The sequence below is a fragment of the Ovis aries genome, chromosome 18 (assembly GCF_016772045.2).
Source record: "Ovis aries strain OAR_USU_Benz2616 breed Rambouillet chromosome 18, ARS-UI_Ramb_v3.0, whole genome shotgun sequence".
Classification (NCBI taxonomy): domain Eukaryota; kingdom Metazoa; phylum Chordata; class Mammalia; order Artiodactyla; family Bovidae; genus Ovis; species Ovis aries.
This window is the reverse complement of record NC_056071.1, coordinates 33,762,052-33,834,140: the sequence shown is the minus strand read 5'-3', so window position 1 is coordinate 33,834,140 and position 72,089 is coordinate 33,762,052. Positions and strand designations below refer to the sequence as shown.

Sequence of the window (72,089 nt, the reverse complement as noted above, 5' to 3'; positions counted from 1 at the left end):
AAACTCATGTCCATCAAGTCAGTGATGCCATCCAGCCATCTCATCCTTTGTCATCCCCTTCTCCTCCTACCTTCAATCTTTCCCAGCATCAGAGTCTTTTCCAATGAGTCAATAAGACTTATGATAAATTGGATGTGATTGATAAGTAAAAGGAGAGTTTTAAGATGAAACTCAGATTTCTGACTTGGAAACAGGATATAAAAAGTAGATTTGATCATGAATTTCATTTTAGGTAGATCAAACTTGGGATGTCTATGAGAAGTCTATTAGGATATATTATAAATGGGTCTAGAACTAAAAAGATGAGGTCTAGTTCTGAAATAGATAATTGTGAGTCATTAGCATATAACCTCAGAGAAGGTGATGGCACCCCACTCCAGTACTCTTGCCTGGAAAATCCCATGGACGGAGGAGCCTGGGAGGCTGTAGCCCATGGGGTTGTGAAGAGTCAGGCACGACTGAGCAACTTCATTTTCACTTTTCACTTTCATGCATTGGAGAAGGAAATGGCAACCCACTCCAGTGTTCTTGCCTGGAGAATCCCAGGGACGGTGGAGCCTGGGGGCTGCCGTCTATGGGGTCGCACAGAGTCGGACACGGCTGAAGCGACTCAGCAGCAGCAGCAGCAGATAACCTAAACTGAAGGGTGTTTAGCAGATTAAATGCGATGGGGCCAGAAGAGACACTTTAATTGTAGGGGGGAGAGTAGGTACAGAGCTTAAGATACCACCCAACTGTGAAGGTGATTAATGGCAGATCAGAGGTGGTTGCTGGTGTGGTTATCTTGTCTCCATGCATTCCTTCTCACAACGGAGGCACCGGCAGCAGCCCTCTTCTTTGAATGGGGCAAAAATATAAGACAAAGACTGCAGAAATGCAACCCCCTTCCCTCAAAAATCACTTAAGCTTGCCAATAAATAAAGGTTCTGGTTATCATGGCATCCCAAGGAAATATCCCCCTGAGTCAGGTGTCCCTAGTCTGGGGGCTGAACAGTGAAGATTATGGGTAGATTGAGAAGGCAGGGAAGTGCTCATCCCTTCTATATGAATGGAGCATCTCATAGTGACCATGTATAGGGCTCAGACTAAAATAGGCAGTCTCTGTCCCAAATCTCATCTCAAAGGCTGCTTCTTTATTATTCTAACACTCTTCTTTTAAATATAACCTGGTTTTCAGTCTACAGAGGTGTCTATTTAAAACAACAACAACAACACATATACCTGGGAGATGCCACAGTTTGAGAACATATTATGAATTACCTGGATGTTACAGTGGAAAAAGTGCTGAACTTAAAATCAGAACATTTCACTTTAGTTTTCTGTCCTACTACAGTCATTTTCCTTTCCTAGGCCTCTATGTCTAAGCTTATAATAAGTGATAGAGTTACATGAGATAATCTCTAAGATTTCTTCTCTAAACATTTCTGGATGAAAGTTAGTTAGTTGATAGCCAGCCACATGTAAATGTTTATTCATATGCTAACTCGATTCTTCAGTTATTTGTTTAATGATCACGCTAAGCACACATTAGGTGCTCCAAGGATACAGAGATAAATAAGGAGCTTGGAGACTAGTGGAACTGAGATATATATTTTTCCCTAGGTGAAAATGTATTTTCTCACGAACCACTTCTTCAGGTTGTAGGTCCTTTTTTTATGAGTCAGACTTGGCATGTGGGGTTGGAGGTTGCTAGAGAGTAGAAAAAACATTTATTGTCCAAAGTGATGTCCTGAGAAACTAATCTTGAAACTGTAGATGCTGAGGGTCACAACATAACCACACTTCGGGGGACTTTTAACAAAGAGTAGTGCCAATAGATTGCAGTTAAATAGACATCCTGGTAACAGAATGATCTAAAATGAAATAGCAAGACTCTACCTCTTAAGGTAAGAGTCAGAAGATACTCAGAGGTATAAGAGAAGAATAGCCATGTGGTTTTAGGGTCTTTCAGTGGGTATGGAGCTATGTCTAGATAAACGTGTCTAATGTGTATGGATCTGTCTAGTTGATATGGTTTCACATGGTATCTGGAGCTGGTGTTTACCTGCTAGAGCATTCCTATTCTTTCTCAGACTCTTTCTTCTCCACTGTTCCATCAAATGGGATATAAATAAGAGCAACTTTACTTACTTTAGGAAAAATGCAGTATAGGGGAAAGGAGCAAGAGAGTTGAAGATCAGCTTTTTAAACCAGAATTATCTGACTGAGTGGTTAAACTTGGTTTTTTACGGCATTATTTCTTTTTTCTTTGATGTTCATTTCTTGCTGTTCAAAATCCCTACTTTCTTCTTTTGGTAAGAGGAGTATTTTTTTTTTTTTTTCTTCCAGGGAACTGTGCCTTCATCATTCCACATGACCCTGATGGCTGTGCCCTCCTCAGTCAGTGAGAGAACTCGTAACTCCTGGTAAGTTAGACTGGATTTCCTTGGCATTTAGAAGTATCAGAGTTTCAAAACACATGCTTTGAAAACAACTGATGCAGAGTCGTTCATGTTGCAAACCCCAGTGAGAATGCCCTTCTTTTGACTATGTTGAAGCAACTTTGGATCCTACTTTCCCAGAGCCGATTCAGTCCTTCTTTTCAGTTCTCTTACCTGTACAGTATTCTGTGAGTAAATCCCTCATCTGCTTATGCTAGACAGTCTAGGCTTCTCCTGCTCACATTGTAATAGATTGGATATTTCTGTCCTCTCAAAATTCATATGTTAAAATGCTAACCTCCAATGGGATGGTATTAGGAGGTGGGACCTTTGGGAGGTGATTTGATCATGGGGATTGGAACCCTCACCAATGGGATTAACACTTATAAAAGAGACTCTGGACAGCTCTCTAGCCTCTTTCCACCCTGGGAGGATGCAGTGAGAAGTATGCACATCAGAAGAAGGCTTTCATCAGAGCCCATTCATACTGGCACTCTAATATCAGACTTTCAGCCTCTAGCACTGGGAAAAATAAAATTCTGTTGGTATTAAGCCACCAGTCTATGGCACTTTGTTAAGGCAGCCCACACTGACAGAGAACACATATTGAGTAGATAAAGCCTTCTCCATGTATAGCTCGATGCAGTGAGCCCTTCCTATTCAGAGGAAGGTTAGGAAATATATTTGAAGTATTCTCCAATTTCTCCAGGCCAGAATACTGGAGTGGGTAGCCTTTCCCTTCTCCAGGGCATCTTCCCAACCCAGGGATCGAACTCAGGTCTCCTGCATTGCAGGCGGATTCTTTACCATTTGAGCCACAACAGAAGCCCTCCTATTCAGAGGAAGCTTAGGAAATATATTGGAATTAGATTTGAGGGGACAGAGTAAATGATCTTGCTCAAATATGTATAAGGAAGAACAATGAAACTCAGATTCTTGAAGGTCTCCTTTGTTTGAAGGGCTTCCTGGTGGCTCAGCTGGTTAAGAATCCGGACTACAGTCCATGGGATCGCAAAGAGTCGGATACGACTGAGCAACTTTTACTTTGTTTGAAACCTTGTTTATAACATTTCTGTTCTAAAGAGATTGGTCCTGAAAACCGAAACCCCTCTTAACAATAGAGGGGCTTCTTTGGAGGTGTTGACAGGGCTCTGCTCATGCCCAAGAGCTGGTGCAAGCAGCTCTAACCCCCTTTTACTGCTGGGTAAAGTGAAAGGTCCAGAAGTTTCCTCAGCTTCTGCTTTGGTTCATGAGACAAGGGATTCCATTATCTTCTCCTCTCTCTTCAGACTTGTCTACAAGTCATTTATTATATTACAGCATTTCCAGAAATTTAGCAAATTCTTGAAAAGAAAGATTTAATCTTTTCAAGAGAAGCTGGGGAAGATTTATGGACGCCTATTCTTAACATGTCACAATGTGGCTTGGCTGCTAAATTTACTGGGACCGCCTACACAGCTGAAGATTTCTGTGACTGCTGGAAATAATGACTTTAGGAGGTAACCAAACAGCATTAGAGAAAAATATTTGAGAGAAAACAGATTTTTTAGGTTACAGAAGGATTTCTCATTTTATAAAAGAACATTGCATTTTTAGGAGGCTCATTAAGTTGTTTTCCCTTATGTTTGACCCCAAATTAGAGTTTAGATTTCTTAATTTTCTCTTCTAAAATCATCTGCAAGATATTGGGAAACTTGAGTTTTCAAGTCTTCAAAATGCCTTACACAAAATGAAAGCATTAGTTCTTAAGTATTATTATGGAATAAATTGAATTTTGTTAGGTTGCCTTTTGTAATCCTTATTTTTTTCTGTGCTTAATCATTACAGGTAATTTAAAAATAAATACTTCTGCAAGTGAACCAATAGAAATATTTCACTGTCATTGAACAGAAAGCTAAAAGCCTAATTACTGGATGTATTGAACGTTCTTCTGTGGTAGTAATTTCTTCACTCTTTCAATATCTTTATTTTCTTTATTTAACATCCACAATTTTTCCCTTTATATGCTGGCCTTTTTTTTTTTTTTTCTCCATTTTGTGGAAGAAAGTGGTACTCTGTTATACAAATATGCTCCCTATTTCCTTTGAAACTGTGTTCAGTCAGTCCCCGCAGAAAGAATAGGTAATGAAATTCTATCTCTCAAGTGTATGTAGACATATCAATCACTTTAAGTGGAAACAATCGTTCCTCTGCCATTTAGAGCCAACATCTTTGAGCACAGAAGCAGTACTATTGCTTTCTGTTACTATTTTTAGTTTTTCCATAGCATGCTTTCGTTTACATTCCATCCACATGCTGCCGAGGTCAAGAAAAGCAGATTTCCTGATAACATTTGATTTGAGCAAAGCGAGTGATAAAAGGTACCTTCTGTAATCTGGGTTTAGAGCCGACTGAAGATGTGGACCCCAGAGGAGGTAGTCTAGCAGCCCCATGCTCTTGCCACCCCGCAACCATTCCCAGACCTCTGCCCAGGTTTGGTCAGCAAGCACAAAGACTTATAGCTCTTTATTTTGCCTTTGAACCCAGTCCTACGCATTTTTTTTTTCCTTCCTCCTACGTGAGCAAAATTTGTGCTGCCACCTTTTTCCTTAAGAATCATCATACATGTTAAGCTTTGGTCATAGTCTCCGTATTTTAGGAAGCTGACACCAGAAGACACAGAAGATAAGGCATTCGACCGATTTTATTCCAACTATTCCGATCCTTCGTGCCTGCTCTCCCCACCATAGACTTTAAAACCCATGCCTGTTTGAAATGCTGCTGGCTAAAAGCATGCTACTGATGAACGGGAGTCATATCATGTTAGCCCAAGGCCCTCTAGTTACTGTGAGGCGCTGCTGTCTCTACCCAAGGCACTGTTGCTGTGAAGCAAAGAGCCTCTCGCTCCCGATCCCCAGATGCAGAGCAGTATCGATGCAGAAATATTAAAGAGAAAATTAATAATTTATATCAAAAATTCATTTGCAGCTGCACTTCAGTGAATTAATTACTTTTTGTCTTTCTCTTTTTATTCATTCCTCTCTCTTGCTAATGATCGACTTAGAACTAGGAAGAGGAAGAAGTAAGTAGGGTGGGAAGAAGTGGGAGGTGGGAGTCTGGTGCTGCGAGAGCAGAAAATACAAAGGAGACCTTGCTTTAATGTGGGCGCCCTAAGGGACCTGACAAGTGAGAAGAGATAGGTTAAACTTAATCCCATCTTCTCTTCCCCAAAAGCAATAGGAAACCATTTTACCATGTTATAGATTCTACTTAGTATTTTAGAAGAGGGGAAAATTAAAATCCAGCCAGCCAAAGTCCCAAGTTATTAAAAAGATTAATCTGTTGTTTATCACTACATCTTCTATGCAATTCACTTCCCTGTATGCTCATTAAAATAGTATAGCCACGCAGACAAAGCGATTGTATAATAATGCTCAAGTGTTAATGGAGCTTGTATACTGACTTCCAGAAGGGTTGGGGTAGGGGCAGCAATTTTTACATAACACTGGCTTATCACAACCTGCCAGATGACACTAAGGTAACCTTATGGCAAGGTTCAAATTCAGAGCCATTTTAGTCATTTTCTAAACTAGAAGGGAAAAATCATTCAGGGAAATTTTACTTGCCAAATCCCAGACAGAGGCAAAGCAAATAGATCCTTCCCATGTGTAAAGCATTCATGGAACAGGAAGACAGTTCCTATCATGCTATTCCAAACTACCATCTTAAAGCAAGCAAAAAGATGTACTTCTTAATATACCTTATTCTAAGTAGCCATTTAATGGGAGAAATAACCTTTGTACTAACGAGATTTTGAAAATGAATGTAAAGGCAGACACTGAGTTTTCTCCAATAATCTTATTGTTCTGGCACAAGATGGGTAGCCATTTGAGTACCTAATGATCCCCTCGGGGATAAACAGTTTCCATGGGTGTGAATGGATGTTCCGGTATGTGTATCAGCAGAATAGGGGATAAAGTTACGGGAGAAGTTGCAGAGAGTTCAGTGTTTCATTTTATCCCAGAGATCAGAGACTAGGAAAGGAAGAGAAGGAAGGACGTTTAGAGAGGGAGAAGGACTTCAGGAGCCAATGTCAATGGCATCAGAGACAAATGCTCTTCTCTTCAGGTCAGTGCAAACTATCACCAGGGGAGCCTATTGAGTCCTCTCTAAAAAGTTGTCCAGGTTGCGTCATAATGTTGTGCCCCAGGCTAGTATAGTAGTTCGCCACTGCTTTCACGTGACCTAACATTATCAGGAGCCCATCAGCTAATGCCAAGTCTGTGGTCTGGACGTTGGAATGGGACATCACCATCTGAAAAGTGGGTCTTTGCTTGAATTTCTAAAGCATGCCTAACATAACCAAAATTATCTAACAGTCTTGGTAGAAAAGATTTCTCCTCCCGAGGTTGAAAACTCTTCAGATCACATGAATACATAATTACATCCATGTTCATTTATGTCACTGTTGAAAGAGACCTGTCTGAAAAAGACCTGTTCAATATCATTAAGGCACTTATAACCTCCATGCACTAAATATTGTGGTAAAATTCCACTGACAATGAATGTGCACTTATATTTCCATCTTCCCTAGAATTCTTTATTTGAAAATTTATCAAAAAAACAACTCATCATATCAGACAATAAGAAACTGAGAATCTGTACCTAAGATACACCTTTACTGTTCCAAACAAATGTAGAATAGCATTTGAAATATAATAAAAATAAAGTCTGTTTGTCTGTTTCATATTTTGTATGTTAAAAGTAGCATTAAATAGAATAATCACAAACTTTCTCCAACATCTCCTGGCAAGTGATCGCACCAGCAGGTGGAAAATTTGGTAGATAGCTTTCCTTCCTAATTCCTTCAGCAGGAACATTTAGAACAGTATAATGATTGGCTTTAAGGAATCTTGTGCTTATGAAAAACTAACCTGATTCTGCTTTATGCATTCACATTTCATCTCCAGCCAGACTCTTCGCATACCCTGGAAGCTCCTGGAGACTTTTGACTACCTAGTACTGCCCTCATGTGGGCCAAGGGTGTCACTATTACAAGGAACTACCTGCTTTCCTTTTTTGACAATTGCAGAGGGAAGTCAAATCATGATTTTTAATAGTTTTTTGCATATACATCGATCTAAAATTTCAGTTGAAACAGAACTGCTTTCTAGTTGCTGAATTAGTCAGAAAAAAATACTTGGTATGCCTGGAAATAAAGAACAGGGGAGAAGGATAGGAAAATCTAGGCCAGTGTTCTCTCTCACCTGGGATTCTTGTTTTCTCCACCCAGAAGGTCAAATCTCAGCTGAATCAGTATGCAGATCACATACACAGCAACCCCAGCTCCAGACTAGCGAACGTGCTAATTGGCTCACCCGCTCGAAGAACCAGGGTACCAGGCGTCTGCCACACCACCTCTAAGGGAAGCAAGGCTTAACGCGGGGCAAAATGTTCTTGCCATTCTATGCTGTTGCCTATCCTTGCCTCTAGCAAGCAGTCTGGCCATATGCAGTGGTGACTGGAACACTTTCATAATTATTTCCCTCTTTGTAGACTAATCTGTACACTGGAGATGTTAGAATGCAGTCTAATTCAGACGAAATGAAAATTAAAGCCAGTACCCCTTCAAGCCTTCTTTCCTCATACATTTCTCCTGTATTCCAAACAGTGCTCTAAATGGTGTAATGCATTCAAAAGGTAGGTCACACACTTAGCATCAGTGGTGTTAACACTCTTTAGATCTGTTCTTAGCACTGGGAATATGGTTAAAATTAGAGTCCCCTTCCAGACTGCACAGTACAAGAAACAACCCTATTGGTTGCTGCATATAATTCCCTCCACTATTTGTCTCATGATTCCAACTCACAAACTGTTCAGTTGTTTTCTGAGATTGTATCTGGAAGAGATGGAGTGCTTTTGAGAAGGAGCATAGGATTTCATGAGAGAATGCTTGCTCAGTTCTCAGAAACCATAATATCCTCAAGCTCTCTGAATTGGAAGCTGTCTTCTTGAGTCACGTGGCATCCATGGAGCTGATGCAATAGGAATAGGAACATAGCACAGCCATCAGTTGTTGATTAACTCTGATAACTTACCCTGCCTAATGACGTGGAAGTCTTTCATGCTTCCCTGCCTAATGGAGCTCATTAGATGTACACTTATTAAATATTCAGATAATTGTGGTAGTCATAATAGTGGTAATGATAGCCACATGATGACATGATGAAGAAGAAAGCATCCTTGAACTGGAAAGTTTTCATTTTGCCAGAGAAAGTCAAAAGAGCTTAGAGGACTTCCGTGAGCCATGTGCAGAACCCACAAAGATTATTTAGTTGTTTCTTTGCTTTATAATTTTTTTGAAAAACTGAGAGTAATCATCTTGAAGATTTCCTGGGATCACCTGGCTACGCAAAAATGCTGCCAGTTCCCAGACAACATAGATAACTTTCTCTTGATTTGGGTTTGTATTTTGACCTGAAGCTAGCAATATAAAACTCTGTCTCAGCATTGTAATTTACGTTCTGCTTCAGTTCTTTATTTATGATAGTTAGATTTTAGGTCAAATACCCTTGTGGAGCCAAAAGACTTCCAATAAAGAGGGACTTCAACCTCAGCTAAATAAGACTTTTTTTTTTTCATAAACAAGTCTGTTGCTGAAATTTTTTTCTTACTAATGTTTTTCAGCTCTTATGTTTGTCAGAGTCTCTAAGTTTGGGGCAGGATGAGATGTGAAAATGTCAGAAAATTCAAGAAAACTTCTATTTTGTAAGACTCAAAAGGATTTGATAAGAATATGAATTGTCAGTTTTGCTCATCACTCAGTTCTAAAAATCTATACTCAAAACCTTTCATGTCTGTCTTATCCCTCACTAGCATCAAACATAATAAAATCAAAATAAACTTCTGACAAAAATGAGGTTTCAAAATTTTACCATGGGTTTCTTTTCTGTTTGATTCTTTTTGATCAGCACCAGATACACTAGAAACAAACAAGTTCCTCCTGAATCCCATTTTGTCTCAGCAGTACTCCTAGCAGGGAAAAAAATAAAAAGCAAAGACAAATATGGAAATGATGCTAAGATATTTCTTCTGTCATCTCTTTTAACAAGTTCATAAAAGCAATACCCGTGTTGGCTTTATGAATTTTCCAAATTGAAAATAAGATAGATAATACAATAAGGCTCAGCTTTTGAATTTGTGGTGATCTTTCTCTTGCATTTAGAAATTTTATATCCCTGACAGTTCAGTAGCACTATTTTCTCTTTTCTCTTAAGTCTAATGTAAGTCTAATGGGCTCACTTAAGCTTGTAATGAACAGCTTAGGAGTTTTTACTCTTGGGTTTCAATCCTGGTAGGTGACAATAGCTTGTTTGCATTTGCCTTATAAATTGGCTGCTGCATGGTAGTGAAAAGCAATCTTTTGCTGTCTATACAATTATTATGACACTTCTTCAACACGATATGCTCACTGACACTAGTTTACCTTTCGCAGCCCTAGGCTCGCAACCTGGTGGTATTTGAATTATTTGCTCCAAAGAAACTGTTGGTCTTATGACAGCTTTGCAATGTGGAATGAGCTGAAAGCAGGCTCAACTGACCCAGTTATAACAACATCCCTGAATCTGGAGAGTCTTCTGGCTTCTGATGGTTGCTTTTCTTGTATTTGGAAAAGTTCACAACATGGCTAGAAGAAAAGAGAAACATCTTTGACTAAGTCTGCACTAGAGGAACTTGTCAGAGATCTTTTACTATTTTCTTCTTTTGTCCTGAGCAAGAGAGTCAGGGATAACAAACCATCAGGAACGTATTTGTGACAGTTGACTATTAACAGTTGACTATTCCAGCTAATGGTGATGGAAGAGCAACAATGGTACTTCTAAAATTTCTGTTTTGTAGTGGATTGTAGGTAGCAGTCTGATCAAAAAAGATAGCAGAGGAATTGTGTGATCCTACTGTTTTAGTAGTAAGACTGTATGTCTATGAGGGGATAACACCAGTTGGCCTAAAGGAGATTACAGACAGCTGCAAGTCTCCCACTCTTACCCTTTGTCACTTTTAAAAGCCACTGCTACTTTGGTGACCATTTTGAAAGTTTACTCTTTGATCGTTTTTGTATTTCATGATGTGTAATAATTAGTGGAAAATAATATAGGTTCTAGAAGGACTATTCATTTGAAAGAGAAATAGCCTAAGCAAGTGTGGATCAAAGTAACCTACCTGATGAAAACAAACCAAAGTATTTGTACTAGTGGCTCTTGCTCCAGTTCCTTCCATGAGATCTAAATTAGTTCTATTAAGTCTAATTCCCAAAGAAGCTTTCATTTTCTGGGTCCATCTGCCAAAATGGATTGCCATTTGTGATGGACCCAGAAAGTAGTAAGCATGTTGAGCAAATTTGCTACAGACATGTCATCTGCTGCTGATATAGGAGTAGACATTGCATAAGATTTCTTTGAAAGGAAGAACAAACTAAAAACTAGCTATTGAATTTCTAGCTACATGAATTTCTTACTAGTGTTGAGGTGCCATGGGGGTGAACATGAACATTCTTCCTTACAAAGCCACCCAACAGATAGAAGAGGGAAAAACAATTCCAGCATTCAGAAAAAGAAGTCAACACCTGACTCATGTGCTTTCCCTATGTTTTCTCCAGAACTCTATGGTGAATATTCTGTGCTGGTAATTGTTCCTAATCAACTGAATGAAAGAGAAAGCAAAAGTAAGAACAATTACTTGCTGTATATTTACCATAAGCTCAGTTCTCCTCCAAGATAGAGGACACCAAGATGAATCTTAGAAATGATCTTTTTAGATATTTCTTCCCACCTATTACCCAGTTTTCCCAATTGCTCTTTTTTGAAAGTGCTTTTAAAAATACTTCCCCTGCAAATGTATGCAGCATAATAATCTGATAATAATAGTATAATCAGCATAATCTTTAATAGTCACTCTAGTTCAACCTTTACCAAGTTCTAACCATGCTAGAAAATAGATATTGAATGAGTAGAACAGTCCATCTCAGTCACGTCACTTAGAACCACCACCATGAGTGTGTGATTAACACTTTGAAACCTGGTGCTTTGATCAAGGTCAGAGTTGGGTTTAAAGGCGTGACACAGGAACAGACAATGTAACTTTAGTGATGGGGAGAAAGGAGATGGAGCGGCTAAACTTCATTAGTAGTGGATCACTAGGAGAAGACCCCCAAATCCCTGCCCCTGAGATCTGTAAAGGACATGGAGTTCAGAAGCACTTCCGCGAGGACGTGTTTATTACAATCATGTACTTAGCCCACTACTTAAACCACTCCAGATGTGTTCTTAAGCTGCCCCTCTTTGTCACTAACTTGAGTCATACTTTATTCCTTACAGTCTAAGAATCCTAATGAGAGGCACTCAAAATATTTTCACATCTGTGAATCATCAGACTTTTAACCAACCCTCTTCTTTCAAAGAATGATTGGAGGAGATGGAAAAACAAGAAGAAAGTTAGGGAAGGTTCTACTGTTCTTCTGGGATCAGTTCAGTTCAGTTCAGTCGCTTAGTTGTGTCCGACTCTGTGACCCCATGAATTGTAGCACGCCAGGCCTCCCTGTCCATCGCCAACTCCGCGAGTTCACTCAGACTCATGTCCATCGAGTCAGTGATGCCATCCAGCCATCTCATCCTCTGTCGTCCCCTTCTCCTCCTGCCCCCAATCCCTCCCAGCATCAGAGTCTTTGCCAATGAGTCAACTCTTCGCGTGAAGTGGCCAAAGTACTGGAGCTTCAGCTTCAGCATCAGTCCTTCCAAAGAAATCCCAGGGTTGATCTCCTTCAGAATGGACTGGTTGGATCTCCTTGCAGTCCGAGGGACTCTCAAGAGTCTTTCTAGATATGCCCAAATCCATAAATGTAGGCTTGCATCTGCTTATCAATTGCATGTCCTAATGAGCATCAGTTTTCTATGTGTCTGAGGTAAATTGTATAAACTAGGATGTTTTGAAAAAAAAAAAAAAAACAGGAACCATAATGAACCTAGGATTAAAACTGAAAGTGATTGGTGCTTCTGATTCTTTAATGTCTGTAAGAATATTTGAGGTGAGTTCTCATAATGTAAGTTCTGATTTCTTAAGAGTAAGATGGGCCTAAGACTTTGCATTCTTGCAGTCTTCCACGTGATGCCATTCTGATTGATCATTTGTCAAATCACCTTTTGAGTAGCAAGGATATAAAAATGAAGGTGCAGCTACACAACCAGTCTCACTTATTCTTTGTAGGCTGGTGAATAAAAATGACCATTAAAACCAGATCAAGTCACCATTTCTGATCTGTGTGGCTCTGAGCAACTCATTTAACCCATTTAGCTTCTTCATTTGAAAAATGATGATGATATTTCTCTTGCTCTTCTCCATAAAAATACAAAATGGTAGATGATGCTGGTGCTGCAAGAGGGCTCGAGGCCCTGGGAGCCCTGGAATAGGAGGCCACAATAGCTTCTGCGGAGGCTTCTGTAGTGGCATCTGCGACCTAGGTTTCAGCTCGAGAGCTTATGGAGGCAAGGACAAGGAGTGGCTCCCTGTCACCAAGCTGGGCTGCCTGGTTAAGGACATGAAATCGCCTCTTTGGAGATTTGTCTCTTCTCTTTGCTCATCAAGAAATCATTGACTTTTTCCTGGGGGCATCCCTCAAGGACAGAGTTTTGAAGATTGTTGTTCACTAGCTGATTTGTGTCCAACTCTTTGTGACCCCATGTACTGCAGGGCTCCAGGCTTCCCTGTCTTTCACCGTCTCCTGGAGCTTGCTCAAACTCATGTCCATTGAGTCAGTGATGCCATCCAATCATCTCATCCTCTGTTGTCCCCTTCTCCTCCTGCCCTCAATCTTTCCCCGCGTTTGAAGTTTATGATGTGCAGAGGCAGACCTGTGCTGGCTAGCGAACCAGGTTGAAGGAATTTGTCCCCACTGGGGATTATGACAGACATATTGCTTTGGGTGTCAGTTGCTCTAAGGAGGTCGCCAGGGCCATCTGTGGGACCATCATCCTGGCCAGCTCTCCATTGACCCTGTTGGATGAGGCTCCTGTGGTAACAAGATCAGCAAACCCCATACCATCCCCTGCAAGGTGACTGCCCACTGTGGCTGTGTGCTGGTGCCTCTCATCCCTGCCCCAGGGGTACTGGCATCATCTCAGCCCTTGTGCCCAAGAAGCTACTGCTGATGGCCAGAATTGACAACTGCTACCCTTCTGCTGAGGGCTGCACCACCACCTTGGGCGACTTCACCAAAGCCACTTTGATGCCATTTCCAAGATCTGCCTGCAGTTCACCCCTGATCTCATTATGAAGTGTTCACCAGGTCTCCATATCAGGAGTTCACTGACCACCTTATAAAGACCCACACCAGACTTTCCATGCAAATAGCCCAAGCTCAAGCTGGTAGCCACCACCTAGTTTTATGAGAAAAATAAAGTGAATGAAGCCAGAAAAAAATTTATCTTGCAGGATGATTCTGAAAATTAAATGATATAACATATAAATTTGATAATAGCTTTTAAGCAAATGACATTTTTCTAATCAAAAAGCATTTTGAACAATATGCAGTTTCCAATAGTAAGTGTCAGAGGGGAAGAAATGCATGATTTCTGACCTAAAGAGTTTGTAAACCAGTAAGAATAAAAATCAAAATGTCTATAAATTGCTAAAATAGAATATACGTTGAATAATAAATGTCATAAGACAGGCAAAAACAAAATGCTCTGGAGTTGATAGAAGGAAAGGTTGACTGAGGGATGGAAGAATGAGAAAGATGGAGAAATAAAAGAAGGCTTCAACAAGGAGTTTGCATTTGAACTAAACCTGAAAAGATAAGTAAAAGTTCAGCAGGCAGAGAAGATGAAGAGTGTCATTTAAAGCAGAAGTAACAGCTGTAGACACCATGATATTGTGAAAAACAGTGGCCTTTTAATGACATTTCCAGAATTCCAGTGTGTCTAGAACTAGGTCAAATTGGGAGAAGAGGAGGAAGATGAAGCCAGTGGCACCCAGAAGGGAAAGATCTCATATGCTGTGCTGAGTTCCTGGGATGGACAGCACCTCCCTCCTATTACACATCTCATCACACATTATCATAATTATGTATTAGCTCAAACATGACTCTGTACCTCGACTGCAAATGTCTGACCCATAACAAGAACTCAGCGAATTGTTGTTGGCAGAATCAATGTCTAAATGTCTAAGGGAGAGAGTTTCTTGCAGTAGGATTAAAGGCCTTAATAATATTGCATAGCTAGATCCCACAGTTGCCTATTCTGGTTGTCCTGCAGTGACCCCAGCCTACAGATTTGCTCCAGCGTAAATATACTCCTTAGACACCCAGCATTTTTTATTTGGAATGATTGTTACATTATATAACAAAACAACCATCCCATTATACGACCCATTGCATGCATTCCATTTGGCCTCCCTGTGATGATTCAATCTCTGAGTTGCGCTTAAGATGGGAAAGGTTGAGAGATGCTATTATACTCTAAGCAGATTGAGATCATCAGATGAAAACTACGGTGTGTCAGCATGGCATCCGCCATGGCTTGTAATGCAAAGTTCAGTAATATAGCTTGCAGCTACTAGTTGATTAGAACAGCTTTCTAGGCTAGGACGTCTTAAACACACAGAAGCATGGGGCTGCTTACTTCCTCACAGAAGCAGAGTGGTAGTCTCCAGTGAATGATATGATTTCAATACAGAAATTTTGCTTACATCTCACTTCATTTCCATTCCATCTATTGATTTTTTTTTTCAGGATTGTGCACATGTATTGGAATACCTTTATTAAATTCCCCAGGCATTCTAAGTAAACACAAATCGAATAAAATTAGGAACAACTGTAAGGGAACAATTGTAAGTAGACCCTGCCTTCGTATTATATTAGGAATAGAAACCTTGAATTTATCAGATGGAATCATTCAAGGGCTGGCTCTAAGCAGAATGGGAAAGAAGGCAAAAGCTTATTTTCTGCAGAGAGAGGAGAGTGCAGAGGTCAAGGGCATGGGCTGGAGGTAAGCTACTTGGATTCCAAACCTTACTTGAAGACTTCCTAGCTTTGTGATTTTGGTTACATTGTTCAATCTTTTATACTTCAAGCTCATCCTCTGTAAAGTAGAGATTATAATATTAGTTAATCCATAAGGCTATGGAAAGTTAATCCAGGAAATATTGCTTGGAATAAAGCTGCCACACAGTAAGAGCTTAATAACTATTAGCCATTCTTACAGTCTCCAGGGTCTCTACCCCACTAATTCTATAACTATCCCCTACTTCCAAACTCCCTCATTCCATATTTCTGGTGCTCCCCTGTATCTTCCTTCTTCTCATTTCTAGCAAGAGTTTGAGTCATTTATGTTTGTGTAATTGTGTCCCCACAAAACGTTGCCCCGACAGAAACCTTTTTATTTACCTTTTATTTCTTACTGTAGAAAGAAAAGCGCTTTTTTAAAAAAAAAAATAATTAGGGAATTCACAATGTTTATAATCAAATGAGAGGCCTATTATCCCAGCCCATACCTAAAGCCTCTGTAGTCACAGCAAGGTACATTCATTCATGCAGCAGATATTAATTGAAGTGTTCTATGTGTCAGAGACTCTTGGATGCTCAGAGAGGGCAAAGATAACAAGGCAGGGGAGATGCTCAGTATTAGCTGGGGAGCGTGAGAACACCAGGAAGGGGAATTTAATCCAGCCTGCTGTAGGGGAGGAGATGGGAGCAGGAAAGGCTTCTCTTCATCTGTCAATGCATAATCCCTAGGATTATTTAATGCTGAGCATCAGTTTTCCTCTCACTAGTTACAGGACAAAGTCTTCTTTCTCTTCTCTCTAAAAATCCTGGAACTATATCCCTCCACACTTTTACAGTGCTCAAAGGACAGGGGGAAAAAAAAAAAATCTAATGTTTCCCTACCTCCCATATTGGGGACTTGGGTCACAGGAAGGAAAACTTTGCTTCAGGCATTACTTACACTGTGAAAACAGCAGGAGTGCATTCATGCATCCACTTCTCTTCACTGTGCCTCCTGCAAAGTGCTTACTGAGCATGCATAATCCATGTCAATAACGCTAGGGAAAATGGAGTTTATATTAATAAAAGACATTGTGTCTCTGTTCATGTGGAAATTAAAGGTTGTTGAAAGATAAGATGTATCCTACAACAAAAATAGTTAAATAACAATGAAATGAAACATAATTAATTCTCAGTGAATAATTCTATTAGTGATTCTTGATGTTCTGGAACAGACATCAGTTAAGATAGCAAATACTGAAAGTTTCATCTCAAGCGCCACTTCCTACCAACTGGAAGTAGATGGCTGGAAAACTGTGTAGCCAGTGATTATCTTACTTTGCCAGACTCAGAAGGAAGTAACTTTGGGACTAGTGTTCATCATGCCATAGGAATGGGCAGTGTGAGCACTTCCCACATCTTTGCCATGGTGTGCTGGCTATGTCGGCTTCCCGGGTGGTTCAGTGGTAAAGAATTACCTGCCGGTGCAGGAGATGCAAGAGATGTGGGTTCAATAATCCCTGGGTAAGGAAGATCCCTTGGAATAGGAAATGACAACCTATTCCAGTATTCTTGCCTGGAAAATTCCATGGACAGAGGAGCCTGGAGGGCTACCAGTCCATAGGGTTGCAAAGAGTCAGACAGGACTCAGCATGGCACAACAGCTGGCTACATAGTAAGCTACATAATAGCAGGATGGTTAAGAAAAGATGTTGCAGTCTAAAAGACCTGAATTCTGCTCTTGGCTAACTGTTGTTCAGTCACCCAGTCATCTCCAACTCTTTGTGACCCCATGGACTACAGCACACCAGGCCAACTCTGTGCTAATTCTGTTTCCTTGGGCAATTTATTTAACTTGTCTGAGCCTCAATTTTTTTTAATGATAAGTGGAGGTACTATTGTTTACCGACTCTCCCAGATCGGTCCCCAGCAAAGGTCTCTCTGCCTGGTGCCATTTGTGCCAATAGGAGACTGCATTTGGTTCAGAAGCAAAGGGAATGTTTTATTCTTTAATCAAAGAATGGAGATTTGCAAAGTTGCTTTGCAAATTTTTCCTTTGTGTAGATGGGAGAATGATTGGATGGATCCATCTTTAAGGCATGAGGGATAGTTGCCAAGTTACTAAGAAGGGAGATTTGCAAAGTTGCACTGCAGAGTATATGGTCTCCCTAAAAGACCATGGCCTGTGGGGCTGCTTTATTTGGTTTTTGTCCGCAGGGAGTGAGTTGAGTTCTTAACGGTTGTGCGTAAGTGTGCACTGCTCATGGTTTCAGATCCCAGTGCCCGGCGCAGCGACTCCACCTCCATCTTGAATTAAGGTGTCAGGGACACAGAGCTTCTGCTCATAGATCCCCAAACTGAGATTCTAGGCACAACCATTTTTCAGGAGAAACACTAGTCTGAACAGTCAGGTGCAAGGCTGCTGCCCGCAGTAACCTATGAGCAAGTGACACCAAATGAAGAATAAAGGAAAAGAAAAAGGTTAGACTTTATTATCCAGATTCTAATTTTATTCCCCAGAAATTGTTAATGGGCTTTGCTAGTGACAGATTCCTCCTCTGTCTTTTGTCCTGCTCTGTATTCCTCCTCTCATCTTCTGTAATTACGTTCTGCTAATTTGAGGTGTCATCATAACCCTGGGTAAATGAACAGAGCTTCTCCCCAGCTGCCTTTACGTGTGTTTGATTGTGACCAGGCCTCACCCCTGACCATTTGTATCGCTGGGTGACCACCTTTTGGAGACAAAAGATGCCAAGATATATTTAAGATATATGGTCCAGATATTAGCAAGAGAATTATGGTCACATGTCACATTTTTCCTAAAAATGACAGTGCCTAGATCTTTTGCCTGTAGGCACAAGTGTGCCCTGATGGTGAGGCTCAATGTCGTGGTTGAATATCCCGGGTCTCCCTTGTGTGGGGTTTTGAAAGGTAAGAACTTCAGGTTAGAGAGAGGTTCACATGAGTAGTCAAGGGGTTTATTGCCTCGGGTTGTCTCTCTAGAGGTTGGGGCCTTGGGGCCCTCTTCACTCAAGTGTGATGTCCCCAGAGTGATTCCTGCAGCTTCAGGACCAACCTAGTCCAGTTTTCTTTAGCTTGACTAAGGCTGGTTTCAAGGTCTGATTGGATCTCTCTACTTTCCCCATTAGTTGGGGTCTCCAGGCTGAATGGTAGCTCCATTTTATGCCCAGGGCGCTCATTACCCCCTTTGTCACTTGAGACAAAACCATTGGACCTGTATGACTTTGTAGAAATCCTGGGAGCCCAAACCTGGGGATTATTTCTTTAGGTAATGTCTTAGCCATTGCAGCTGCCATTTCAGTCCTAGCAGGAAATACTTCTGTCCACCTAGAAAACTAAGTCTATTAGCACCACAAGATACCTGAAATTGCCCAGTACTCTTGGCATGACAGTAAACATCTGCCAGTCTTCTCCAGCATGTGTCCCTCTGGTTGCATAAGTGTTACCTGGGAGCCTCTTAGCGGGGAGGAGAGGGTATGGTGTTGGTGTTGTTCATAGTGCAGATGAGGCCTATCCAACTATCCAACTGACTATGCTTTTCATGCGAGAAGTTACCATGACCTAACTAACCAATTACCTAGGGCTTCCCTCTTATAGTGAGTTCCTTGATGAGTCTCCCTGAAGGCTTGACAAGCTGCAGTTTGAGGAAAGAAGTATCACCCATGCTCGTTAACTAGCCACACATGGCCTCCTAGATGTCTGCTGAAGCTCCATCTTCACGCTTTCTCTAATTCTTCCTTTGTGTAGATGGGAGAGCGATTGGATGGATCCGTCTTTAAGGCATGAGGGATAGTTGCCAAGTTACTAGCTCTGGGGCCACCCTTTCGGCAGTTGCGTCTGCCTTGTTATTTCCCTTTGTTACCTCCGCATCCTCTTTCTGGTGACCCCTATGGTGAATCACTGTTACTTGTTTGGAAGCTATACTGCTTTGAAGAGCTTTAATATGCTTAAGCCATGTTTTATTTGTTTATTCCCTGCAGTAAGCATACTTCTTTCCTTCTAAATAGTCTCGTGTACGTGTAGGATGATATGTGTAAGTATACCAGGAATCTATGTAAATATTTAAGATTGTCTCTGGCCTGACTCCAGGGCTCAGGTGAGGGCTCTCAACTCCAGCTTTTGTGCAAAAGTTCCCGGGGTAGACTTCTTGCTTCTGTGACTTGACTCTGGAAGGTCACTACATATTGCTCCTTTTTTTTTTTTTTTTCTTTTGCTCTCTCATAAAGCTGCTTCCATCTGTGAGCCATTGCTCTTAGGTGTTTGGGAGAGGCTCACTTCCTAGGCTAGGATGACGGGAATAGATCGTATCTATGATTCCTATACAGTGATGCTCCAGGGGTCCTGTTTATGTGGGTAGCAGGGTGAGAGGATTTAGTGGGTGATAGGTTTATGGTTGTCCCTGGGTTGTCTAAAAGCGTAGACTGAACTTGAATCAAACTTCTAGAGTATAGCCATTGTGTTCCCTTAGAGCTTTAATGAAGCCCGAACCTGAGGTGGAGGCCATATAGTGATTGGCTGACCAAGCATTAACTTTCCAGTCTTCTTAAGCAGAGTTGTTAAGTAGCTGCTACTGCCCATAGGCAAGGAAGTCATCCCTTAGCAGTTAGATATAATTGTTTGGAGAAATAAGCAACCACTCCAGTAAGGGGTCCCAGTTTTTAAGCTAATACCCTAAGGGCAGTTCTCCTTCTGTCACGAATGTATCAGTCAAAAGTTTACAGTCCATGGGGTCCCAAAGAGTTGGACACGACTGAGAGACTTCACTTTCACTTTCACTTTTCAGGAGAGCCAGAGTTCAGTTCAGTTCAGTCGCTCAGTCGTGTCCAACTCTTTGTGACCCCATGAATCGCAGCACGCCAGCCTCCCTGTCCATCACCAACTCCCAGAGTTCACTCAGACTCACGTCCATCGAGCCAGTGATGCCATCCAGCCATCTCATCCTCTGTCGTCCCCTTTTCCTCCTGACCCCAATCCTTCCCAGCATCAGAGTCTTTTCCAATGAGTCAGCTCTTCACATGAGGTGGCCACAGTACTGGAGTTTCAGCTTTAGCATCATTCCTTCCAAAGAAATCCCAGGGCTGATCTCCTTCAGAATGGACTGGTTGAATCTCCTTGCAGTCCAAGGGACTCTCAAGAGTCTTCTCTAACACCACAGTTCAAAAGCATTAATTCTTTGGTGCTCAGCCTTCCTCACAGTCCAACTCTCACATCCATACATGACCACTGGAAAAACCATAGCCTTGACTAGACGGACGTTAGTCGGCAAGTAATGTCTCTGCTTTTGAATATGCTATCTAGGTTGGTCATAACTTTTCTTCCAAGGAGTAAGCGTCTGTTAATTTCTTGGCTGCAGTCACCATCTGCAGTGATTTTGGAGTCCAAAAAAATAAAGTCTGACACTGTTTCCACTGTTTCTCCATCTAGGCATAAAGTAGTTGGTTGATCAATTCTTGAAAGAATCCTTTGTATTCTCAATTATATAAAAGGATTATTATCTTTTCCTTTGACTTTTCAGATAGAGGCTTACCTATTAGACCATAAGTAGAGACCCAGATGCTACAAAATCTGGCTATCCCCAGGGAACCCTTAAGCTGTCTTACAGTTTTAGGAGGGGCAGAGCTACAAAAAGGCTTCTGTCCTGGGTAGGCTTTTCTGACCTGTGAGAATGAAGCATTGTCTTGGACACCTTTTATCCTGTATTGACTAGGTTGTTCAGAGTGGTTAGCAATTTTTTCAGAGGTCTCTATAAGGTAGAACTGGCAATCAGAATGTTGTCTATATTTTGGATTCCTTTCTCCAAATATAGATCTTTTAGGTCTTTAGCGAAAGTTTCACCAAAGATGGTAGGGGGATTTTTGAACCCTAGGGGCAGCAGTATTGTTCTTCATTTTTTATTTGGCTGTGGAAGTCTTAGTTGAGGCATGCAGGATCTACTTCCCTGACCAGGGGTCAAACCCGAGTGCCCTGGATTAGGAATGCAGAGTCTTAACCACTAGGCCACCAAGGAAATCCCTGTATTGTTTTTGTCATGTGTTTGGGCCCTGCCACTCAAAAGCAAAAATGTCCCGTGACTCCCGTTTCTAATCCAGAAAACCAGGTCCTGGTGGGCAGTAAAGTGGCCAGCAGGGTGCAGAGGTTAGATATACTGGGTGTGTGTCCTCAGTGGCTTCACTGACTGCCTAGAGCTCCATACCATCTTGTATTCCCCATTGGGTTTTCTTAACAGGAAGAATGGGGGTGTTACAGACTGACTGACATGGTCTAATAAGTCCCTGGTCAATTAGGTCTTGTATAACAGGGCAGTGGGGCTTCTCTGGTGGCTCAGAGGTTAAAGCATCTGCCTCTAATGCAGGAGACCCGGGTTCGATCCCTGGGTCGGGAAGATCCCTTGGAGAAGGAAATGGCAACCCACTCCAGTATTCTTGCCTGAAGAATCCCATGGATGGAGAAGCCTAGTAGGTTACAGCCCACGGGGTCGCAAAGAGTCAGACACGACTGAGCGACTTCACCTTCACCTTCACCTAACAGGGCAGTGCCCAATAAGGCCTCTCATTGGAGAGGGTACTGCTTTCCTTTGGGTCCTGTATGTCCAGGTTTACATGGGCTAACACAGGCCTGGTGCCTGCAGCTCATTCTACCTGTTCTTGGGCCCAGACCTTGGGATTTATTCCAGAGAGACTGACTTGCTCTGTCTGGGAGCTTTGTCCTCAGACATTAGCATTGTCATCCTGTGCCCTTTGTCTAAGGGGACACTAGTCTCCAATTAGTCTCCCATTAGGTAAATAGTAGCCCCTGATTTATCTCTTCCTGGCAGGAATATAGGGCCTTGGGGGGCATATAAGAGTGTGTTTGTCCAGTTTACATTCTGATGGCTCTGTGAATGCCTGTTCTTGGGATTTCCCTGATAGCCTCATAATTTTACAACCCCTGTGACTGAGTTTGCCTGATGTAGTGTTCAGAATGGAGTAAATGGCACTGGTGTCAACTAAGAATTTGACAGGCTTTACTCCTGTGTTCAATGTCAGCTGAGGCTCTTTAGGGGTCAACTGGAGTTCCAGGCTAGGAGCCCTTAGCCCCTTCATTCTACATTTGGACCATCTACTTTCAAGAACGGTGGCCAGGATTTGCCATTTCTGTCCCCTTTGAGGGTCCTCCTTGTTTACATATGGTGCCCTGTTTCGGTTCCAGTTTCCTTGGCTTGCTAGCCCTTGGTGGAGACTGGAGATCACTCACTGGAATCAAGTCTCAGTGGATGGTTAGTCCAGATTCCTGTGCCAACCAGTTGACACTGGAGGGCAACTGGTGTGTGAGCTGGCCTCTAGACTTTTTACCTTCTGACTTTTCTTTCTGTATATCTTCATTATTAAACACGTGGTAGGCAGTCTTGGCTAGGCAAGAAGTAGAGGTTTTCTGGTTCTATTTCCAGTTTCTGAAGTTTATACCTAATGTCAGGGGCAGTTTGTGAAATAAAATATGATCTCAGGATTGCATTCCCAGCAAGGACTCAGGGTCAGTGGAAGTATAGATTCAGAGGCATTCCCCGAGGCACTGTAGAAATGCCAAACGGTTTCTGTTGGCTCCTGATTGATTTTCTTTATCTTATTCCAATGGACAAGTTTCTCTCCTGCTGCCTGGATTCTTTTTAGGATCTCAGGATCATATTTTTATAATGCCTCTTTCACCCTCTTGCTCCATTGTCTCAGTGGTCCCAGTTAGGTTTATTATCTGGGACCTCTTGATTCCTCAGTCTGCAAATAGTATGACCTACACTGTTTCTGTTCTCTGTGTCTGCTTCATCTCATGCTTTTGAAAATAACATAGGATTTTCTTTCCTTCTTAGGAATACTTTGAGGAGGCTCTAGATGTCAGCCCAGGTGGGGTCATGGATCTGAAGGATTCTCCTACTCAGATTCAGGAATGTATCTGAATTGGCTCCTCCCTCAATCCCTCACTAGGACCTTTCCAGTTATACAGATCAGAAGTGGTCAATGGGATGTATACCTGAATGAGCCCTGCTTCTCCATCCGGGACCTGCCTCAAAAGGAGTACTTCTCCTAGAGGGTGTGGACCCTGACTGGTAATTAGTACCACTTTGTGGACTTGCTAGACTGGGTTCTAGGGGAGAGGGCTTGTTATGGAGGAAGCCCCTTGGGCATGTGGCACAAATTGTGACATAAGAAGGAAGAGGGAAGGGTGGGAAGAAGTTAGGGTGAGAGGGTTAGGGAAGAGATCAAGAAGGTCCTCATGGGGAGGGTCAAGGGACTGGTAGGAAGCTTTTAGGCTCCTTTGGTATTTCCTCAGTGGAGGAGAGCAGACATCCCTTTTGAAGTTCTTTGTTCTGATATAAGACCGTAACCAACTAGACATAGTGAATTTCACCCCATTTCTTTTGTCTCTGACATAGCAGGTGTTGTAAAAATGGTGTTGTAATTTAGAGACCCATGGACAGGCCACCTTTCCCCATCTCCTAGCAGTACTGGGGCCAGGCTGTATTATTCATGATTACATGTTTGGGGGTCAAGGAGTAATAACTGAAAAACGTCAAATTCTTCAGGATGTACACTAATGGTCAGTCCTTCAGTCTGGTGGACATTTGTTTCTCTGTCTCTTAGATGTTCTATTATGAATTTGTTTCCAACTAGTGAAGGAGTGATTTGTTGACATGCAAATGAGAAAATATTTGACCAAATAAGATTGTCTGGTTCAGGAGATTTGGAACCAGCACCAGACCCTTAATTGGATTCCTCAAAAGACCACAGTGGGAGGTGTCTGAATGGTACACCTGATATAACTGGGGTTCCCCTTGTAGTTTGAATTTGTAGTTTGAATTTGCTTGAGAGTGTCAATCCCTCCCCAGGGAGAATGTCCCATGGGAGATTAGACAGAGGCCACATCTGAGCCAAAGCAGCTTAGCAACATTAATCCCTGACGGATTTGGTCTGTTGGGGAGTATCCTGTCTATCTGAGAGAGTGGTTTTCTTCCTCCTTTCAGCTGAAAAGGAGTTTTCAGAGTTCACACAAAGTGAAGGCTAGACATCAGAAAGGATTCCCATGGAGTACTCAACAGATTGCTGAGGCAGCTGGTATCCTCTACTGATACTGGGAGGAGAGCCTGTGGAATCTCGATCAGTAAAGAATCAGCCAAGGTTCATCTCATAAGCAGTGTGAGGAGGAGAGGTTGGGTGGTGGGTGTTTCCGGTTCTTGCCAGTAGCTCCTGGGGCTTCCCAATAATGGGGTTCCTGATCTTGTGAGTGGCTCGCAGGGTTCCCCAGCACTGACTAGAACAGATCAAGTTACTGGTTGCATACCTGCTGCTGCTAAGTCGCTTCAGTTGTGTCCGACTCTCTGCGACCCCATAGTCGGCAGCCCACCAGGCTCCTCTGTCCCTGGGATTCTCCAGGCAAGAATAGTGGAGTGAGTTGCCATTTCCTTCTCCAATACATGAAAGTAAAAAGTGAAAGTGAAGATGCTCAGTCGTGTCCGACTCCTAGCGACCCCCTGGACTGCAGCCTACCAGGCTCCTCCATCCATGGGATTTTCTAGGCAAGAGTACTGGAGTGGGGTACCATTGCCTTCTCCTGGTTTCATACCTACCTTGGGACTTTTTCATTCTCAGGCATCCCTTGTGCCTTTTCTTGAACTCAGATTGTGTGTCCTCATCCCATCTTGTTAGGCAGTCCTCATTACCTGAGCCTTTTCCTGGCCTTGCCTCTTGGCGCATGAGGTTGGCTACTTTTCTTTACAAAACTGAAAGGGCCTATGGAGAATGCTACTGTTGACTCCTGGGCATTGGTGAGAACTATAAAGCCCTGGGTGTAGCCACTGCTGCCTTGCACAGGAGTCAAGATAACAGGGCTACTGGTGAAACAGTGGGTAAGACTGCTGCAGCTCTCTATTATCCACAGGTCCTCAGCATCCCCAGGTATCTGGCACCTTGGGAAGACCAGCCAGATGCAGCAGGCAGGCACACATGAGATTCAATCTCTGATCCCCAGTAATGCCACAGTATGGTCCATTCAAGACGATACTCTGGGGGCTATGCTGTACCACTTGGATATCAGGTTGCTGGTCCAAGTTGCTCTGGATTTGGCCAAAGGCTGCCACCCTTCTACCCCATCAGAGTGAACTCAAAGACCAGAGTTGGTCATCCTCATGTGACCTCCCCAAAGCCTCTGCCATCCTATCTCTGGAGTTGGGGTGAGTCAAGAGCCTAGTGGGTACATGCAGATGGAAAAAGGCCATGATCTGGGTCACCGGAATTTTGTTACCTCCCCTCCTGAGTTGGTCCTAAACAAGGGTCCTTTTGCCTAATGTCATTCAATTCAGAAGCAAAGGATAGCTTTATTCTTTAATCAAAAAATAGAGAGCTGCAAGCTTAACTCCAGAGTACTTGCTCTCCCCAAAAGGCCATCAGCGAGGCTCTTTCATAGGGTTCTTGTCAGTGGGGAGGAGGCAGAATTCTTGCTGGTCAGTCATAGCTGTGTTGCCCATGGCGCTCCAGATTGAAGCGCACATCGTCTGCCTCCACCGTCTTAAGTTGAGGTGTCATGGTCCATGAGCAGAAGTGCTGGACACAGCCATTTCATGCTAGAAACTTGATCTGAAGTGCCAAGTGCAGGGCCTATGCGTGTGGCGCTCTATGAGCCAGTGAAACTAGAATGAGCACAAAGGAAAAGAAAGTTAGACTTTATTACCTAGATTCTGTCTTTATTCCCCCAAGAATTATTAATGGGATTTACCAGTGACGCTATTATCTCATTCCATTAAATTCCATGAAAGAATCACATGTCTCTCATTCATCTTTATAGCCCTGGCATGTGGCCCAACAAATAGCTGTCCTGCCCACCTGCCTTTACACATCCACACACTCTCACGTGTTGGAAAAATTCCTTGAAGAAATTGGGACTTGAGAAGAACTTTAAAGAATAGGTAGAATATTGAGGCTTCCCTGGTTGTCAGGGGTTAAGAATCCACCTGCCAGTGCAGGGACATGGGTTCTGTTTCTTGCCTGGGAACTAAGATTTCTTGTGGCTAAGTCCGCGCGCCACAACTGCCTAGCCCACAAGCTGCAGCTACTGAAGCGTGTGGAGACTGTGCTCAACAACAGGAGAAGCCACGGCGCCGAGAAGCTCACCCACAGGAGCTAGCAAGCAGCCCCGGCTCACTGCAGCTAGAAAGAGCCCGCTCACTGCACCAAGAGCTTGTACACCACAACGGAGAGCCCATGCACCACAACAAAGACCCAGCAGAGCCATAAATTAAAAAAAAAAAAAAAAAAAGAATCTATAGAGTTCAGAAGAAAATACTGTAACCAGCACATAAATAAATTTTTTAAAAGAATGGGTAGAATATTAATACGTCAATGAACGTGAGAAAAAAAATTACTCCTTGAACCAAAAGACCTGGTAAAACATGGAAACCAAAATGAGTATGACAGGGACTAAAGAGGAGACAGGAAAGCCAGAAGGAAAAATAAATAGCATCCAGACACCTTTAATTTTGGAAGACGCTAAAATCATCTCATCTGTATTTTGTTTTGTGAAGCAAGAAAAGTGAAGCTCAGAGGAGTTTAAATAACTTACAGTGGTAGACATTGGCACCGGTGAGATTACAACCCGGATTGCCTGACCTGTATTTCAATGCTCACTTGAGAAGGGACTGGAAGAAAATGCTGGGAAGTCAGTCAGAAGTCCTATGGTAGAATTCTCCATGTGCAAAATTCACTCCTTGCATAATGAGGATCTCTCTTAGCTGTTACCGGCAGTGTAAGCAAGGTTAGAATGAAGTTTCCTGGACAGCCTCTTTGAGAAGCATGACCAGGGAAACTGGGGTCACGAAGCAAGCACCATTGGTTAGCAAGCATGGTTCCTGAGAGAGCATGGGCTAAAAAATGCCAAGCTAATTTAGAGGGAAACAACCCGCTTGATTTGGTAAGGGGAGACACGATGGACTGATTGCTTGATTGAAGCAGAGACTGTATGCCAAAGAGAACTTCCTCCTCCCTGAAATACCATATTGCGTTTGTATTGTGTCCAACACTAACAGAAGGTAAAACCTACGCATAATACTACGATGGTTACTTTGGCTCTTTTATTTTATTTTTTTATGTTTCTATTACTCACAGAATCTATCCCTCTGTGTTTATGGCCAGATAGTCTTATTTTATAATGGAGCAACAATTAAATATGATTAGCACTGGTTTCTTGACCACCGTTGTTTCACTCAAGGCTGTCCTAAAATGTGGAATCAGCGCCTGACATCTTCCCCAGAAAGGTAAATGTTGCTCATTTTTATTTGTCATCTAATAAGTAAAAGCCAGATTTGGAGGTGGAAACTTCAGAGTGCAGTTGCTTCATCCTGAGAAAATGTCGGTGTCTGTTTACATCCAGATATTAATGGAATAATCTCTGAGATCAGTCAGAGTACTCGAGACACATCAGTGATACATATGCCCCCATTGTTCTTAATTAGCTTCTGATTAAAATGTCTTCTCATGCTCTTCAAGCTTAATTGTTGTCATTGAGATCCATGAAAGTACTCTTGCAAAGATTTCCGCATCGAGAGTTAGAGGCAGGGGATCTATAGTGAAGCACCATGTCCCTGGGAAGTTTTTCTCTCTTTCCTAATTATAATCAGTCTCTGACTGCCATAATATAAAAATTGTAATACCCAGGTAATGGACACCCTGCAAACATACTGTGGCTGTAATATCTGAGTTCTTCGGGCAAAGGATCCCTGCAGGGGCAGTCATTGTGCTCAGCAGTGCTCAGCAGTTCCATCCAGAAGTTTCTTCCATCAGTGGATAGTGTTTACTCCTCTTTTCCATTGGGATGTAAGCATCGCAGAGCAGCAGTTAGGCCTAAATTCCTACATGGTATTCCTTGCCGTGGACCTTCAGATTGCCTACTCTGCATCGGTTTCACCTCTTAACCCCATTAACAGCACTAGTTTTCCACCTTGGGAGCATATCACAATCTACCTGAGAGAGATTTTTAAAACCACTGATCCCTAAGAATTATCCTTGACTAGTTCAATCTGAATCTTTGTACAGAGGGCTAAGAGCAAGGGCTCTGAAATCAGTAGCCCGAGTTTGTATCCTGGCCCTACAATGCAAACTTGCGGTGTTTCAGCTCTCTGTGCCTCAGTTTTCTCAAGGATAGAATCAAGTTATAACAGTACCCATCTCCTGGGAGTATGGTGGAAATTATAGAGTAAATATTTGTGAAATACTTAGAATAGTAGTTAGCACATAATAAACGTCATTTAACAATTTGTTATGATGATGATAAAGATAATGATGATCACCGTGATGGAGGGGATGAAATGGTTGATCAAATTGTGTTTGAAGTCCACCCTACCTCTGAAAATTTAACAGTAAAGAGCCAACCAACTGCTTCTATTTTTAAAGTCTTTTTGTGTTCATTTTTCCTATTATTTGAAGCTTCTTAGATAAGGCTGAGAAGCCTGTGGGTAGTGCATGGATACCGTAGAAACAACCCCCAGGCTGTGACTTAAATGAATTCTGGTTCCGAGTGCTGCTCTACCTAAGGAGCATTGATTTCAGAAGACGTGGCAGCACTAATTTGATGAGAGTCTGTGGAGTTGACATCTTGATAACCTACCAGCTGAAGCTCCAATACTCTGGCTACCTGATGTGAAGAGCAGACTCAGTGGAAAAGACCCTGATGCTGGAAAAGACTGAAGGCAGCAGAAGAGGGTGGCAGAGGATGAGATGGTTAGACAGCAACACTGACTCAGTGGGCATGAACTTGGGCAAACTCCAGGAGGCAGTGGAAAGCTGGGAAGCCTGGCGTGCTGCAGTTGATGGGGTCGCAAATAGTTGCACATGATTTAGCAACTGAACAACACAACGGCTAATACTTTTTGCTCCTCAGTTTTATTTTTCTAAGAAATGAGGAGGCTGAACTAGAACTTGAAGGATAATCAAACTTAAGGAGCCCATGTTTTTATTATTTCCTGGAGGCCAGGGGCTAAATTAACTCAGGATAAGAGCATTAGTGGACCAAACTTTGTAGTGACTTGCACACAAGCTTTTCCTTCTTTTCAAAAGTTAGTTTCCACTCTGTCCCTGAGGATGAATAGGAAGGAAGTGTTCAATGTTTCTGATTTTCAGAATGGAAACCACGGCAACAGGAGAAAACAATTCCAGAGTGGTAGTGATGAACACAGAAATTACCTGTCTTTGTTACACGTTTGGAACAGAGCCATTCTACAATTGATCTGTGTATCTTAAGAGCCTATATACACAGCATTGAGATAGTTTCTTCAATAGAGGAGATGTAGAGGCAACATTTTAAAATAAACTGTCCCTTGCATCTGATTACCTCCCGTGCAGCTCGTCCAAGGTTGGTTGTGGTAACGTGAGTGTGCACATCAGGGTTTTAGACCATGGACGTGCAATTCCCAAATATCCATGTGAGAACTGAATTCTGAAGCAGAGAATACAAACCACTTACACGTTTAATGAGGCTGACAAGTAGGTTTAGTTCAGCCTATAATTTACTTTGAATTGAATTAGAAGCCAACTTTTTAAATCAGTTTGCAAGTAAAAATTCTATTTTCTGGACTCTGTGGAAAAAGTTGGAAGATCCGGTAACACTGAGCTGACATTTCTCCATGGCAATAATAGGCTATTACTGACTGGCAACTGCCCCAAGACTTACCCAGTTTGCTGCAGTGCCTACCCCACCTAACATCAGCTGAACAGGGAAGCTGACAGTGTTTTTTGTCCAGCTTTTGCTTTTTCTGCTTCACTCACTTCTTCCAACTGCTTGACCCTTGTAGATACTTGCGTTTGCAACCTTAGCTTGTCTTTAAATTTTGTCCACATCCAAACTGATACACTTGAATTCAGTTTTTTTTTAAATTGAACAAAAGTGTAGATGGTACAGTGAGTAGGGGTGAGGAGTATTGGCTACATGGTGCCATGCAACTGGTTTAACTGTTTTACTTTCCAGAAATCTCCAGTGATGCTCTATAGACACAGAAATGCAGTGAATTATATTTTGAACTTACGGTCTTAGACCTCTGTGTGTCTCAAAGAAGTGACAGTTCTTCAGATCACCTACTGAGCTGAATTGAGGAAGAGTTTTCTGGCATAGAACTCAAATTACTTTATAGATTAGCCTGAAGCCTTCTCTGCATTTTCCTCATTTCCTTTATGGAGCTTAAGTCAGAAATAGCTTTTCTAGTACCGTCTATTAGAAGCACATGAAATGTCAAGCCAGATTTATGGATTAAGAAATTGACATTGGATCATAATTCAGTTTAGAGTAGAAGCAATGAGAATGCCAAAAATGACTTGGAGCCAATTCCTTTTGTGGTCACAACAAGAACAACAATAAAAAGAGAGTGTTGGTTTCTAAGTCAAAGCCCCTCCTCCCTCCACTCCTGCCCTCAGCTCTCTTTTGATATGTCTACAAACTACACAAATACAGGATATACAATTAAAATGGACACCTAAAATCTCCTTGCTATTTAGCCTTTTTCCCCTATATACCTAATTTGGAACTTCTCCTCTCTGACCACCATTTCTTTCCTTATTTCCCAGCTCCTCACTTCTACTGAATTCTGCCTTTGTACGTAGCTGTCTCTTTAACTAAACTGTGGCTGCTAGAGGGGAAACCCATCTTGTTCATCATTGTTACCCCAGGTCCTCTGCACACTACTTGGACACCATAGGAGCTCAAAACCTATTTGTAGTTACATAAATAATTGGCGACCTCCAGTCCCTCAAGCTGCTGCTGCTGCTGCTGCTGCTGCTAAGTCGCTTCAGTCGTGTCCGACTCTGTGTGTCCCCATAGACAGCAGCCCACCAGGCTCCCCCATCCCTGGGATTCTCCAGGCAAGAACACTGGAGTGGGTTGCCATTTCCTTCTCCAATGCATGAAAGTGAAAAGTGAAAGTGAAGTCGCTCAGTCATGTCCGACTCCTAGCGACCCCGTGGACTGCAGCCCACCAGGCTCCTCCCCGTGGACTGAAGCCCACCGGGCTCCTCCGTCCATGGGATTTTCCAGGCAAGAGTGCTGGAGTGGGGTGCCATTGCCTTCTCTGGTCCCTCAAGCCCCATCTCTAATTCCAGGATGCCAGCTTCCTTCTTGTTCCATTTACCTCACTACCAAACCTGAACACCATGGTCAGCCATGTTAGTGAATTCTTACATTTCCCTGTCTTCCATCTCCCTTGACCAAGTTCAATAGACTTGGTTCAGTAGACTGTCAATAGTTGGTGGAAAAAAATATTTAAAGGCATATTTATTACTTCTAAAGAAACATACATTATAAAATAGTAACTGATGTTTCATAAGCATATGTAATGCTAGTATTCGGTTGATTCTTATTGACTCTGCCACAGGGTATGTCCTCCAAATGTTCCAGATCTTCAGCTTCCCCAACACTCCATGCTCATCCTCCTCAGGCACATTAGATGACCTAACCTACTTCTGAACTTTAGGCAACCCAAATCAAGTTCCCTTAGTTCCCTGTTTCCCTTTTCAGAACATCATTACGTTATTCCTTCTCTTTAGTTTTCTGTTTGTCCTTCTTTGTCAGCTAATTGATGCACTTACTCATTGGTTCCTTTCTATCCCATAATCTCAAGAACCTTTTTCTGACTCTTTCCTCTGTGCGTCCCCCTTTTTTTTCTCTTCCCATTTCTCGCTTCTGTTTTTGTTTGCGGTTTGTCTGCTGTAGTTTGACTTTCATCTGCTTCACATGTCAAAAGTAGTTCTTTTGAAGGTTAAAAGTGTCACGACTGTCAAAGCCAAGCCTTTTTTAAACTGTATTTCTCTTAAACATTTGCATTTTAGCACCATGTTTATCACTTTCTTTTTGCATCCTTTTTAACAATAACTTTTAGAATGCCATCGCATTTTGATTCCATTACTTTTTCGATTTCTTCTTACAGAATCCCATTTTTGCCTTCTTGTCCTACACTGTTAATCACACAGACTCATAATGAACTTTGATTCTTCCCTTGCCTTTGTACCCTTTGTGCCATCAGTGCCCAAGTCTTAAAGTGTTCTTTTAGGGGGCAAGATACACATATAACTAGTTGTGTTGCCATGTATTACTCAATTTGAACATGTCAGTCTCTTCTTAGAAGCCTGAGATGTTCAAGGTGCATTCTCTGGAAAACCTCAAATAAATAATAAATTAAAATCAAGAATGCAGCTGAATCCGAAAAGCAGAAAAGCAGTTTTGTATTTGACGTATGACAAGTGAGATGATAGTTAAGCGTATTTATCTTCTACCTCTACTTTTAGATGGGGGTTTAGTTCAGAGAAAACTGATACTGTATGGCCAATCTTCCCTCCACTCCTTTCCCACGGAGGGGACAGAAAGGAGAAATGAATTCTGTGTGTGAAAGAGGATAGTTCTTCCTCGCAAGTGAGATAAACACAACTCAAACAAGCTCAGGCTGAAATGGGGGATTTATTAGCAAGAATAAGTAAGCCTGGCAAAGAGAAGCAATGACTCTGGAACAACCAGAACAACTGACTCAGATAGCATGGCTCCTTATCCCTGGCCCATACTTCTCTTTCACGTCAATTATATTCTCTTTGGTCAGCTTTATTGATGATGCTTGAGTCATAGCAACTGGAAACCTGGGTTCACATAGTCTCACTATTTCCAACAGAGAAAAGAGGAAATTTTCTTCTGTTCCAGTTTAAAAATAAAAAAAAAAAAAAAACTAGGAGAGACTTTGATGGACCAGCTAATAAGTTAATCCTCATGTCATTTTGCTTGGTTGGGCATATAGGGCCATATAGGAAGCTCGCAGCTCTCATACACTTATAATACGTTTCATAAGATGTGGGCCTCTGTAGTACCTCGCTCAAGCCCACATCTATCTGTCCTGATCCAATACATGATCCCTATTTAATAGAAAGATCATTTAGATTTTCTCTCAACATTTAAGTATCTTTTTTTTTTTTTTAACTAGGACAGTTTGATTTTAAGCTTTGAGTTCAGAAAATTCAACTTATCCTAGTTTAAAAAATTGGTATTTCATGCATTTTGGCCACTGGGTTGAAAGTGAAGGATTAAGTGCAGACTTTTCCTAGTCTTAGAATCTCAGAAATCAAAATTACTTCAGCAGAATTCTCCAAATGGATTCTACGGCAGTGGTTCTTGTGTGCACTTTACAGATGGCAGAAAATTTCATGAAAACTCTTAGAACTGACCATTAGGGCTAACCTGAGGTTGAATTAACAGCATGCTGGCACAGGCCTGACGGAAGTACAGGTGTCGAGTCCTGCCATTTCTCTGCTGTCTCCACTGCGGTTGTAGACATTGTCATTGCTACCATCTTTCTTACTCTTGAAGCCACTAGGAACTCTTGTTTCTCCATCCCTAGATTTGAGCTCAGGAATATGAAAGACGGGAAAGAATGTCTTTGTCTAAGTTCCACATAGAGTTTTCTGTCACAGATTACAATTCACTCTATATGATATCTAAATAATTAAAACTTATATCAAAGGCCTGGATAACATACTTACAAATCCCAGGTCCTATTTTGACAATCTTTTGTCAGCAAGGTCTTGAAGGGAGGGAAAAAATCAGCATAATAGGTTATGAGTAACTACATGTGTCTGAGAATAGATGTAGTGGAAACTTTTGACAGCCAAACAATCAAAAACAGAGATACTGCCAGAGACCTCCATGCTCTTCTCAAACAGAGATCTTCTTTTTTGGATGATGTGATTGAAAACAATTTTCTATGTAAGACACAAAAGCCACAGTTGAGAAGAATAATAAAGGGTTACAGCATCAGAAAATTTCTTTCCAAGCCATCTAAAAACACAAAGGCGGACAAAAATCAAAGCTTGGAACAAGCCGACACATAACCTAATTCATGAATTCAGCTTGCCTCAGCTCGGGCTGCAGCTTTTTTTTTTTTTTTTTTTAATTGGATACTCAAGGTCAGTTGTTGCAAATCAGTAATTGGTGATCTATTGTGTTAAACTCACATGAGCAACAGTCAATTCTGTAGCAGCAACTGCTTTAGGAAGAAATTGCCCTTCGTGCCTTCAGCATCCCAAACAAAAATAATATACTAATGTATCTGCTAAGTACTGATGAGAAGGATGTAATATGCTTTTCCGCAGAAATGTCTTGCAATTTAGGATTAATTAATGTCCAATTATTGTAAGCTGTAACTAATAAATTTTAAAAGTCAGCTCTACACTTCCATTTTGTAATGTTTTTATAAAAGGGAACATTAGATGTTTTTAATCTTGTCTATTCCTGCAAAATACCCCAGATAACATGCTGTTTTGCATTTCAAATAATATATACTCATTTAAATGCAAAACCAGGGTCCAATCAGAATAAGATGGCAATCAAATTACAATATTCAATGACGAGTTTTCCAAGCTGACTTCATTAGTAAACTATCATGAATTTCAAGATCTTACAAGGTTTCTATTTGTTTGTACAACTGCAAAGGGCTCAATTATGGAGCTCTGAGAGAGTCTAAAAATAACATCAGACTAATTAAAAGTTTCAACAGGATTTGGGCTAGCACTCTTTTGAAACTCTTTTTAATCTGTTCGGCTTTCCAAATGGACTTTGGAAGCTACAGCTCCCTTTTAAATGTGTTAAAGTAAAAACAACTGGCAAAGGAAATACAAAGGAGTCTGTAGCCTTCCTCTTCCTGTACCTAAAATGACAGAGGCCAGTGTGCAGCTCTGTGTAAAAAGACTTGGCCAGTGGTGAAGGCGCTGCTTCCACATCCTCCTGGACTCTTAAGGGGACTCGGCTCATTTTCTGTCATTATCGTGCATGTTGAAAACAAGCTGGGAGAATCTGTAGCTTCAAGGTGCTGAATCTTTGAAAAACTCAGGCAAGAGGTTCAGTCTTTGAAGTCATTTTCCCTTTGGGAGGTAAGATCCAGGTAATCAGGGAAAACTGAGGAGGTCGGGCTATTATGATAATGTTCTGCCAGTGCAGTTGTGGCTCGTGATGCTCCATCGTTTGGATCGTGGAACTTGTGGAGACTCCCAGCAGAGCTTCCATCTCAACAGGCACTTGCTTTGTGTGACAAACAGGACAGTGACAGGATAGGGGATTAAAGGCACCTAGAAGCTGAGACTTCCCTATTCATCAGAGAGTGCAGTAGTGTGGTTCATTAAAAGTGGGTTTTATTTTGTTGTTTTCCTTTACATTTCTCGGTTTGAACTGTCTTTTTTTTTTTTTAATTTACGAGGTAAAATGTTAGAAAGTTATTGTTTGCAAAAATATTAATTTTTCACTTTAAGGAATCACAGAAATGAATTTCACTGATTTCAAGGCTTCCAAAATTGTATGGATACTACATTTACTGAACTCCTATTCTGGAGGTTATATAGGTACCAGGGCCTCTGTCATTGCCACGGAAAAACATTAGAGTGAGCTATCAGCTTAAAGAAGAGTACAACCTTGTAATTTGGTCTTACCAATACATGCATGCTCAGTGATGGCTGACTCTTTGCTCCCCAGTGGACTGTAGCCCACCAGGCTTTTCTGTCCATTCAATTTTCCAGGCAGGAATACTGGAGCAGGTTGCTATTTCTTTCTCCAGAGGATCTTCTAGACCCAGGGATTGAACCCTAATCTCTTGCATTGGCAAGTGGATTCTTTACCACTACACCACTTGGGAAGCCCCTTATGTTGTACTTATTAACGTGCAAGCCACTATGGCAAATGGTGTTTTTGTTCCTATGCCATTTAAATGAACAAAAGAAAGATTGTGACCAAGGCAACAACATCATCATTAAACCAAAGGAGGCAAGTTGTGCTTGTCAGATCTTCGGTGTAATGGTTGTAAGCCTCATTTCAGAGGCTGAATTTCCTTTAGAGGACTTCCTTCATAGTTAAGTGTTTTTAAGGGCAATAACCCATGAATAAAATATCTGTGAGTGAGGGAACTCTAAACTCTTATAAAGCTAACTCAGTTATCTATGCAAATAGAAGCAGGGTTGCATAAATCAACAATTTCCAAAGTGATTCCCTTTTTTAAATTGAGCCAATAATTTCTACATTTCGTCTTCTCTCTTCAACAAAACATCTTTTTTTATTCTCCCTAACCAGAGCGGTAGCTAAACAACAAAACAAATCAGCTTGAATTTCATCTCATCTTCTTTTTTCATCCCCAAAAGAGTCTGATCAATGGCAGTGGTCAAAGGATAGAAGCAAAAGGCCCGAAAACCCCACCAAATAAATAATCAATCCTTGAAGAATCTAGTATTGGGTGAATTCATATTCTCATTTTCATCAGACTTATATCAATAGTTAGCAAATTCCAATCTTAAGGCTATCCAGAATCCTGACAGAAATTACTTAGTGCTTGGATTCACCTGTATAGGGTTTTCTATGTGACTGGATTTATGCCAAGTACAATCTAGATTGGTCTTTACAGAAGAAGTTATCTCAAAGGTAAGAAAAAGGACTGAATGATCAAAGAAAATAATAGAGCACCATAAAAAACATAGAAGCCTTTTAAAAAGTAGCTAAATCCCGTGGAGATTGTTTGTAGTAGTGGGAGAAAAAAGTACCATAAAGTCCAATAGGTGAACAGAGATAATGAGGGAAAAATTTGCCGCACTGTTTCTATCAAAGGTATATCAGAAAACATGTGAGAAAATTATCACTTTGTGAAAGTATTCAGTTCAGTTCAGTTCAGTTCAGTTGCTCAGTCATGTCCAACTCTTTGCAACCCCACGAATCACAGCACGCCAGGCCTCCCTATCCATCACCAACACCTGGAGTTCACTCAGACTCACGTCCATAGAGTCAGTGATGCCATCCAGCCATCTCATCCTCTGTCGTCCCCTTCTCCTCCTGCCCCCAATCCCTCCCAGCATCAGGGTCTTTTCCAATGAGTCAACTCTTCTCATCAGGTGGCCAAAGTGTTGGAGTTTCAGCTTTAGCATCAGTCCTTCCAATGAACACCCAGGACTGATCTCCTTTAAAATGGACTGGTTGGATCTCCTTGCAGTCCAAGGGACTCTCAAGAGTCTTCTACAACACCACAGTTCAAAACCATCAATTCTTCTGTGCTCAGCTTTCTTCACAGTCCAACTCTCACATCCATACATGACCACTGGAAAAACCATAGCCTTGACTAGACAGACCTTTGTTGGCAAAGTGATGTCTCTGCTTTTGAATATGCTATCTAGGTTAGTCATAACTTCTCTTCCAAGGAGTAAGCGTCTTTTAATTTCATGGCTGCAATCACCATCTGCAGTGATTTTGGAGCCCCAAAAAATAAAGTGTGACACTGTTTCCACTGTTTCCTCATCTATTTGCCATGAAGTGATGGGACCAGATGCCATGATCTTCGTTTTCTGAATGTTGAGCTTTAAGCCAACTTTTTCACTCTCCTCTTTCAGTTTCCTCAAGAGGCTTTTTAGTTCCTCTTCACTTTCTGCCATTTTTATTTTTTATTTTTATTTTTTTTACATTTCAGTCGCTCAGTCTTGTCCGACTCTTTGCGACCCCTTGAATCACAGCACGCCAGGCCTCCCTGTCCATCACCCGGAGTTCACTCAGACTCAGGTCCATCGAGTCCGTGATGCCATCCAGCCATCTCATCCTCTGTCGTCCCCTTTTCCTCCTGCCCCCAATCCCTCCCAGCATCAGAGTCTTTTCCAATGAGTCAACTCTTCGCATGACGTGGCCAAAGTACGGGAGCTTCAGCTTCAGCATCATTCCTTCCAAAGAAATCCCAGGGTTGATCTCCTTCAGAATGGGTGGTGTTATCTGCATATCTGCAGTTATTGATATTTCTCCCAGCAATCTTGATTCCAGCTTGTGCTTCTTCCAGCCCAGCGTTTCTCATGATGTACTCTGCATAGAAGTTAAATAAGCAGGGTGACAATACACAGCCTTGACGTACTCCTTTTCCTATTTGGAACCAGTCTATTGTTCCATGTCCAGTTCTAACTGGTGCTTCCTGACCTGCGTATAGGTTTCTCAAGAGGCAGGTCAGGTGGTCTGGTATTCCCATATCTTTCAGAATTTTCCACAGACATGGGATAATGTATGACCCCATCTGGAAATATTGCAGAACACTCCTATTACATGTTACCTACATGCCCTCTTCTTTTATGCTACTTACAGTTTGAGACCACCTTACATATGAATGTAGACAGTAATATCCTTAGGGGTGATAAGAAAAAAAGAGCTATCTTATCAAATAATTTCTATTTTTAAAGAAAGCTTGCCCCATCTAACTTCTGAACATTTTAAATCTCTCTTGACTATTAATGTAGAAGAGATTTTAAACATGGTTACATAGCAGTTTTCTCATTGGGGGTATGCCTGTACTTTTCTGAGAAAAATGCTATTAGATGAAATTGGAATCATAAATGAAGATAAATCATGCTTTTAGAAAAGAAGTGGTGTAGAGAAATTAACCCAGTTTGTCAACAGAAAATGTGGACTAGGTGCCTATTAGAAATAGCTTTGCCTTAACTCGGAGAAAGATACACATATGAACACACATGAACACTTGTCCTTTTAGTATCTGCTCAGCATTTGCATGCCTTTCCCAATGGAAAATTCCTGGATCCTTCCTGGGAATTATCTTTTTCCCAGTGAATACTAGAAGAACCTCTTTCCCTTTACCTATTAGGTGGGCATATGAGCCTTACTAAGCCAAAAGGATGTTCACTCCCTGGAATCTAACAGGAGCAACATGATAAAGAGACAGAAATTGCTTAGAGTTCTCTACTGAGAGTCAGCCTCCTGGTCAGACTCTCTTGCTGTTACGGTTGGCCTTCTAAATCCACAGTTTTTCCAGTCGTGGATGTAGAGGACCAACTGTACTGTGCTGTTTCATGTATGGGATTTGAGTATCCTTGGATTTTGGTACCCACAGGGGTCCTAGAACCAATCCCCATGATGCTGAAGGACAACTGTATTGCGTTTTCTGCTCTTTTTTTCTAGCACTGCTCATGTGTTTTCTGCTCTTTTTTTCTAGCAGTGCATTGGTACCTGTTCACTCTCAAGCCTGGGTCTTCAGGCTCCTATACATTCTCTGAGCTTACTATATCTGTCCCATAAATTTCCTTTTGCTAAAGTTAGCCAGAGTCCATTTCTGTTGCTTTCAACAAAAGAATTATGACATATGGAATCTTTAAGGCAGCTTAGGAACTGGGAGGACATAAAATGTGGAGTGAAAAAGAAAGGATCAATGTCAGTAACACAGAATTTTAAATCAGACCATTAAATAAAGAAAGCTGTTGTATGTCGGTCCTCACACTTACTACAGGAGTCGTGGGAGGTAAAAGTGATGCTGAGAAGACAACATCCCCCCGAAGGGATGCTTTCCTTAATGCCTATGCCTGACAAGCACTTCTGTTCTCAGAGAACACTCTCTGTGAAGGACTTAGACTGATGGTCCTCAATCTTTCTCCACCCCAGCACACCACGGGGAGGAGTAAGAGACTCGTCAACACTGACGTCCCCTGGTAGCAGTAATTCTGAGTTCTGGAGGCAGATCAGAAAGGGTGAGGGGGCTGGAAAAGCCCTTTGGGTGATTGGAAATCTTCTCTTCCCCCACACCTGTCAGCTTTAAAAGACAGCTGCTTTTGATGTTAGGAGACAAGTTGGAATAAATTTGGAGAGTAGGATTAAGCACTGATTTTTTAAAAAAAGACACAAAAAATATACTAACAGTGAAACATAGGGTAGTAAGTTTTAAAAAGCAGTTTAGTGTTAAGTTTCTTTATTCAGACGCATTATTTTAAGCTTGAAAACAATGAGGCACAGAGAACTAGAACTTTCCCAGGGTTATATAGCCGTTCTGCTAAGACAGGAATTAGGGCTCTTGGTTCTTAAACCATGGCCCTTTGGACTAAGAAGTCTACATACCTTTTTAAAAATCTTTCTCCAAATAATATTCTTAATGTGTAAGAGTGGTTACTTACCTGTCAAAGATTCATCATGGTATATTAATAAAAATATATAGCAAACCTCCAATTTATATATATCTACCAGAGGCTCAAATTAATTTTACACTAAAGAAAATCACTATCAAACTTTTTATGTGATAATTACTGACAAGATATTTAGGAGCACATCTGGGTATAAATTGAAGTATTTTAATATTAAAAAAATGAATACTAGTCCACATTAAAGACTATAACTTTGAGTATATTTCATATGCCCTCTGAGATAAGACAATATTATGAAAATCTACATGTGAAATTGACTTCAGTAGAAGCTAGACCACTTTTTTACACAAAAATCATTCTTTCTTTGTTTTTCCAAAGTGAAAGTACTTGTACCATTTTGGATAGTCTTTGGAATTTTATTCTGAGTGATCTTTCATTCTTCTTTATTTTTTAATGTGTAGGGACAGCTGATAGAGTTATCAAGCAGTTATCATTTTATGTTTTCCTATGCATTTTTTCTTTCTATTTCATATCGTTCATTGACGATACAAACAGATTTGTCTTTTGACTAAAATTCCTTTTTTTATGGCTCATAATTTCTGAATAACATGCTCTTCTATGATAAAGACCCATGAAAAGCATCATTATTCTACTTTTATCTGTATTGAACTACCTGTTTCATCTATTAGAATTTAAAAGGTTCTTCCTTTTTTTTTCCATTTCTGTGTCTGGCTATAGTCCTCTAATTCATCTCATCTCTATTACCTGGTGGGATAAGGCTTTGACTTAAATTGTGGGTCCAAAGAAAATCACATTATTTAAATTATCTTTGACAATCAAAAAATATTCCCAGGCAATCTTATTATTTTGGTGATGGTGGCAAATGTATATCATTTTGCACTTCCAGTGCCGATCTGATCTTTCATACCCATTGCCTCCGGTAATGCATTGCTATACGAGATGTACTGAAATAAACTATTAATATTTGTTCTTTGGTTCTTTCAGTCCTGTGTTCTTTATTTGCTAATGGGTTTCCACATGCTTTGCTTTTCAAAACTCCTGTAATTGCTGCATAGAATAGTAACTGTCTAGCTGATCTCACCCTTCTTGAACACTGACCATTGTAGTCTACAGTACAACAAATGAGTAAAAATAACTCAAAAGAGGTAGAGATTTTAAAATAAAGTTGTATTCAGAGTGGGGAAAGCACAATTTGGATTGGAGATTGACAAAAGCAAACAACCAAGACTTTTCCAAATTCCTGGAACTTGCACAAACTCCTACGCTTTGGGGTTTAATATCTGGAATATGCCGGAGCACTTTAAAAATCCTGTGCCCAGGCATGAAGAGGAATATTGTGTATTTTTATTCCTGTTCAATCCGTTAATAGTGGTGCATATATACTGAACTCCACTGGCTAATAACTTTGTTCTGTTTTCCCTGACCTCCCAACTTTGACTCATCCATGCTAATTTTATTTTGTTACTTGCATATTATTTACAAAACACCCAGGAAAAGATAGAACTCAGAGTTTAAAAAGTGTTTGAACAGAATTCCATTTAAAAGAGTACAGAGCCAAAAGGAATACTGAGAAATATTTAGTTAATTTTTCTACTTCTGCAGAGCAATGCCTAGACCATGCCTGAAAGGCAGAAATCAATTTTCCTTATAAAAACCATAGTTCAGTTCAGTTCAGTCACTCGGTTGTGTCTGACTCTTTGCGACCCCATGAACCGCAGCACGCCAGGCCTCCCTGTCCATTACCAACTCCCAGAGTTCACTCAGACTCATGTCCATCGAGTCAGTGATGCCATCCAGCCATCTCATCCTCTGTCGTCCCCTTCTCCTGCCTCCAATCCCTGCCAGCATCAGAATCTTTTCCAATGAGTCAACTCTTCACATGAGGTGGCCAAGGTACTGGAGTTTCAGCTTTAGCATCATTCCTTCCAAAGAAATCCCAGGACTGATCTCCTTCAAAATGGACTGGTTGAACCTCCTTGCAGTCCAAGGGACTCTCAAGAGTCTTCTCCAACACCACAGTTCAAAAGCATCAATTCTTCGGTACTCAGCCTTCTTCACAGTCCAACTCTCACATCCATACACGACCACTGGAAAAACCATAGCCTTGACTAGACAGACCTTAGTCGGCAAAGTAATGTCTCTTCTTTTGAATGTGCTATCTAGGTTGGTCATAACCTTCCTTCCAAGGAGTAAGCGTCTTTTAATTTCATGGCTGCAGTCACCATCTGCAGTGATTTTGGAACCCCACAAAATAAAGTCTGACACTGTTTCCACTGTTTCCCCATCTATTTCCCATGAAGCGATGGGACCAGATGCCATGATCTTCGTTTTCTGAATGTTGAGCTTTAAGCCAACTTTTTCACTCTCCTCTTTCACTTTCATCAAGAGGCTTTTTAGTTCCTCTTCCCTTTCTGCCATAAGGGTGGTGTCATCTGCATATCTGAGGTGATTGATATTTCACCCGGCAATCTTGATTCCAGCTTGTGCTTCTTCCAGCCCAGCGTTTCTCATGATATATTCTGCATAGAAGTTAAATAAGTAGGGTGACAATATACAACCTTGACGTACTCCTTTCCCTATTTGGAACCAGTCTGTTGTTCCATGTCCAGTTCTAACTGTTGCTTCCTGGCCTGCATACAGATTTCTCAAGAGGCAAGTCAGGTGGTCTGGTATTCCCATCTCTCTCAGAATTTTCCACAGTTTATTGTGATCCACACAGTCAAAGGCTTTGGCATAGTCATAAAGAGAAGGTAAATAACACAAAATATTTTGATGACCTGTTTAAGGATATCTCAGTCATTCCTATTAGAAAAAAAATCTTGTCAGACCTAACAACTTCATATCAAATATCCTAATTTAAAAAAAAAACAAAAACACAAAGAACAGACCTTATTATCATGCTGTAATGAAAACAGCCCTGGAATCATAATCTGAAGTTGTAAGTCATTGTTTCTTCCTAGCTGTGGGCCTATTTCAAGCCACTAAACTCATGTGAGTCTGGATTTCTTCCTCTGAGAGAAGAATTGTATCAGCATTATTTGTTAAAGAAGCATATTCACTTGTTGAAATTTACTGTCATCACTATCATTATCAAGGACAATAACCTGCTCAATACCTACTAAGTAAAGTGCTGTTTGCTAGCTAATGTGAAGAACAGATATATATGGTCTCTGCTAAGAAGAAGCTGAGCACTTAGTAGAGAGAGGACATGCTTGAACTAAGTTGCTTTAGTCGTGTCAGACAATTTGTGACCCCCATGGACTGTAACCTGCCAGGATCCTCTCTCTGGGGGATTCTCCAGGCAAGAATGCTGAAGTGGGTTGCCATTTCCTTCTCCAGTTTGACCCAGTAGTCATCATGGGACTTTCTTTCATTGCTTTCCTTTGTGAGATCTTGTATTTTCAGGACACCATGCTTTCTTACTTAAGATTACTCCTTTGTCTTAATGAACCACATTCTCCAGTAGCCTCCAGTGACACAGGTCAGAGTCTCTCCTTCTAATCCAGACTACCAAAGAAAAGAAGGGGTCATCATTTAGACAAGCTGATTTTCTTAGCATGGTCTCAACTGGTTGCAATATCATGAAGAGACACTTTGTGTACTTTTTTTTGTTGGCAGGGATATTATATCTATTTGGTAATGAAAAGAAACTCAGTGGTGGCCTTCTTTGTCCACGGGTGTAGTAACTCTTGTGCACAAGGACAGTGGGATGAGTTGCCAAGAATCTGTCTGGTGTGCACTGATCTGATGTTTTCCATAGGTGGTGCAAGTGTCTTTGGAAACTGGCGGCTTAGTTGTTGGACCATCTGGAAAGGTCGCCTTAACCCATGGAGTATCCTTTCTTTTTCCTCACTTTACCCCTAGCTGCAAGACCCAGTTAGGCCTAGCATCACCAGATGGGTTCCAGTAGTTGCATTACCACAGCCAGTGGATATCTCTTCCGGGAGAGCCAATGACCCCTTCTTTGCACTTGAGTGAGAAAAGTAAGTTCTACTGACATTCACAGGAGGAAAAATACATTCACTGGAGTAGCCAGAACATCAGCACATTCCGAAAGACTGTCACGTGGCTTTTGAAATGAAGATAAGGCCATAACGAGGCTCATTCCTTAAACACAGTATTCGGACTGAACAGAACTTAATTGGCAGTAAAACGAACTCTTCTATTGCCTTTCATTAGAAATGACATCACCCATGTATTCATTCAACAAATAATGACAATTTCTCTATAGTGTGCCAGATTAAAGAATATAAATTAAAGTAAAATGTACTTGTATTCTGATAGAATCTTGTAGTTATATAGAAGGAAACTGACTGAAACTAAAATAAATCAAATTATTTTCTCTCTTGACCCAGATGAGAAATGTAAGAGCCGGAATTCCAAATAAGTTGTGACTGGTTGCACGTACAATTCTTTTTCTCCATCATACCTCACATTCTTTCCCATATTCCATTTTGTTCCTCTTTCTCTCTCATACCCATACAGGCATATACAGGCATAAAAGTAGCATAGTAATATTCAATAATTAACTCAGTGTTTTTTTTTTTTAAAATCCTTTTCCTCAATCTGTTTTCTCACCATTCAAGCAGACGGAAGAGCTTACCATATACAGTGAACTGAAATAAGAGCTAATGTGAAAGAACAAAGGGTCAATTTATTAGATTTAGATTTTTTAGATAGATTTTGAAAATCTCTAGCTAAAGTAATGATCTTTAAAGTCATGGTATTTATTTTCAAGAGCCAAGTACTTAAGAAAGAAAATGTTTCTTTTTTATTTTCATGTTCTTATTTCAAACACTTAGTTTTATGTACTAAAAGACAAACAAATTGCAGAGCATGAGTTTATAACTAAACCAGTGTTTTGCAAAGTGTGGTCTGCATATCAGAAACATCTAGGGTATGTCATAAAAGTGCAGGTTATGGAGCCCTATGCTGAGTCTAAAAGGACAGGAACAGGACTGTGAATTCAAGTAGCTTAATTATTTTTACCTGTAATAAATTTTGAGTAGTTCTGCCTTTATTACAGAAAAGACACAATAAACTAGTCATTTTTTTCCCACTCAATAGAGATAAGAGGCCCACCAGAAAGCAGACTATTGGAAGCACATTGAGTGATTTGGGGTCTTTGAGCGAGGTGTAGAACTCCACCTGTGCTAACCAGGGGAGATGGTGGGATAACAGAAACACACTGGAAACCTCGGAGCCTTTGGGAAAGCTCCAAAGCAGACAGGATCGAACTGTGGTTTGATTTCCAGATTGTTTTACCTCCAGGATGCCGCAGACCTTATTAGAAAACCCGTTTCACCATCACTCCAGAGTAATAGTAGAGCAGTAGCCAGTGAAGGCACAGATAGGGATCTGCCTTCGAAAGCCTCACAGTCCTGTGTACACCAGGGGCACCTTCAGAGGGTGTAATGGTGCCTGAGAGGGTGGGCAATCAATATGAAGATCTTGCAGTTAGTAACCAAATGGTGAGACTTGAATTGTGCTTCCCCTCCTCTAAAAGATATATTGGAACCCTAAATCCTAGTTAGGACTTCACTTGTAGATAGACCTGACTTGTAGATAGAGTCTTTACAAAGGCACTTAAGTTGAAATGAAGTTATTAGAGTGGGCACTGATCCAATATAATTGTTGTCCTTTTAAAAAATGAGAAATTTGGATGCAGAGAGAGACAAACATAGCAGGAAAACAAGGTGAAGGCACACAAAGAGAAAACAGCTATCTCTAAGCCAAGCAGAAAGATCTGAAATAAATCCTTCCCTCGCAGCCCTCAAAAGGAACCGGTTCTGCTGACACCTTGATTTCAGACTTCTAGCCTCCAACATCAAGTGGAAATGTGACTTGGTTTGCAGTCTTCCAGGGGAAATAGAGCCTGGAAAGCCAGACTATGATTCTTTCTGTTCTGAGATCCTCTCAAATTTACTCAGGGTTTCCAGTGATCTTTCTGTCATCTAATAGTAGTGAGAATAACAGGGGCCAGAGACTAAAGTCCAAGACCAGGTGAGAAGCGCCACACCTCAACTAGAGGCAGACAGCAGCACAGATGGCATGCAAATTCAGCATCTCTCAGTGCCTGGGGAGTGCATGAATCCTTCTACTCTGCCCTGGGGGGAAGGAGAGTGGATCAGGGAGAAAATCTGAATAGAAAGTGTAGTTTCCAAAATACTAGTTCTCATAGGAGAAAGTAACAGCGTCATCTCCACTCTGACTCACCATCAGCAGAATGAGAACTTGAGAGGTTAGCCAGGATAAAGAAACAAAATATGATATATATTTTCACATAAACTTAGTTTGTAAAGAGTGAATACATATGTTATTTTCATTTCAGGAAATAAACTTGGCAAGTAAATGCTGAGAATACAAGGGTGAACATCTCTGTTTATTGACAAATGGTGCTGATGGAGGATGAAGCACGCTGCATACGTCATTGCCGTTTCTTACGTCAGACTCACAGGTGGGTATTAATCATATCATCAACCTACAGCAAATCAATAAACAGGACTGTCAAGATTGTATCACGTCATTGTTAGTGGCTCATGAGTAGACATCAAACTCAGATCTATTTGCCTCTAAAAAAGCCAAATAACTGCTTTTTATTTGTTAGGCCCTAATGTGTTTTAAGGGTTTCCCTGCAGGATCACATGGTAAAGAATCTGCCTGCAAGGCAGGAAACCTGGGTTCAATCCCTGAGTTAGGAAGATCCTCCGGAGAAGGAAATGGCAACCCACTCCAGTATTCTTGCCTGGGAAATCACATGGACAAGAGAAGCCTGGTGATCTACATTCCATGGGGTTGCAGAGTCGGACATGACTGAGCGACTGAATACCCAATATGTTTTAAATAGAATAATATCAGAGTGGTATTAAATTGCAATGAATAGTTCCATAAGTGTCATAAGAAATGCATGAACAGAATGAGATAGGAGCAGGGACTCACTACTGCCAAAGGTCTTGGGAAATGTCATACTGAAAAGTATTTTTTTTTTTTTCCAAAGCTGTGTTTGAGCTAGGATAAGAGTTTTGGAAGCAGTGAATGGGAGGGAAGGAAGGTTTTCCAGGAGAAGGAAGTCAGAAGCCAAGCCTGCGGGTTATGAAAGATTGTGGCTTGTGCAGAGGAGGTTGAGAAGCTGGACTATCTAACCACAACATGGGTCTGTCAGGGAGCAGGTCTACCCTGGGGAGGTGGGTTGAGCCAGGATGTGAAGGCATTGCAGAGTCATGCAGTTCTATAAGTACAGAAATGCTTGTGATCAGATTTGTGTTAAGGAGGAATTAACTTAGGGGAAAATGGAGTATAGGCTTAGGGAGATAAACGTGATGGGAAGACACAGGGGTGGGGGGACAGGGTTGCTTTGCATAGATCTGGGAGAAACATATTGGCCATAGAGGTCAAGGCACAGATTTTGGAGTCACTCTTGAAGTGCAATTAGCAGAAACTGGTGGTAAATGGTATGTTTGGAGTGCAGATGAGTGCATTGTTGTTGTTCAGTCGCTCAGTCATGTCCAACTCTTGGTAACCCCAGGGACTGCGGCACGCCAGACTTCCCTGTCCTTCCCCATCTCCCAGAGCTTACTCAAACTCATGTCCATTGAGTCAGTGATGCCATCCAACCATCTCATCCTCTGTCATCCCCTTTTCCTCCTACCTTCAGTCTCTCCCAGCACCAGGATCTTTTCTAATGAGTTGGCTCTTCGCATCAGGTAGCCAAAGTATTGGAACTTCAGCTTCAGCATCCAATGAATATTCAGCATTGACTTCCTTTAGGATTGACTGGCTTGATCTCCTTGCAGTCCAAGGAACTCTTAAGAGTCTTCCCTAACACCACAGTACAAAAGCATCAGTTCTTTGGCACTCAGCCTTCTTTATGGTCCAGTTCTCACATTCATACATGACTACTGGAAAAACCATAGCTTTGACTATAGAGAACTTTATTGACAAGGTAACAAAATGCATGCATGCTGCTGCTGCTGCTGCTGCTAAGTCACTTCAGTTGTGTCCGACTCTGTGCGACCCCATAGGCAGCAGCCCACCAGGCTCTGCTGTCCCTGGGATTCTCCAGGCAAGAACACTAGAGTGGGTTGCCATTTCCTTCTCCATTGCATGAAAGTGAAAAGTGAAAATGAAGTCACTCAGTCCTGTCTGACTCTTCGTGACCCCATGGACTGCAGCCTACCAGGCTCCTCCATCCATGGGATTTTCCAGGTAAGAGTACTGGAGTGGGTTGCCATTGCCTTCTCCAAAAAAGTGCATAATTAGGTCCTTATTTTGCAAGATGGGTGGATTGGGATGACTGTAAACATTACAGGAAATTGAGGCACAGCCTCAGTGCAGTCGTCAGCATTTGTATAAGATCTTTCAGGGAAAACTGTATACAGGGAGAAGAGAAGCTATAGCCAAGGAGCAGAGGCCAAAAGAAGAGCAACATTTAAAATCTTCAGTATAATGGAACTCTTGGCATGTCTTCACTCAGACTTCAAGATTTTTTTTTCTTAAAATAAATGCTCTGAATATTCAAGAAATGTAAGGTTTTAATGGAAAGAGTTCTGATGTAGTAAGATTTCAGTGCCAAATTTGCCACTAATTAATTATGTGACCTTTGACACATCCCTTAATGTAAGTCAGACTTGGCATCCTCATCTGTGAAACTAGATCTCCAAGGTCTCTTTTTCCTGCTTTCAAACGCAGTGATTCTCGTTGGATTAGTTTCTTTGATTAGAGAATTTTCATTGAAGCATATCATAGGCTATTGTGCCATGTGCTTCCCAAATCTTAGTGATGGGAAAAAACATTTTAATGATGCTCCCAACTTCATGACTACAGATATTTCAGACTTTTGCACCTCAAAGTCATCAGTAATTAGACCTTGGCATTTCTCTCTGTTTCTAGCATTACAGAGAACAAGTTCTACAGACTAGAAAGATGACGTGACACACTGGGAATACAAGAAGATTTGTCAGGACTGGGTGGAAGTTTCCTCAAATTGTCATTTTAATTTAGTGACATAACAGTCATCATTAATAGTGTCTGTGCACAGAGATGCTGCCTAATGTAAAATCTTCTTCATTATTTGAAGAGATTATGTTCTAAGTAGGATATAACATCTGAACATTGAATTCTTACAACAGCAGTGTAAAATCTTACAACAACAGTCTTCCAAAAACAATCTCAAATCGCTCAGCCTCTGGGCTCTGCAATGAGGGAGAGAGATAATGAATCCCAGAACCTTTCCCCCAAGCCCCGGATCCTCCCACTCCAAGTGTTATACATAATTTTAAAGCCCACCATCTTATACTTAATGTTCCTCAAAGAGAGAAACTCTTGAGTTTGTCTTATGACTTATCATAATAAGATGACCCACTTTTTAAAAGGTGCCCCACTCTCTCAGAACCCAGAGGAATTCAGGTGAAGCCTTTGCAAGGTGAATTAACAGCCCAAAACATAACCTTATGCCAGGCTTCTAAGTCAGAGATAATCATTTCAACCTTCATCCAGAAATGAAATGGTTATCGATTGATATGGAAGATACTGTAACCTTTCAGATTAAATTAAGAAATGTTGCTGAACACAATTAAAGTTTTTCTAATGTAAAGCAGTTTGCAAAGTGCATTTTTGACTAAATTCCATCTCTGAGGTTAATTACCATGTCTAGGGTCCAGGAATAATAGATTAAGTGGAAAGTTGGCTCCAAAAGTTAAAGAATGGGCAGAAGCAAGAAGTATCCAAAAGTGATTTATGTCCTACTGATGAATTTGGAGGAGGAAAGCCAAATAACCACACCAGGCTTCTATGCTAAAGGGTTTACGCCAAAGGAATGGTATAAAATTAAAAGGGTATTCATTTCTTCAAGTGGGACAGGGACAGCTCCACATTTTGCTCACCCTTAGAAATTCTCACATTCTTGCTAGTTAGGCTCAAGTCAGAATGTCTTATTGAGTGTGCTGGAGACATCCTAGGCAGTATGAACAGCTTTTGTTCTGAGGAGCTCACAGTTCTTAATGGAGATCAATGTGGAAGTGATGCTGAAAAGCTTGGCCTCTGTACACAGGTGCCAAATTGAATCTTGGAGACAGAGTTTTAGATGAAGCAGAAAACAATAGCTTTACTGCTCTGCAAGGCAAGAAGGGACACAGCAGGCTCCTGCCCTGTGTATTCCAACCCAGGGCTCTTTGGTGAGGGGATTTATGGCAATGCTTCAAAGGTGAGGTTGCTGATAAGATTATGGTGTGTTCAGGGCCTGTGCTCCTCTAATCTGGTCTCAGGTAATCTTTTTTTTTTTTTTTAATTGGAGGATAATTACTTTACAATATCATGATGGCTTTTGAGCTTCTCTGATTCATTTAGACTGGCTCAGGTGGTCTTTCTGGTATAAAGAAGGTTGACATCTTCCATTTGCTGGGTTTTAATTCTATAAGGTACTTAAAGACATGGTTTTATGACTGTGCCCCCCCCAAGGCTGCACCATTGTTTCTTGGCTATTTCTCTCTTAACTTTGCATCCCTTCCATTCCCTGATTAGCAGCTGTTCAGATCTAGCCTCTGGAATTTACCCTTTGAGAAGATCATAGAGGCTGGAGTCTGTTCTCCACAAGAAATGGGGGACACAGAAAGACTTCCATGCCCCAGAGCCCCATAGGGTCCTACTCAGTTTCAGAAGCTCAGTTAACTGTATGAAAGTGAGCAAGAAAGGATTGTAATCTCTTAACCACAAAATCTGTTTCAGGCTGACAAGTGCAGGGTGATACTCTAGAGAAGCCAAAAGGACCTGAGGTTTTGTCTTGAATATATGATATCCAGCTTAACTCTACCCCTTTTTTCTCATCTGTAAAAATGAGTTGGGCTGAATGCTTTCTAAAGTTCTTACAGTTCAATAATATACATTAATAATATTTTAAAGTTAGAAAAATAAAATGTAAATAAACATCTTTAAGCTCAGTTATGCATGTCCTTGCTATGATCCTGCTTCACTAGAACCATTCTAGATAGAGAGCTTGCACTTTTAGGGAACTCCAGCTAAACTTGTTCTCATATAAAGCAGACTTCCCAAAAGAGAAGCCAAGAATGGGCCCTTTAAAAGTGTAGCTCACTGCAAAAACAGCAAAGAATATATACTAAAAAAATAGACTGAAAAGGCCTTCATGACACATTCCGTGAAAAGATGCCCTCATAACTTTTACCAGTTAATTGATGCATAAAAGGTTGTGAAGATTAATGTACATCAAAATCAAAACTAAATTGAATTTTTGACATTTTTGCAAATAAAAACCCCAAAGAATACATAGGTGCCTTTTGATTTGTCACAGCTGGAAGACTCTGAATCATGAAGCGCTCTAGGAAAGGCCATTAAATAGCGTTAGATGGTTTGTCAGTGTGGAGGGAAAGTAATTGAAGAACCAGACTGTGTGTATGGGCATCGCATTTTAAAATATTTACCAAACACACATAAAGTGAGTCTTTTTCTTTCACAACTAAAGCACAAAGTGTTGATTAGGTAGTCAACAGGAAAATTTTATAATTTAAATTCTGTTTTTAAAAATTCAGTCAGATTAAATAATCTTTGCTTAAAGATATTTCTGGTCTACATTTAAAAGAAATACCATCAAAGCTATTTGCTCTTAATGGGGAGAGAAAAGATTTAAAAACCAACCACTGGTCTATGAGAATGACATTTGAAAACAGCAGTATAATATGGAAGAAGGGTAAAATAAGAACCAAAATTCTTAGTACGAGTTCAATAAGACTAGGAATTTTGAAAATAATTTCAGATGACTTTTTTCTGGTACTCTTAGCCTCAGTCATAAAGGCAGTCTTTTTTTTTTTTTTTTTTTTTTAAGAAACAGTGATGAAATAAGCAAGTGTTAGAGAAGGCAATGGCAACCCACTCCACTATTCTTGCCTGGAAATTCCCATGGACAGAGGAACCTGGTGGGTTGTAGTCCATGGAGTCGCTAGGGGTCGGGCATGACTGAGCGGCTTCACTTTCACTTTTCACTTTCATGCATTGGAGAAGGAAATGGCAACCCACTCCAGTGTTCTTGACTGGAGAGTCCCAGAGACGGGGAGGTCTGGTGGGCTGCCGTCTCTGGGGTTGCACAGAGTCAGACACGACTGAAGCGACTTAGCAGCAGCAGCAGCAGCAGCAGCAGCAGCACATCATTAAGTCAATGAGGTTCCCAATTTTATTCTTTGAAAAAGAATACAGAATACTAATAATACTACTGATGAGGTAAGTGAAATGCTTTTTGTAGTAGATATCAAATGAGGAACATGTAGATCAGCACAAGGTCTATACTGAGATTCAGACACACAGGGCCCACAGGTGACCTAATCATAGGGTTTGTGGGTTTCCTGATGGTCTGATGTGCCCCAGGAAGAGGTCCACTGCAGCTTATGAAAGCCGTCCAAATAGTTGGATTCACCTGATTCTACTCATAAGAACTTAAGGTTCTTCTTTCCTTCTTAGGTAGGATTTTTTTTTTTTTTTTTTTAATATACGATAAGCAAGTAGACTTGGCTGACAAAAGCAAGCCAGGAAGGGACTTGCATTTAATAATTCCAGAAAGCTCTCCTAACTATCTCCAATATCTTTATTTCCAGTGTTTACTTTAGTAGTTGGCAAAGTACAACTGTTCACAAGATACAAGGGTCAAAACCAAAAAACAAACCTGGTTTTGAAAAGCTAACTTTACACAGAATGGAAGGAAGGCACTGTTTCTATTCTTGGAAGGACAACAGTATTTTGTTTTAATCACTTGCGAAGGATCTGAAACTCTAAAATTCTAAATGAGGTTAATAAATCAAGAAGAGTTAATATGAAAACAAGTTTCATAATCAGCTTGCAAATAAACACTGCTGCATATTCTATTAAGGCTAGTCCCAGAGCTGAGGCAAATCAGGAGAGATTTTTCATATATTCCCACAGTTCAAAGCTTTTAGGTGGAAATAGATTATGAGAAAACATTTTAATAAACAGCACCACTATTTAGTAAAAATGGTAATAGCAGCAAGCAATCAAAAGCTATCTAAACAGAAAGTCCCTTTTCCCTGTATGGAGTTTTCCTCACTCTTCACACTACCTGTATTTTCAGAATCATCTGCAAAAGAAATCTGAGACAACTAGTCATTACCCGCTGAAGTTACTCCTACTTCTCACTGAGCATGAAGTACTTACTTATATCCTAGCTCTTGCAATTAAGAGTCTGAATAAACTTAGATTTCTCTGATGATTCCCCACCTTTCCCCTAATGCTAATAATCTTTAAGAACATGAACAATGTGAAATGAGCTTTCCTACATACCTCAATGAAGATTCCATGTTTCTACATTTGGTGGGTAGATGACTGAGTTAAAAGACAAAACGGTGATTTTAGAAAACTAATTATTTAAATTTTAAATACAGATTGTTTGCAGGAAATTCAGCTAAAATTTTGGTTCTTGAAAATGCTTGTCAAGAGGTCAACATTAGATAGTAGTTGCAGCCACCCAGAAAGAGATGATAAAATAAAAAGAAAGTTGAGAACTAAAGTATGTAATCATAGTATTTAAATTCAAGGAGAAGAGTGCGGAGCTTATAAAAAAGACCAGAATGAGTAATAAGAGTCATCAATTAGAAGAAACTCAGATAGAGGTAAGAGACTTATTATTTATTGAATAGGAAGACTTTTGAGTAATATAAGAATAAATATTGTCCATTGGATATCAACAATATTGGTGACCCTAGAACATACTGTTTCAATGGGAAGTCATTGTAATAAATGGAAAAGAATGAGAAGTGAGAAGTTGAAAATAGTAACGATGATACTTAGACAGTCCTGGAATGCATACTCCAGGGACGGTGAAATATAGGTTTTAATCCCTCCTCAAACATTGAAGGTATGGCCTTGAGCAAGTGAATTAACATCAAATAGCTACAGGTTTCTCTCTGTATATTTGAGGATAATAATAGTACCACCTAGAGTTTTGTGAAAATAAATGAGATATTATATATAATCTGCTAGGATGACACCTGGCATATGGTAAGTACTCAATAAATGTCAGCCCTTGTTTTGAGATGGAGAAGGAAATGGCAACCCACTCCAGTATTCTTGCCTGGAGAATCCCCATGGGCAGAGGAGCCTGGTGGGTTATAGACCATGGGGTCACAAAGAGTCAGACAGGACTAAGCTACTATCACATTTATTTTGAGAAGAAGAAAAATATAAAATCAAATGTGGGGGCCAGTGGAGTTGGGGCAGCTGTCAAAATCGAAAGGGGAGGCTTTTTCTTCCCTGGGGTGGAGGAGGGAACGGCATTCCGCCCCCCACCCCATCTGTTGCAATTTCCTAGCCAAACGCACCCTCGCCCGACCCTGGAAGAAAGGCCCAAGGGAGCAACCCAGGGCGCTTGGCTGGTGCCGCCCGCAACCCGGGGATGCGGGCGGAGGGCGCGCGGCGGGGATGAGGGATCGCGTTCGTGAGCTCGGCCGTCCCCACGAGAGACCGGTGACAGCCGCCCCGGGGGCGCGGGGTGAGGCGACACGGCCCGGGCGCTCAAAGCGGTCCTAGGCTGCTGGAAGGTGTTGTGGCCGCGTCTGGCAGTGAGACTGAAGATGATGACAGCATGGACAGTCCCCTGGACCTCTCCTCTTCTGCTGGCTCAGGCAAGAGAAGGCGGAGGGGCAACCTGCCGAAGGAATCAGTTCAGATTCTCCGCGACTGGTTGTATGAACACCGATACAATGCCTACCCCTCAGAGCAAGAAAAAGCGTTACTGTCCAAGCAAACACACTTATCTACACTACAGGTCTGTAACTGGTTTATCAGCGCCCGGCGCAGGCTCCTCCCCGACATGCTGAGAAAAGATGGCAAAGATCCAAATCGGTTCACAATTTCCCGCCGTGGGGCCAAGATGACAGAAGCCAGCTCTGTGGAGTCAGCGGTGAGCATTAGGAACCTCATGCCAGCTCTAGAAGAGAGCCCGTTTCACTCCTGTACAGCTGGGCCCAACCCAGCCCTGGGGAGGCCACTGTCTCCTAAGCCATCCTCCCCAGGATCCATTTTGGCTCGTCCATCAGTGATCTGTCATCCCACCGTGACTGCGTTAGAAGATGTGCCTTTCTCTCTCTGCCAGTCAGTTGGTGTGGGACAAAACACAGATATACAGCAGATGGCCAACAGCAGCTTTACAGATACCTCCCTCATGTACGCAGAGGACTCCTGTAAATCTGGACCAAGTGCAAACACACAGAGTGGTCTTTTCAACACTCCTCCCCCTACTCCACCGACCTCAACCAAGATTTCAGTGGAATTCAGCTTCTGGTAGATGTTGCACTCAAACAGGCTGCAGAGATGGAGCTTCAGGCAAAACTTATGGCTTAACCCCCCCTTTTTTTTTCCCAAGCAAAACAGTTCTCAAAAAAATGTTACGATTGCTGGGATGATAGCAAAAGATGAATTGCATTATTTTATATATTTTTTTATTAATATTTGCACATGGGATTGCTAAAATGAAGCTTCCTGTTACTGAAATGTTGTCAATGGAATACAGTCATTCCAAGAACTATAAACTCAGAGCTACTGTAGAAACAAAGGGTTTTCTTTTTTTAATGTTTCTTAGTAGATTATTCATAATGTGAGATGGTTCCCAAGATCATGTGATTTTTTTCCCCCCCTTCCCTTCCCTTTTTTTTCGTTGATGTTTTTTTCAGACTGTGCAATACTTAGAGAACCTATAGCATCTTCTCATTCCCATGTGGAACAGGATGCCCACATACTGTCTAATTAATAAATTTTCAATTGTTTTTTCAAACAAAAAAAAAATCAAATGTGAGTTGGTTTTGTGTCCCTTGTGACTTTGTTTTGTCTTGGAATTTCTGTGAATAGGTATGTCTGTGTATATGGGTATATGAATGTTTTAGTTGGGATTAAATTGAGCCCATTTATAGGCTGAAGAAAATCAGTCAGTAAACATAGAAAAGAAGTGCCTGAATTCTTCTTAGTTAGGGAAGGAAGAAGAAACTTCAGAGAAACTTTTACCTGAGAATTGGGAAAAAAATGATAAGAATTTCCTGATTATTCCCCATACCCCATTAGCTCTGGTTTGCCCAGTGGGCACAGACTCAGCTCCCTCACAGTTCAGGTTGTGCCTATCTCTCCTCGGAATGAACCCCCATCAGCATCCCCAGATACAGTATCACAAAGGACTGGAAAGATTATGGTGCATGCTTTTGAGATAAGATACAGTCAGCTGAAGGTAAACTGAAGCCTACACAGAATGAATGCTCTGGACATGACTGATATCACAGATAAGGGAGGCCAAGTGTGGTTGGTGAATAAGAGTCATCTGACACAATTCATCCATTGTAATGTTCCTGCCTTTCATTAAGTCCAGTCCTTCAAAGGACTTGATAGGGGAAGGGTTTGTGAAACAAGATCCCCTTTTTCTGCTATATGGATCATAAGGCCTTAATTCTATCACCTATTCGAAATTTTCTCAAGCTGAACCAATTAGTCTGACTGCTTGCTTATGGGGTGACATAAACCTTTACCCCAAAAGGTATGATGCCTCAGTGCTTTTGCCATTGTTGAATAGCAGTTGCCATTTACCAATGTTACTAGGCAGGAGGAGAAGGGGATGACAGAGGATGAGATGGTTGGATGGCATCACTGACTCGATGGACATGAGTTTGAGTAAGCTCCAGGAGTTGGTGATGGACAGGGAAGCCTGGCGTGCTGCAGTCCAGGAGGTCACAAAGAGTCAAACATGAGTGAGCCACTGAACTGAGGGTTAAAATATGGCAGGGAATGTTCCAGTTAATGCCTTTGGTTCCAGATAGTCTCTTTCCTGTCCTTATATGTAGCAACATTCCTAGCATCTCATGGCAATCAGGAGCTTCTTTCTTTGTCTGCTGGCATGGACACTAGCATGGCCATCCTAAAGTGACCTGGAAATAACCATAGAATCAGAGTCAGTAGAAATCTTAAATCTAGCAGAAAACCTAAACTGTGGCATGAGATTGCAGAGGAAGCTCACTAGACCCACACACATGCAAAGCCCATAAGTGCAGGAAAATCAACACAATCTTCAACCAACAGGGAAAGTAGGGGTGTTACCCCTTGTCAGTTCTCTGTTTTTTGATAGGAGTCACCTCTGGGAATGAAGACCTCTAGATCTACATAACTTAAGGTTGAAAATAAAAATGCTGCAAATGGATCCTGGAGAAGGCAATGGCAACCCACTCCAGTACTCTTGCCTGGAAAATCTCATGGACGGAGGAGACTGGAAGGCTGCAGTTCATGGGATCGCTGAGGGTTGGACACGACTGAGCGACTTTTCACTTTCATGCATTGGACAAAGAAATGGCAACCCACTCCAGTGTTCTTGCCTGGAGAATCCCAGGGACAGGGGAGCCTGGTGGGCTGCCGTCTATGGGGTAGCACAGAGTTGGACACGACTGAAGTGACTTAGCAGCAGCAAATGGATCCTTGAAAATGGTGGTGAGAGAGCCAATCTTACATCCAAGGCTTATTTTCAACTTGGATATTGTAAATTTTGAGGACACAGTACTATATATTGACTGCTGATTAGCACTTCAACACTCAGGGTTTTGTTTCTAGACTAGCACCCAAATGATATTTGAATAGGCTATTCTCATCCTCACTGACTGCTTCTGTAGAATACATGTATTTATGTTAGGACTAGTCTGCTCCATAGTCAACAGAGTGATTGCTATAAATTGGGTGCCTTATTTGAAGACAATATTGTACAAAAAACCATCCCAGTCAAAAAGGCATTGTATAAGCACTTATGTGATGGTGGGGTGGAGGAACATGGGCATTAAAGGTAAACACAAATCTGGAGTAGATGTCAGTCCCTCTATAAACTCTTGCTGCCGTTTCCAAGGTGGATAGGTTTTGGCAAAATCTGCAAGCCACCCAAATGGCTGGCTGGTTTTCTCCGGGATAACACCATAGACAGAAGTCACCATTAGTCTTTGATGCTGACAGTGAGGTATTCAGATGTGTAGTAGCTAGATCAGTCTTGGGAAGAAAGTTCGTATTTCTCAAACCATGTGTCATTTGCACTCTGCCACCTTTTCCTTTTCTTCCAGGGCCTACTGTGTAAGCACTGCAGTGACTAGAGAGAAAAGCTATAGCTCCACAAAATAGAGCATGGGAAACCTCTCAAGGCTAGACTTATACTTTCTTTTGAAACCCCTGAGTCTGATTTTGAGCAAAATCTGCCCAGTAGCTTGCAGGAAGTGAGTGTCTTTCTAGATGCTGCCTTGGAAGATCTTCTGTCTTTCATAGCATGTCCTGAGATGATAGTTGTCTGATCTAATGTTGTCATTTTCCTGGCTCAGTTCTTCCAAAGTGCAAAACATCAGCCAACTTCATAATCATAAACTCAACATTGTCCACTGATGTGTCAGAACCACGGAATAGCCCAGGGCTTTGCCTTCCACTGCCTGCCCCCCCACCCCGCCCCACACACATACTTGGCCTATTCCAGTGCCTGGGCATCAGCTTCCCTGCCTCCCACACCATGGCTGGAAAGGGCCTCATATAACTTTTGATGTGTGACTGAGGGAGATGCTGTCAGAATGAAGTGAGTCAAAACAAACTCGGAACTCCACACCTGGAGTCAGGCACGTTGTAGAGACTGGAGATGGTGCACAAGGGAGAGCTGATTCAGAGGAAGGGAGAAGAATACACAGGGAAAAGGTCAAATGAGAGGTATGTGGGGAATCTGGAGCTAGACTCCATAATGGCAGGGTGCACAAAGAACTTGTTCTTGGGCAGTGATCTTATTACATTTGAAGTTTGGTACACTCCTACAGTATAAAGTGCTTTCCCATATACTTCCCAAATCTCTAAAAGCACAAAGGCAGAAGGCCTAGAGGAAGTGAAAATCAAGAGACTCTTATGATGCCTCTCCCCAGAAATTGGAGAAATATCAGAAGAATATTTTAGAATTCTAAGTAATGGGATTTTCTCTTTTTTAAGTGAAAGTGTTAACTTCTCGGTCCTGTCTGACTCTTTGTGACCCTGTGGACTGTAGAGCACCAGGCTCCTCTGTCCATGGAATTCTCCAGGCAAAAATACTAGAGTGGGTTGCCATGCCCTTCTCCAGTGGATCTTCTTGACCCAGGGATCAAAACTGGGTCTCCTGCATTGCAGGTAGATTACCATCGGAGCCGCCAGGGAAGCCCCATAATGTTCATAACTGAAAAGTATACAAATCCTAGGTGTATATTCATAAAGTCAGGAACCCTTTATAATCAGTACTAATATTTTTAAAAAATGAGTCTCACTAGCATCACAGAAGCCTGCTTTGTGCTCCCTTCTAATTCCTACAAGGGTAGTCGTTTATTTCTAACACCATAGCTTGGTCTTGCCTCTTTTTGAACCTTGCTCAAATGCAAACCCCAATTTGGGGCCAGGTTTCTCTCACGCAGCACTTTGTGAGATTCTGCAAGCCATGGAGTTCTTTTGAAAATTAAGGTGAAGACCCTTGACAGCTATGGCTTTGTTTCCCACTTGGCTGTGAGGGCCCAGACTGTGCTTTATTCATCTTTGTCTCCCCAGCACCTGGTGCAGTGCCTAAGATCACGATAAAATAGTACCATCTCTTTTTATCCACCATAGGATTGACTAAAAAGCCAGCCTTTTATCAGCCTGTTATAAATGTGTGTGGATTCTGAGATGGCAAAATTATTTTTAAATATTAACTTATATCTCTAATATTGCTACTGACATCTCAATCCATAAATGCCAATCTTTAATATATAATCTATACATGCATGCTTTTCTTTGTCTATTTAACTTTTATTGAGAAAGAGGATTCTTAGTTTTTCAACCAAGAGTCTGAAAATAGTATTAAGAGATGAAAGGGACCTAGTGATGATGTGATAGGGAAGGAAGATACTCTGATTTCTAATATGAATACAGTACATTGTGAGAAGGAATGGATATTACAGAAGGACTGAATTTTCTACTGTCTCTTTTTACCAATGTTCTTGTAGCTGCATAAACATATATATATATTTTTTATGAAGTTTGCTTAGTTACAACTGTCGACCGCACTGAAATTACAGATTTAGGGATTTTGATATCATATTTATCAAAGATAAAAGCAAATTTTATAAATTTAAGCAAAGAACACAAAAGCTAATCAAGATTTTACAGTGACTGTAATAATGACTAATTATAATTATAGTTTGTTTTGTCTTAGTAGAAGCTATATATGGGCTTAAAGATCATGGAGACATTGTTTATAAGTTTCTTATTTTCCTAGAACAGAGAACACAGTCTAGCATGATTGCCATAAAAACCCATTCTCTTCATTATTGTCAGTTTAATAGTAGTGTTGACTAAAATGTATGTAGCTATAACTTAGATATAGTAATCGCAGTGGCATAATAGCATGCTAATGATTATATAATAATAGCATAACTAGTACTCATTATGTGCCAAGGATAATTCTAAGTACTTCATATACTGTATGTTAAAATTAAGTATTTATATATTAACTTAAATATTGACATATTTAATCCTATACAGCCCTATGAGGTAGGAACTTTATCTCCATTTTACAATGAAGACAACTGAGCCTCTTAGAAATTAATAAACAAAATCATACACTAGAGGCAGAGCCAGAATATGAATTCAAGCTTTAGATTCTATGGTTTTAACCACTGTGCTATTCCGCTGCGGACTAAACTAAAGCAAGATTGTTCTCATTGGTATCTAGCTTTTTATGAGAGGACTTCAACAGGATTCTCCTAACCACATGTCTCTTTTATGTGAACCTCGTGGAATCCTGGCAGATAATGTATAAAAAGTCTGGAAGGAAGGGCAGAGAGGAGGAAAAATGAAGAACAGGCAGATACTTCTGAGTTGGACTTGGAAGGCAGGGTGCAGGAAATGGGAAGTGCAGATAAGCCAGGTAAGTGTCTTAGACAGTGTGACTCTGGGTACCAGCCCCAGCAGTAAGGAAATAATTCTGAACATACCTCCCAGAAGAAGGAATGTGAAAATTGCATAATTATTAATAATCTAGTCTAAAATATTAATTGTTTCCACAACAACATAGATATTAAATCTTTGCTTGGCTATCAGATCATTAGAATGAATATTAAAATATTAAAAATTAATACAACCACATTAATTTTTTTAACAGGAGATTAAGTCACTCTAATGATCTTAAGCATTAGAATGAAAACTGAAAAAAATTAATAAAACTAAGTGACCAATTCTGGGGTGATCGTATGATGGATGTATTACTAATCAAGAGAAGTGAAGAAATCTAATTACAAAAAAGAGACATATACTCCAAAGTGCTGGTCTATATATCCAAATTGCAATTCTCTTTCTCCGTCTCTCCCCACACTTCTATTCCTTTCTGCTTTAGAAACAATGCTGGTAAAGAATTTAATTTCTTGGGCTGTGCATCTTGGAGTTAACTTATCTGAGACTCTCACCAGGGCCTCTAAGACTCATATGTATAAGTTTATTAATTGATATTTTATCATTAAAGAAAGATATATTATTAATTAAACTAAACTGGATGTTACAATGAAGTCCCAGAACTCCCAAATCCTGTGTGGAATTAATAATACATTAACACTTTTAGGTAATAAACACAAATTGGAAAAGTGACTCCATGTCCCAAGACACATATGTGAAATCACTTATGCAACATTAATGAGCATGTAATTTATTCAAGACAAGAATTCTTAGATGTTATTCTGCATCTTTATGTAGTTTGCCATTATGTGATTGACCCAGAGCATGTACACAACATATATTCTAAGGGCTTTAACCTTCAGAATTCGAATTAAATATGTGCACTTTGTACATACTTCACGAAGTGTTTGGCAGATTTTATAAAATACGTTTCAAAGCATGATTGCAAAAAATCAGCTTTTTTAGAAAAGTATATTATGAGTTTCATATTAATAAGCCATATAAATTTAGCAAAATTTCATCTTACATTTGAGAGAAATATTTTGAGTGTGGATGAATCAAGGATTTATCAATTATTGTTTAATTTCCAATTAAATTTGAGAGCATAGTTTAAACATTGTCTATATGACAATTGGAGCTTACAAAAAAATGGTATGGTATGACTTGTCAAAAAGCTTGTAAGCTTATTGGAAAGACCCTATCTAGGGCTGTATAGTACAAATACCACAAAAGTATAATGTGATATTTTGTCTAGTGTTAGTATGTATTTTGGTAAAAATGAGAGAGATTTCCGTTTGACCAGAATGGAAGTCTTAATAGAAGACTGAAGTATTATATAAAAGGCAGTAAGGCTGTTGGGTAGCTCAGATAGTAAAGAGTCTGCCTGCAGTGCAAGAGACCAGGGTTTAATCCCTGGGTCAGGAAAATCACCTGGAGAAGGGCATGGCAACCCAATCCCATATTCTTGCCTGGAGAATTCCAAGGACTGAGGAGCCTGGTGGGTTCCAATCCATGGGGTCACAAAGTGTTGGATGTGACTGAACAACTACTACTTTGCTTTACATCACTTTAAGGCTCCTGAGCAGGGAAGAGTAATAACATGTGAAAGTAAATTAGGTTGTGGAAAGCTTGAATGAAAAAGTCTGTAGGAAGGGTGCAAAGAGAGAACCTAAATGAAAATGCTCCTGTGCCCTGAACCAGAAGCAAGGATAAAAGGAGTTTGCCCCAGGACTTAGATGTTCATTCAGCAGTTACTTATCATACTTGTATTGTGTACCAGGCAGAGTAGTAGGCAAAGATTCCTGACCTCCTGGGACTTACTTTCTAACTAGGAGAAATAAAATTATAGTCAGTAAAAATAATCTTAAGTACATGGCTTGATAATCAAGTAGTTTAGAAGTGATAAGAGATATGGGAAAAAAATAGAGCTCAATGGGGGGGGTAGACGATAAAGGGGAGAGAGTGGGTTGTACATTTAAAAGTTAAGTAGGAAAGGCTTCGTTAATAAAGTGTCAGGTGAGCAAAGACTTGCAGACGTCTGGGGGATGAGTGCTTCAGGCAAAACAGTCAACACAGTGGCCCTAGGACAAGGGAAGTGCAACTCGGAGGAGAAACAGCAAGAAATTCACTTGGGGAAGTGAGTCTGGGATGGATCCAGCCAGGGGACACTAATAGGAGATAGGATCACCAAAGTAAAGGGGCCAGACCACATAGGGCCTTGTGGGTAACTTAAACAGTAAAGAATCTGCCTAAAAAAAAAAAAAAAAAAAATCTGCCTGCAATGCCAGCGACCTGGGTTCGATCCCTGAGTTGTGAAGATCCCCTGAAGGAGGGTATGGCAACCCATTCCAGTATTCTGGCCTGGAGAATCCCATGGACAGAGGAGCCTGGTGGGCTGCAATCCATGAGGCCACAAAGAGTCAGACATGACTGAATGACTTAACACACTAAACAGTTTCAAACAGATTAATATGTGGTATTACCTTAAATCTTAAAAGAGTTACTCGGACTGCTGTGTTGAGGATAGATGATGAGTGATGTTGGGAAGGTATAGGTTGAAATAAATTATGAGACTATGGCAAACATCCATGTGAGTCATGCCACCTGGTTTAGGATCGTTCCACTGGAAGTGTTGAGAAGTAATCAGAATTGTTTCCAAATGTGTGTGTTTGGAAGCCTCTGGAGATAGTGGGGTGACCAGGTGCTAATACAGTCTCTGGGCTTGATGAGACAAGCAGGGGAATGTTTATTGTAAAGTCTATTTTGTAAGAGAAGGCACACAGCCAGTTCAAGGTAGCCTTGAAGACAGGAGGCCAGAGCATACATATTTTGACCTCATTCTCCTCTGATCCTTCCCTTCTCACTAGATGCCACTAGAAGGCAGGGGGCACAATCTATCAGTGTTATCCATACAGGTCAGCCTCATTGCACCAAAAGGAGTACTAGAAAAAAGAGGGGCTCTTGAAGGGCAAACGAAATGTAAATGGCACCCATATCCTGGAAGCTGAATGAAGACAGTGTATCAAGGGGGATGGAGTGATATGCTGTTCCAAAATCTGCGAGGACCACAGATAAGATGAGGACAGAGATCTGTGATAGGATTTAGCAATGTGGAGTTCATTGAAGAACATGAAAAGTGGAGTTCTGATAGAACACTGGGGACAAAAGCTAGATTAAATTGAAGAGTGAATGGGAAAAAATTGAAGACAGGGTAAGAACAACTCCTCCAGAGCCCAGCAAGAATTTCAAAGCCCTGTGCTTAAATGTTAGAGCAGCAGAAATAGTTTAAATGATGAAGTAAGTCGCGTCTGGATGTGGATGTGGCTGGGATGTAAATGACAGTTATATCACCATCCTTGGCCTCTTTCACCTAACGAACATCTCAAATCAATGTGGGCTGCCAAGTTCATGCCTCCAGAAGATACAAAAGAAAGCTGGTAAAACACATATTTGCGTTGTTATCTTTTTGATACACTTTGCACTGGTTTATAAATACCTCAAGAGTAAGATGAAATAAAGAACTTGAACTGTTCATTCTTGCCTATTCTTCAATTTAAATCCGTGAAGCCTATGCACTGTTTTCAGGTAAGTCGTAAAGGTTATTGTGATAATACAGGCATAAGGTACTATAAGCCTGGTCAGGGTAGTGGAAGCAGAAATTTAAAAAAGATAAGATTTTGGAGATAGAGTAATTAACATAACTTGCTTTTAACCTCATGTCTCCTTGAAATTCATATGTTGAAATTCTAGCCCTCAGTGGGATGGTGTTAGGAGGTGGGCTTTCAGGAGGTAATTAGGTTTAGCTGAGATCTTGAAGGAAAAATCCTCAAGATGAGATTAGTGTCTTTATGAGAAAAGAGACCTGAGTTTGTCTTTTCTGTGACACAGAGAACACATAATGAGAGAATGGGCATGTTAAGAACAGAACAAAGGTCCTTAGTAGATACCCAATATGCTGGTACCTTCATCTTGGACTGTCTGAGCACCAGAACTGTGAGAAATCAGTGCTTGTTGTCTAAGTCAGTCTATGAAATGTATTGTACCAGCCCAATCTGACTAATACCAAAAGATGGCTAAATGACTGGGTATGGGGTTGAAAAATAAGGAGGAGCCAATGTTATTCCTGCTTTTCTTAAACAGTAAGGAAAAATTGTGATTCCACAGACAGAAGCTTACAGTTTTTACTAAGAAAGCATAGGAAGGAGTTAGGGGTGTACTCAGAGAACACCTGGTTTGAAAGAATGAAAATTCCTTTGTTGAGTGTAATCTGTGACAAGCACTGTAATACACACACCCATGAATATCATCTGATGGAAGAGCTTGAACATCATAATGAGAGAGAGGATGTGAACCTGAACCTAGGCATTACATAAGTCCCCCTGGTGGGGTGCTTGGGAAGATGCAAATGGGGAGAGAAGCAATGCAGAGGGGCTGGAATCCACACCCTGAATCTTGTGCAATTAGTCTTCAGAAACTAAATATTTGTCTTTGTGTTTACTATTCCTTATTGTTTTTCTACCAGTTCATGGAATTTTGATTCCTGATCTTTGTCTTTTGTATCATTAGTTTTCACTTCAGACTTTTGGTTCTCTAGAAAGTTTTCTTTCTACAGCATCATTTAGGCCAGAGTTGCTGGGAGAAATATCAATAACCTCCGATATGCAGATGACACCACCCTTATGGCAGAATGTGAAGAGGAACTCAAAAGCCTCTTGATGAAACTGAAAGAGGAGAGTGAAAAAGTTGGCTTAAAGCTCAACATTGAGAAAACGAAGATCATGGCATCTGGTCCCATCACTTCATGGGAAATAGATGGGGAACAGTGGAAACAGTGTCAGACTTTATTTTGGGGGGCTCCAAAATCACTGCAGATTGTGACCGCAGCCATGAAATTAAAAGACGCTTACTCCTTGGAAGAAAGGTTATGACCAACCTAGATAGCATATTGAAAAGTAGAGACCATTACTTTGCCAACAAAGGTCAGTCTAGTCAAGGCTATGGTTTTTCCAGTGGTCATGTATGGATGTGAGAGTTGGACTGTGAAGAAAGCTGAGCACCAAGAATTGGAATTGATGCTTTTGAACTGTGGTGTTGGAGAAGACTCTTGAGAGTCCCTTGGACTGCAAGGAGATCCAACCAGTCCATTCTAAGGGAGATCAGCCCTGGGATTTCTTTGGAAGGAATGATGGTAAAGTTGAAACTCCAGTACTTCGGCCACCTGATGAGAAGAGTTGACACATTGGAAAAGACCCTGATGCTGGGAGGGATTGGGGGCAGGAGGAGAAGGGGATGACAGAGGATGAGATGGCTGGATGGCATCACCGACTCGATGGACATGAGTCTGAGTGAACTCAGGGAGTTGGTGATGGACAGGGTGGCCTGGCATGCTGTGGTTCATGGGGTCGCAAAGAGCTGGACGCGACTGAGTGACTGAACTGAACTGAAGGCTGTTGAAAGTCACAAGGCAGGGGACAGATCCTTGTGACAATTGCTATTGAGTGTTCAGAGCAAAAGGCAGATTGAAGGAGTTAAGAGTATAGCTATGAAAGATGAAAATTCAAGATGCAAAGAAATAACGGACACTCTTTATTCAAAGAGCATAATCCTCAAAGTAAAAAAAGAACAAAAAAGGAAAAAGACCTTGATCTAGTAAGCTTTTATTTTTTATTCATATGATGAAAGATTAGTGTATAAAACAATCAATAATTTTTCTGTATACTAGCAATGAACAGTATGAATTTCAAATGAGAAAACTATATTCAGTTCAGTTTAGTCACTCAGTCGTGTCCAACTCATTGCAACCCCATGAACCTCAGCATGCCAAGCCTCCCTGTCCATCACCAACTCCCTGAGTTCACTCAGACTCCGATCCCTCCCAGCATCAGAATCTTTTCCAATGAGTCAACTCTTCCCATGAGGTGGCCAAAGTACTGGAGTTTCAGCTTCAGCATCTTTCCTTCCAAAGAAATCTCAGGGCTGATCTCCTTCAGAATGGACTGGTTGGATCTCCTTGCAGTCCAAGGAACTGTCAAGAGTCTTCTCCAACACCACAGTTCAAAAGCATCAATTCTTCAGCGCTCAGCCTTCTCACAGTCCAACTCTCACATCCATACATGACTACTGAAAAAACCATAGCCTTGACTAGACGGACTTTAGTCGGCAAAGTAATGTCTCTGCTTTTGAATATACTATCTAGGTTGGTCATAACTTTTCTTCCAAAGAGTAAGCGTCTTTTAATTTCATGGCTGAAATCACCATTTGCAGTGATTTTGGAGCCCCCAAAAATAAAGTCTGACACTGTTTCCACTGTTTCCCCATCTATTTCCCATGGAGTGATGGGACCGGATGCCATGATCTTCATTTTCTGAATGTTGAGCTTTAAGCCAACTTTTTCACTCTCCTCTTTCACTTTCATCAAGAGGCTTTTAGTTCCTCTTCCCTTTCTGCCATAAGGGTGGTGTCATCTGCATATCTGAGGTGATTGATATTTCTCACAGCAGTCTTAATTCCAGCTTATGCTTCTTCCAGTCCAGCGTTTCTCGTGATGTACTCTGCATAGAAGTTAAGTAAGCAGGGTGACAATATACAGCCTTGACGTACTCCTTTTCCTATTTGGAACCAGTCTGTTGTTCCATGTCCAGTTCTAACTGTTGCTTCCTGGTATGCTTCTGCATACAGATTTCTCAAGAGGCAGGTCAGGTGGTCTGGTATTCCCATCTCTTTCAGAATTTTCCACAGTTTATTGTGATCCACACAGTCAAAGACTTTGGCATAGTCAATAAAGCAGAAATAGATGTTTTTCTGGAACTCTCTTGCTTTTTCCATGATCCAGCAGATGTTGGCAATTTGATCTCTGGTTCCTCTGCCTTTTCTAAAACCAACTTGAACATCAGGAAGTTCATGGTTCACGAATTGCTGAAACCTGGCTTGGAGAATTTTGAGCATTACTTTACTAGCATGTGAGATCAGTGCAATTGTGTGGTAGTTTGAGCATTCTTTGGCATTGCCTTTCTTTGGGATTGGAATGAAAACTGACCTTTTCTAGTCCTGTGGCCACTGCTGAGTTTTCCAAATTTGCTGGCATATTGAGTGCAGCCCTTTCACACCATCATCTTTCAGGATTTGAAATAGCTCTACTGGAATTCCATCACCTCTGCTATCTTTGTTTGTAGTGATGCTTTCTAAGGCCCACTTGACTTCACATTCCAGGATGTCTGGCTCTAGATGAGTGATCACACCATCGTGATTATCCAGGTAGTGAAGATCCTTTTTGTACAGTTCTTCTGTGTTTTCTTGCCACCTCTTCTTAATATCTTCTGCTTCTGTTAGGTCCATACCATTTCTGTCCTTTATCAAGCCCATCTTTGTATGAAATGTTCCCTTAGTATCTCTAATTTTCTTGAAGAGATCTCTAGTCTTTCCCATTCTGTTGTTTTCCTCTATTTCTTTGCATTGATCGCTGAGGAAGGCTTTCTTATCTCTCCTTGCTAGTCTTTGGAACTCTGCATTCAGATGCTTATATCTTTCCTTTTCTTCTTGGCTTTTCACTTCTCTTCTTTTCACAGCTATTTGTAAGTCTTCCTCAGACAGCCATTTTGCTTTTTTGCATTTCTTTTCCATGGGGATGTTCTTGATCCCTGTCTCCTGTACAATGTCACAAACCTCATTCCATAGTTCATCAGGTACTCTATTTATCAGATCTAGGCCCTTAAATCTATTTCTCACTTCCACTGTATAATCATAAGGGATTTGATTTAGGTCATACCTGAATGGTCTAGCAGTTTTCCCTGCTTTCTTCAATTTAAGTATGAATTTGGTAATAAGGAATTCATGGTGTGAGCCACAGTCAGCTCCTGGTCTTGTTTTTGTTGACTGTATAGAGCTTCTCCATCTTTTGCTGCAGAGAATATAATCAATCAATCTGATTTTGGTGTTGACCATCTGTTGATGTCCATGTGTAGAGTCTTCTTACTCAAATAAAAAACAAAGTTCAGCTCAGTCACTCAGTCGTGTCCAACTCTTTGTGACCCCATGAATTGCAGCATGCCAGTTCTCCCTGTCCATCGTGAACTCCCAGAGTTCACTCAGACTCACGTCCATTTTGTCGGTGATGCCATCCAGCCATTTCATCCTCTGTCGTCTCCTTCTCCTCCTGCCCCCAATCTCTCCCAGCATCAGAGTCTTTTCCAATGAGTCAACTCTTTGCATCAGGTGGCCAAAGTATTGGAGTTTCAGCTTCAACCTCAGTCCTTCCAGTAAATACCCAGGACTGATCTCCTTTAGGATGATGGACTGGTTGGATCTCCTTGCAGTCCAAGGGACTCTCAAGAGTCTTCTCCAACACCACAGTTCAAAAGCATCAATTATTTGGCGCTCAGCTTTCTTCATAGTCCAACTCTCACATCCATACATGACCACTGGAAAAACCATAGCCTTGACTAGACGGACCTTTGCTTTAAAAAGGAAGCTCTTGGTTCACATATTGCTAAAGCCTAGCTTGAAGGATTTTGAGCATTAGCTTGGTAGCATGGGAAATGAGCACAATTGTATGGTAGTTTGAGCATTCTTTGGAATTCTCCTTCTTTGCGATTGGGATGAAAACTAACCTTTACCAGTTCTGTGGCCACTGTTGAGTTTTCCAATTTTGCTGACGTATTGAGTGTAGCACTTTAACACATCATATTTTAGGATTTTAAGTAGCTCAGCTGGAATTCCATCACCTCAACTAGGTTTGTTTGTAGTAATGTTTCCTGTGGCCCACCTGACTTCACACTCCAGGATATCTGGCTCTAGGAGAGTGATCACATCATCATGGTTATCTGGGTCATTAAGATATTTATGGTCTTGTTCTTCTGTGTATTCTTGCCACCTCTTCTGAATCTCTTCTCCTTCTGTTAGGTCCTTGCAGCTTCTGTCCTTTATTGTTCTTGAAATGTCCTTTATACTTGCTTGAAATGTTCCCTGGATATCTCCAATTTTCTTGAGGAGAGCTCTAGTCTTTCCCATTCTATTGTTTTCCTTTATTCCTTTGCATTGTTCATTTAAGAAGGCCTTCTTATCTCTGCTGTTCTCTGAAACCCTGCATTCAGTTGAATGTATCTTTCCCTTTCTCCTTTGCCTTTCACTTCTCTTCTTTCCTCAGCTATTTTTAAGGCCTCCTCAGACAACTACTTTGCCTTCTTGCATTTCTTTTTCTTTTCTTTTTTTTGGCATTTCTTTTTCTTTGGGATGTTTTTGGTCACTGCCCCTTGTACAGTGTTACTAATCTCTGTCCATAGTTCTTCAGGCATTCTGTCTACCAGATCTAATCCTTTGAATCTGTTTGTCATCTTCACTGAATAATCGCAAGGGATTTGATTTAGGTCATGCCTGAATAGTCTTATGATTTTCCCTTCCTTTTTAATTTAAGCCTGAATTTTGCAATAATGAGCTCATGATCTGAGCCACAGTAGCTCCAAGTCTTGTTTATGCTAACTGTATAGAGCTTATCTATCTTTGGCTTCAAAGAATATAAGCAGTCTTATTTTTTTGGTATTGACCATATGGTGATATCCAAGTGTAGAGCTGTCTATTGGCTTGTTGGAAAAGGGTGTTTGCTTTCACCAACATGTTCTTTTGACAGAACTCTGTTAGCCTTGGCCCTGATTCATTTTGTACTCCCAGGCCAAACTTGCCTATTATTCCAGGTATCTCTTGACTTCCTACTTTTGCATTCCAACCCCCTGTGATGAAAAGGACTTCTTTTGTTTTTGTTTTTGTTTTGGTGTCAGTTCTAGAAAGTGTTGTAGGTAGGTCTTCATAGAACTGGTCAGCTTCAACATCTTCAACAGCAGTGGATGAGAAATAGACTTGAATTACTGTGATATTGGATGGTTTGCCTTGGAAATGAACTGAGACCATTCTGTCATTTTTGAGATTGTAACCAAGTACTGCATTTCAGACTCTTGTTGATTATGAGGGTTACTCCATTTCTTCTAAGAGATTCTTGCCCACAGATTTAAATATATGTTCACCTCAATTAAATTCTCCCATTCCTGTTCATTTTTGTTCACTGATTCCTAAAATGTCAATGTTCAGTCTTCCTTCTCTTGCTTGATCACATCCAATTTACTTTGATTTATGGACCTAACATTCCAGGTTCCTATGCAATATTTTTCTTTACAGCATCAGAATTTATTTCCATCACCAGTCACATCCACAACCAGGTGTAGTTTTTGCTTTGGCTCTGTCTCTTCCTTGTTTCTGGAGCTATTTCTCCACTCTTCTCCAGTAGCATATTGGGTACCTACTGACATGGGAAGTTCATCTTTCAGTGTCATATCAGTATTGTTCCTTATAGCATGGGACTTTACTTTCACCACCAGACACATCCACAGCTGAACATCATTTCCATTTGGCATAACCACTTCATTTTTTGTAGAGCTGTTAGTAATTACCCTTTCCTTGCTCTTCCCCAGTAGCATATTGGACACCTTCTGACCCGAGGTGCTTATCTTCTAGTACCATCTCTTTTCCCCTTTTCATACTGTTTATGGGGTTCTCTAGGCAAGAAAGCTGGAGTGAATTGCCATTTCATTCCCCAGTGGACCGCGTTTTGTCAGAACTCTTCACTATGACCTGTCTATCTTGAGTGGCCCTGTACAGCATGGCTCATAGCTTCAAGTTACATAAGCCACTTTGCCCCAGCAAAGCTGTGATCCATGAAGAGGTATTAGCTATGAGGAAGATCCAAATAAATAGTTCAGTGAGATACTGCTACACAGCCATTTA

The 72,089-nt window shown here is 41.0% G+C and overlaps 1 protein-coding gene and 1 pseudogene across 1 annotated transcript; both read left to right on the top strand.

Annotated features, from left to right (window-relative positions):
* The first annotated feature begins 12,805 nt into the window (after nucleotides 1–12,805).
* Nucleotides 12,806–54,917, top strand: LOC101122557 (small ribosomal subunit protein uS5-like; annotated as a pseudogene).
* On the top strand, nucleotides 54,596–56,176 carry LOC101114141 (homeobox protein TGIF1-like). Its single transcript, XM_042235282.2, has one exon. The coding sequence runs from the start codon at nucleotides 54,973–54,975 to the stop codon at nucleotides 55,672–55,674; it is 702 nt and encodes a 233-aa protein (XP_042091216.1). The 5' UTR covers nucleotides 54,596–54,972; the 3' UTR covers nucleotides 55,675–56,176.
* The last annotated feature ends 15,913 nt before the right edge of the window (nucleotides 56,177–72,089 follow it).

Bases quoted from the DNA above. Each gene is read 5' to 3' on its own strand.
- LOC101114141 (XM_042235282.2), top strand. From the start codon at position 54,973: ATGGACAGTCCCCTGGACCTCTCCTCTTCTGCTGGCTCAGGCAAGAGA.